Source organism: Hordeum vulgare, chromosome 6H (assembly GCF_904849725.1).
Source record: "Hordeum vulgare subsp. vulgare chromosome 6H, MorexV3_pseudomolecules_assembly, whole genome shotgun sequence".
NCBI lineage: Eukaryota > Viridiplantae > Streptophyta > Magnoliopsida > Poales > Poaceae > Hordeum > Hordeum vulgare.
Window position 1 is genome coordinate 490,507,021 of NC_058523.1, and position 72,089 is coordinate 490,579,109.

The 72,089-nt window shown below is 44.1% G+C and overlaps 1 protein-coding gene across 1 annotated transcript; it reads right to left on the minus strand.

The window, feature by feature from the left end:
* Positions 1–13,408: 13,408 nt before the first annotated feature.
* LOC123404620 (potassium transporter 25) lies at positions 13,409–19,110 on the minus strand. The gene is made up of 9 exons (XM_045098561.1): positions 18,405–19,110; positions 17,777–18,260; positions 17,623–17,676; positions 17,172–17,432; positions 17,012–17,064; positions 15,556–15,682; positions 15,195–15,449; positions 14,649–15,055; positions 13,409–14,488 (listed from the first exon to the last, which is right to left on the minus strand). Exons 1-9 carry the CDS (start codon positions 18,444–18,446, stop codon positions 13,862–13,864), a joined length of 2,310 nt encoding a protein of 769 aa, XP_044954496.1. The 5' UTR covers positions 18,447–19,110; the 3' UTR covers positions 13,409–13,861.
* Positions 19,111–72,089: the final 52,979 nt, after the last annotated feature.

A 72,089-nucleotide genomic window follows, 5' to 3' on the forward strand; every position in this document is an offset into this window, starting at 1 on the left:
GCGGAGCTACCCTAGATACTCGGTAGATAAGAAGGTTGGCAAAGTCGACAGAAGTATATTTGATATACATGATATTGATGTGTACTTTACTAGTACTCCTAGTAGCACGAGGGTATTGGATACCGGTTCGGTTGCTAAGTGATTAGTAACTTGAAATGAAAGCTACGGAATAAACGGAGACTAGCTAAAGGCGAGGTGACGATACGTGTTGGAAGGGTTTCCAAGGTTGATGTGTTCAAAACATCGCACGCTCCCTCTACCATCGGGATTGGTGTTAAACCTAACTAATTGTTATTTGGTGTTTGCGTTGAGCATGAACATGATTGGATCATGTTTATTGCAATACGATTATTCATTTAAAGAGAATAATAGTTATTGTATTTGCTTGAATAATTACCCTCAATGGTTTATTGAATCTCGATCATAGTGTTACACATGTTCATAATATTGGTGCCAAAAGATACAAAGTAATAATGATAGTACCACTTACTTGTGGCACTGCCACTTGAGTCATGTTGGTGTAAAATGCATGAAGAAGCTCCATGCTGGTGGATCTTTGTACTCACTCATTTTTGAAACGTTTGAGACATGCAAACCATACATGTTGGTATAAACGCATGAAGAAACTCCATGCAGATGGATCATTTGGACTCATTTGATTTTGAATCACTTGAGACATGCAAATCATACCACATGGAACAAGAAAGTAACTTGTTGGAAGTAATACATTTTTTATGTGTGCAGTCCAATGAGTGTTGAGGCATGCAGTGGATATCATTATGTTCTTACTTCACTGACGAATTGAGTAAGATACAGGAGTATTTACTTGATGAATCACAAGTCTGAAATATTGAAAAGTTCAAGGCTATTTCAGAGTGAAGATCGTCGTGACAAGAGGATAAACTGTCTACGATATGGTCATAGAGATGAATATCTGAGTTGAGAGTTTTGGTACACAGTTAAGACAATGTGGAAATTGTTTCGCAATTCATGCCACCTAGAACACCATAGTGTGATGGTGTGTCCGAACATCACAACCGCGCCCTATTTGATATGGTGCATGCTATGATATCTCTTATCGAATTACCACTATCGTTTATCGGTTATGCATTAGAGACAACCGCATTCACTTTAAATAGGGCACCTCGTATTTCCGTTGAGATAACACAGTGTGAACTATGGTTTGGAGAAACCTGAGCTGTCGTTTCTTGAAAGTTTGGGGCTGCGACGCTTATGTGAAAAAGTTTCAGTCTGATAAGCTCGAACCCAAAGCGGATAAATGCATCTTCATAGGATATCCACAACAGTTGGGTACATCTCCTATCTCAGATCTGGAAGCAAAGTGTTTTGTTTCTAGAAACGGGTCCTTTCTCGAGGAAAGGTTTCTCTCAAAAGAAATGAGTGGGAGGGTGGTGGAACTTGATGAGGTTATTGAACCGTCACTTCAACCAGTGTGTAGCAAGGCGCAGGAAGTTGTTCTTGTGGCGCCTACACCAATTGAAGTGGAAGCTGATGATGGTGATCATTAAGCTTCGGATCAAATTACTACACACCTCGTAGGTCGACAAGGTCGCGTACTACTTCTATAGAGTGGTACAGTAACCCTGTCTTGGAGATCATGTTATTAAACAACAATGAGCCTACGAGCTATGGAGAAGCGATGGTGGGCCCGGATTCCGGCAAATGGCTGGAGGCCATGAAATCCGAGAGAGAATCCATGTATGAAAACAAATTGTAGACTTTGGAAGAACTACTTGATGGTCGTAAGACTATTGAGTAAAGAAGGATTTTTAAAAGGAAGAAAGACGATGATGGTGAAAAGTCACCATTAAGAAAAGCTCGACTTATCGCAAAGATGTTTCCGACAAGTTCAAAGAGTTGACTATGATGAGACTTTCTCATTCGTAGCGATGCTAAAAATCTGTTGGAATTATGTTAGCAATTGCTGCATTGTTTGTGAAATATTGCACATAGGATGTCAAAACATTGTTTCCTCGACGGTTTCCTTGAGGAAAGGTTGTATGTGATACAACCAGAAGGTTTTGTCAATCCTAAGGATGCTAACAAGTATGCAAGCTCCAACGATCCTTCTATGGACTGGTGCAAGCATCTCGGAGTTGGAATATACGCTTTGATGAGATGATCAAAGCTTTTGGGTTTGTACAAGGTTTATGAGAAACTTGTATTTCCAAAGAAGTGAGTGGGAGCACTATAGAATTTCTGATAAGTATATGTAGTTGACATATTGTTAATCGGAAGTAATGTAGAATTTCTGTAAAGCATAAAGGGTTGTTGAAAGGAGTTTTTCAAAGGAAAACCTGGATAGAGCTACTTGAACATTGAGCATCAAGATCTATAGAGATAGATCAAAACGCTAAATAGAACTTTCAATGAAATGCATGCCTTGACAGGTTTTTGAAGGAGTTCAAAATAGATCAGCAAAGAAGGAGTTCTTGGTTGTGTTGTACGGTGTGAATTTGAGTAAGACTCAAAACCCGACCACGGCAGAAGAAAGAGAAAGGACGAAGGTCGTCCCCTATGCCTTAGCTATAGACTCTAAAGTATGCCATGTTGTGTATCGCACCTCATGTGTGCCTTGCCACAAGTATGTTAAGAGGTACAAAGAGTGATCCAGGATTGAATCACTGAACAGCGGTCAAAGTTATCCTTAGTAACAAGTGCACTAACGAATTTTTCTCGATTATGGAGTGACTAAAGAGTTCATCGTAAAGGGTTACGTCGATGCAAGCTTTGACACTAATCCGAATAACTCTAAGTAGTAAATCGGATTCGTATAGTAGAGTAGATATTTGGAATATTTCCGAATAGCACGTAGTAGCAGCATATATAAGATGACATAAATATTTGTCAAGCTCACACAGATCTAAAACGTTTAGAATCGTTGAGTAAAACCTCTCTCACAAGCAAGATGTGATCAAACCCCAGAACTGTATGGTGTTGGATTCGTTAAAATCACATAGTGATGTGAACTAGATTATTGACTCTAGTGCAAGTGGGAGACTGTTGGAAATATGCCCTAGAGGCAATAATAAATTAGTTATTATTATATTTATTTGTTCATAATAATTGTTTATTATCCATGCCATAATTGTATTGATTGGAAACTCAAATACATGTGTGGATACATAGACAAAACACTGTCCCTAGTGAGCCTCTAGTTGACTAGTTCGTTGATCAAAGATGGTCAAGATTTCCTCGCCATAGGCAAGTGTTGTCACTTGATAACGGGATCACATCATTAGGAGAATCATGTGATGGACAAGACCCAAAATTATGAACGTAGCATGTGATCGTGTCATTTTGTTGCTATTGTTTTCTTCGTGTCAAGTATTCATTCCTATGACCATGAGATCATGTAACTCACTGACACCGGAGGAATACCTTGTGTTCTACAGGTGAATATAAAGGTGCTCTACAGGTATCTCCGAAGGTGTCCGTTGAGTTAGCATGGTCAAGACTGGGATTTGTCACTCCGTGTGTCGGAGAGGTATCTCGGGCCCCACTCGGTAATACAACATCACATATAAGCCTTGAAAGCAATGTGACTCAAGTGTGAGTCACGGGATCTTGTATTACGGAACGAGTAAAGAGACTTGCCGGTAACGAGATTAAAATAGGTATAGGGATACCAACGATCAAATCTCGGGCAAGTAACATACCGAAGGACAAAGGGAATGATATACGAGATTATATGAATCCTTGGCACAGAGGTTCAACCAATAAGATCTTCGTAGAATATGTCGGATCCAATATGGGCATCCAGGTCCCGCTATTGTATATTGACCGAGGAGCGCCTTAGGTCATGTCTACATAGTTCTCGAACCCGTAGGGTCTACACACTTAAGGTTCGATGATGTTTTAGTATAGTTGAGTTATATGTGTTGGTGACCGAAGGTTGTTCGGAGTCCCGGATGAGATCACACACATCACGAGGGTTTTCGGAATGGTCTGGAAACGAAGATTGATATATAGGAAGTTGGTGTTTGGATTCCGGAAGGTTTTCGGGCATTGCCGGCAGTGTACCGGGAGTGACGAATGGGTTCCGGGGGCCCACTGGGTGGGCCCACCATGTCCCAAGGGGGTCCACATGGGTTTATTGGATGCGCAATAAGGTATAATGGGCTGACAAAGTCATCCAAGGAAATCCCATGAGGAAAAAACGGAAAATCCAAATGAGGTGGGAAAATAAGGAAGGAGTCCTAATCCAAGTGGAATTGGAGAAGGACTCTTCCCTTCCCACTTCGCCGACCCAAGGAAGGCATCTTTGGCCGGCGCCCTAAGGGCTTGCCCCACCCCTTGACTCCTCCTATATATAGTTGAGGTTTAGGGCTGTTTGAGACAACTTTGCCACGTGCAACTCAAACCTACACCTCGCAGTTCTTCCTCTAGATTAGATTTCTGCAGAGCTCGGGCGGAGCCCTGCAGAAATAGATCATCACCAACACCGGCGCGTCATCACGCTGCCGGAGAACTCATCTACTTCTCTGTCTCTCTTGCTGGATCAAGAAGGTCGAGATCGTCATCGAGTTGTACGTGTGTTGAACGCGGAGGTGTCGTCCGTTCGACGCTAGATCGGAACGGATCGTGGGACGACGGTGATTTGAATCACGAAGTTGTACCACTACATAAACCGCGTTTCTTAACGCTTCCCGCTTAGCAATCTACAAGGGTATGTGGATCTAATATCCTCTCGTAGATGAACATCACCATGATAGGTCTTCGTGTGCGTAGGAAAAAATTTGTTTCCCATGCAACGTTCCCCAACAGGTGGACCCATGGAACCCTTCTGGTGGTCCCGGTGTCGCCCAAAACAATTCCGTTGACCAAATCCTCACTTCTTATATATAATTCTTTACCTCTGGACCATTCCGGAACTCCCCGTGACGTCTGGGATCTCATCCAGCACTTCGAACAACATTCGGTAACCACGTACACTATTTCGCTATAACCCTGGCGTCATCGAACCTTAAGTGTGTAGATCCTACGGGTTCGGGAGACATGCAGACATGACCGAGACACCTCTTCGGTCAATAACCAACAGCGGGGTCTGGATATCCATGTTGGTTCCCGCATGTTCCTCGATGATCTTATCAGATGAGCCACGATGTCAGGGATTCAATCAATCTCATATGCAACTCCCTTTGTCTACCGATATGATACTTGCCCGAGATTCGATCTTCGGAATCCCTATACCTTGTTCAATCTCGTTACCGGCAAGTCTCTTTACTCGTTCCGTAACACATCATCTCGTGGCTAACTCCTTAGTCACACTGAGCTCAATATGATGATGATTACCGAGTGGGACGAGAGATACCTCTCCGTCACACGGAGTGACAGATCCCATTCTCGATTCGTACAACCCAACATACACTTTCGGAGATACCTGTAGTGCACTTTATAATCACCCAATTACGTTGTGACGTTTGATACACCCAAAGCACCCCTGCGGTATCCGGGAGTTGCACAATCTCATGGTCTAAGGAAATTATACTTGACATTAGAAAAGCTTTAGCAGACGAACAACACGATCTAGTGCTATGCTTAGGATTGGGTCTTGTCCATCACATCATTCCCAATGATGTGATCTCGTTATCAATGACATCCAGTGTCTATGATCATGAAACCATGATCATCTATTGATCAACGAGCTAGCCAACTAGAGGCTCACTAAAAACACATTGTGATCTATATATTCACACATGTATTACGGTTTCTGGTTAATACAATTATAGCATGAATAATAGGCAATTATCATGAACTAGAAATATAATAATAACAATTTTATTATTGCATCTAGGGCATATTTCCAACAGTGAAAATATGATTAAATGGTTCAACCCTCCAGAGAAGAGCCTGCAGGGTTTCTATTGATTGAACGAGAAAGAACTTCTCGTAGATATTACAAGATTGAATTTGTTGAAACAGAAGAAAGCATAGAATCTTAAATAGCTAACTCCTATCTCTAACAAACTCTATCTCCATAGATAACATGCAAGACAAGCCTCAGAGAGAGAGGGAGAGGGGAACGTGCACAAACATCACGATGCACTAAATTACAATATGTTTAACAATCTCATTGTTTGCCACTCAACACATACAAATTTTAGCTATACAATCATGTGCGTTACCAAGACTTATCTCACACTTATCTCACACGCGTGAGTCGACCGAACAATGTGCCCTTTATCGCACACAGTTCCCTTTTCAAGGATCAGCCGTCACACGCATGTTCAACGCTAGGGGTGTGTGATAGGTATCTTTGATACTATCATTCTACACTAGTGCCAAAAAGGTAAATAACTATAATAACATTTCCATTTGGCACCCAACTATATGCATGATTCTAGTCTCTTTTTTAAACAGGCAAAAGACTTGTCATTTCATTAATTAAGAAAGGATTTTAACAGGGTCCGAAGACAACGGCCATAAAATTGTTAGAAATCGAAGTGATTGAATGGAAACTTGTGATTGTATTGATCTGGATAAAGCCCTATATATACAAGGTTTGGGTCGCCTCGAAGAGATGCCTGTTTACAAGGAGACGCCTGTTGACGTACGAGAAGGTGTCGATACGGACGCTTGCGTCGGTACGTCGCTTTGGACATAATAAACACGTGCCTAATCTAATAGTCGGTTGCTAACGACGGTTGGCTTCGGACGGCGTCGTTTTGTTTCGTAACACTCCCCCTTGTACAAAGCAGCATCTTGTAGCCTTATATGACTTGTATAATCTTGGGAATATTTTGTCTTGATCACAAGTGTATATTATCTTGGATAACTCCTCCAAAACCCTGTGGGAAAAATGAGAAGTGTAGTGTGTAGGATATGTTGCTAAAACTCTTTTAAACCCAATGGGATAATAAGGAGAAAATGGTGCAGCATATATTGATTATTGTCTCTTTGATAACTCATATGAGAAAACCTTAATAGAGGAAAAACCCATATGCGAGTTTAGAGAACAATAAATATGTCTTGTATACTTCCTTTAAAAAACCCGGTGGGGAAAATAGAAAAGTATGACATATTGTATCTGAAGTTGTTAATTTCTTCCCCAAAAACCCTTTGGGAAAATATGAGGAGAAAAGAATTTGATATGTTGTTAAAACTCCATAAAAACCCAGTGGGAAAAATAAGAAGAAAATGATACAACATATAATGGTAATTGTCTCTTTTGATAACTTATATGAGAAAACCTCGAGAGGATAAAACTCACCGGTAAGTTTAGAGGACAATTTATATGCCTTGTATACATCCATTAAAAACCCCGGTGGGGAAAATAGGAAGTATGACATATATTCTTGTGTTGATATTACCTCATTAAAAACCTTAATGAGAACCTTGAGAGTAAACTCAGAAAGGGAAAAAGAGTGTAATATAATGTTTGAATAGGTTATAATTCAGGAAGAGACTCCCCCTGATCCTTGCTATTTAGGTGCAGTATGCGTAGTGATATTGCTTTTGTATAACCTGTTTGCATCCGAGCAACACAAGTATTATTATCTTTGTAGATAATAGTAGGTTATTTAATAGATTCAATGCCACATGAATGTTGTATGTGGTTTATCATTCCGTGAAGCCACACAAGCCTTGTATATCAGAATGATAGGTGGTTGTAGCCATTAGAGTCAGTTTGAAGAAAACAATGGAATGGCAAACCCACCATATAGGTACATGAAGCCTATTAGTGATCTGACATCATGGGGATCAGATAAGTAGTCAGCATCAACGCATCCGATGATATTGGAGTTTAGATTTCTCTGAAATTTTACAAATAGGTCAAGGTATTTGGTGCATTGGAGATATGGAAAGATACTCTTGTTCCTGTCCACTAGTGTTAGGTCCAATGACACTGAGATATGGAACATTATGTTCCAACATCTCTTCTCCATCTTCCATGGTTTTGAATGTATGTTTCTCTACGTCTAGAGATTGAACAACCATAGAGTTTGGATGGATATGACCTGTTTTTGAATTTCTCCAATAATTTCTGGATATAGGAAAATTGGTGTACCTAGTTCTTGAGTGAAGATGCTCGAGTTGTAGCTAAAGCAAAATTTGGTTTTACTTATATCCTTCATCTTAGATTCCGTCTTTAGATGATTACGTGCTTCATCAACATAAACTTATTTCATGAATGCCATGTTTAGGCTTAATGAACGCGTGTGAACAATCATCATTGTTAGAGTAATCCTTTTGTATAAGGAACTCACTAAGTCGGTTGTACCAAATTTGTTCTCACTATTGTAAGTCATGAGGTGACTTATTGAGTTTACACTATGTATGTTGCGATTTGTATTTGGATTCAGAATGACAATTCCCTCGAGGAACATATATGTCTGAATCAAGTGACACATGAATATATATGGTCACTACATCTATCGACTGCATAGATAGATGATTTGTGCTGCCATTTGAGACAAGTTATCGAAAAGTGATATCACCTGTGTCTGGAGAATGGATTTTTGGTATCTGCGTGAACCCTTATGCTACATTCCTTGCTATTGACTCACCACCTTGTTGTTCCCATTCCGTTTTTGGATGAAAACTGGTGTAGGTATTCCTTTTGTGTATACCTTCCTTTATTGAGCAAGGATGTTTCTCCCTGGATTGCATCCTTTGACTAAGCCCAGTCCAAACGAGTGTTTTAACTCTGCCATGGCCATGGTCTTTGGATCTGGATCTTGATAAGGTTGTTTGCAATATGGTGGAGAAGTGTATGTCAACAATTGTAGGCTTTAGTTATATGATTCTCCAGATTGTATATAGTTGGTGAAAATCTTGTTTACCCTTGGTGACTCTTCGTGGTTTCCCAATACGGTCGAGTCTAGGTATTCCGATATCCCAGTCATTCTATGCACTATTGAGCTGGGTTGTGGTGGTTTTTCATCCACTGGGTGTATACTACCCATTTTGTGTCTATCAACGTAAAGTTGACTTGCATTTACTGAGTATGAGGGTTTCTCCCTCACTTTCCTTTGTTGCTTGCGAGAAGCTGAATCCTTCTTTGTGGCCATAGTTCTCCCCATCTTGCTTTGAACAAGGAGTTGAGTGATTTTTGTTGGTACCTCCACTCTTTCGGGCACAATTGTTGCAGGATTATAGGATTTTAGATATATTTGTAGTCAGTAAAGGAATTTGGCAGGCTATTTGCAATCTGTTGCAAAATAGTTATTTTCTGAACGTGATGTTCAATGTATTGAGTACGTTAATTTGAGGTAGAAATGTGTTGAACATTCCTGTTGATTTCCTGGCATTCTTTTCTTTTGGTACTTAAAATCTCCCCCTAATGCCTGGAAATCTTCCTCACTAAGCATACTAGCCTTGAATAACTCCCCCTGATAGGGGCTTGAGGTATTTGACGGAATAGAGTTATTCCTCACATAGATCGCAATTTTTCATGAGGGGCCATTGATGTATGCCGCGGTGATGATATTGGTATGCAGCCAAATAATCGCAGATGGTGAAATACTTTTAATTTGCACGTACTATGTTTATAGGGAGGATACTACGAGATGTAGTATGCTGCAGTTGAATCATGTCAGCATGGTGTAACACTGCATGACTTGTTCGCAACATGTATTGCACGTTTAATGTATGTGCAATACAATTTTGATGATAGAGAGGGAATATTGCGTTTAAATGCTTATCACATCCGTTGCTTTGGTAAAAAGGAGATACTCCTCTTAGTTGTCATCATAGTTTCAATATGGAAACCGTTTTGACGGATATCTCTATATCTTGTAAGGTACAAATTAAATCAAGATAATATATAGTGTTCTCAATTAGTACTTGAGTACCCTCAGGGAGTAAAATTTTGGAACAACTAGGGCCAACAATTATTGTATCACGTCTAGCGATTGATATCCCCATCTATAGAGTTTGTGGTTACATTGTCCACAAAGATAATTTTCTCTTCCATCGGATTGACTGTCGTAAAATTCTATATATTGAGGTGTAGAATTTTCAGCGATGAAAACTTTCATTGGATATATAGAATACACAACTTTATTGATAGCAAAGTGCTGATACAATATATATTGTGCTTTACAATATATGGTGATGACAACAACAACAATAATATGTTTTTATTACAACAATATGATGGATGTAAATATATTATCTAATGGAGGTGATCGACTAGTGAAAGTCCTCGAATACGTCGTTCGATGCATATTCGATCATCATATTCTCCGTGTCCTTGGAGTCCTGTGGTAGATGTAATTTCTCGGTGTTGCTTGGTTCTTCTTGAACATCTTGCGAACATCCAGCTTCCATGTTATTACCAGGTTGAAGATTGAAGTGGGCTTCATATCTTGCTCCTTGGGCTGGTCTGTTACATCCCATGGATTGCAGGTAGAGGTTTACCAGATGTTTTGGGGTGCGGGATTTTTTAGTGATATGCTTGTAGCATCCATATTTCTGGCAAAGATTAGTTTTATCAAACTTGTTCTTTGCTACGCCTTTCCCCTTGTCTGAACTATGTGGCTTGTTCTTCTTATTGCGGTTTTGGTTACCATTGAAGTTCTTGGTTTGGTCATTGAATTGACCATTAGTTTTTCTGAAAATTTGCATGTACTTCAGGTAGAGGGGCTGCCCCAACCGGGCGTTGATGACTATTCTTTAGAAGAATTTCATCATGTTTCTCTGCCTGGAGAAGTACATGTATAAGTTCAGAATAAACCTGGTAATCCCTTGAACGATATTGTTGTTGTAGGATCCTATCAGCCGGGAGCATAGTTGATAGAGTCTTTTCTATCTTCTCCACTTCTGAAGGTTCCTTCTCGCAAAAGCGCAACTTTGAACAAATCTTGTGAACCGCATGATTATAATTTCCGATAGATTTAAAATCCTGGAGTCTTAAATGGGTCCACTCATGAGTAGCCTCAGGTAGTATAACTGCCTTTTGCCGTTCATATCGAGTTTTGAGTGCTTGCCACATATTGCTTGGAGATTCCTCCATTAAATATTCAGATTTCAGATCTGGGTGAATATGGTTCCTTATAATATATAAAGCACCATATTTTTGTTGATCGGTTAATTGTGCAACTCCCTGCGGAAGAGGATCCTCAGGTGGTATGAGTGCAGCTGCAATTCCGGGATGAAAGACTAATTTTAACATCCATAGCCCATGTAGGGTAGTTATGTCCGTCGAGCGCAAGCTCTTCAAATTCTTTGACAGTCATTTTGTCCTACATGAATGAGAACCAGAGATTTGTAAATTTACTTGTATGTAAATTAAAATCATCATGGTCATGTTGTAATAAAATTTGCAAAATTGTGAGTTCAAGTGAAGACTTGAAGTTTTAGTATAGATCTCAAACATTTATCACTACACTTTCGAGAGATCACCAAATAGGGTCCGTCTCGTTTCGAGATATCAATATTTGGAGTCTGTCTCGTTTTAAGATAGTCACTTCACAATGTTTGCATATCAGTTCAATTCGAACTAAGTCACTTTGTGCCTTTTCGGCATTTTTGGACTTAATTGATGGTGAGTTGATATTTAATTTTGCAAGAAAAATAAATCTCAATTGCAAAAATAATATTATTGTACCATTTATGTATATATGTTATAGGGATTGCAAAAATTGCAAACACATTAAACATATAATCATTTGTAGATACGGTATGGTCTACACATAAATATACACATGGTCTAAAATATGGCAAGTACTTCAGTACTAGTTGTTAGACTTGAATGTAAAATCTGGATAATATGAGGGTTGTACATCATACTGCAATGAGTATGAGGTCTTAACAGAGAATTGTACAGCCTTATCTGAAAGCAAGAGAAAATGGAAGGAGAAAAACGCAAACCACCCAAGGGATAAGGTCCTCCACGTTTCTTCTTCCTCTGGTTGATTCCATCGGGAGTTTTCCCCAAAATAGAACCAGCCGAAGCTGTGAGGCCATGCGAGAGTACGCACCATGCTCCGGTGGCTTGAGTCAGGGCCGAGCGCTGGTCGTTGGCTTGCGTCTCCACCACAGTCGGCCGCTCCTCCGCAAGGGGCCCGGCCAGGTGCGGACGCGCTCATGGCCGTGCAGGAGAGAGTCGCCGCGCGGAGCGGCCGCCATTGGCTACCACGGCGCCTTTAGGCGGCGAGCCGTCGCATCGCAAGGATGCGGACCAGGAGTACTTCGTACGCCGTCTCCTTGAGTGCCGCGTCGAGGGCCGCTCCATGAGGAGCCGCGTCGAGGACTCGACGGCCGCAGGCGCAGCGCGTCGGTGTAGGGCCTCCGCGTCTCGAGGTGCAGCGCCGGGAGCAGTCGGGCCATAGGATGAGGACACTGGTCCCGCCACTCCGTGAGGAGCCTGGCCGAGGGTCGCCGCTCCGGCGCGGCAATGATGCAGATCGAGGGCGTCGGCTTCCGCCGCCGCTGCTTCCGAAGAGGAAGCCTCGCCGTGAAGGTCCAGCGACTCGAGCGAGCCGACGGGCAGCGAGAGAAAAAGATTGATGTGGTAACGCATCGTTGCCTTACCTGTTATTTCTTCCGTTCTTCTCTTCTTCCGCGTAGAATCGCTCTGCGGGAGCGTGCTGATAACGTGTTAGAAATCAAAGTGATTGAATGGAAACTTGTGATTGTATTGATCTGGATAAAGCCCTACATATACAAGGTTTGGGTCGCCTCGAAGAGACGTCTGTTGACATACGAGAAGGTGTCGATACGGACGCTTGCGTCGGTACGTCGTTTTGGACATAATAAACACGTGCCTAATCTAATAGTCGGTTGCTAACGACGGTTGGCTTCGGACGGCATCGTTTTGTTTCGTAACAAAAATGACGAATGTAGGACAACTACTCGCTATGTAAAATTACACCTAGCCCTTTGGCACCTGCCACCTCGACCATGATTTTTTCCACAAAGATTATTGATGGCACGGAGACGTTTCGAAAGATCCTAGCGTTCCTCTCCTTCCAAAGTTCCCAGGAGATTAACATAAGGAGGAAGGCCAATCCTTCTTCATTCAACGAGCGCGCCAACGCAAGCTTGGTCTACGAAGCAAAGTGCTTGCACTTTGGTGTAGCCCAAACCTTCCAGACAGTCTTTATAAGTAACGTGTGCGCCCTTCAAACTGTAGCAAATAGGCCGAGGATGTGGAGTAGATCCCGCTCTCGGTAAACTTCCACGTGATCGTTTGAGGAAATGTGTCGTTTGGACATTGACACATTCTTCAAGGTAAAACTTAGAGCATCATTTCAAATAAAAAATCAAGATACGGTGCTTCAAAGAATACTACGTACAAAATAAAAAAAAATCTATGGATCTAGTAAACGACCCGACCGTGACCCTTGCAGACTTCCAGTTCCACCAGTAATAAAGGAACAGGAACAAGAACATCAACAGCCAACAGATCCAAGAAAACCAAAACAACGGCCAACTCAAGTTCCAAAAGCTCGACAGACACCCACCCGTTGCCGAGGCACAACTGCTAATTCTTGTGAGTATGCTGCCGGTGCATTGCGATATTAGTCACAAGTGATCTAAGAAAATAAAGTTTCTAAACATAAACATCTCTAACTTTCTGCTCACTTACAGGCTTACAGTTGCACCAGTAAAGCAACGAGAACACCAACATACCAAGGAAACCAAACACACAAGGGCCGGCCAACTCAACAAAAGGCTTTGACACTTGATAGACAAAAATGCACTTACTGTAGGGCTCTCCAGAGATCTGCAGCTTCCTGTCTGTCAGCCCATGGTGTGCTCCAGCATCTACTGCCGTTTCTCGCGTTAGCATTGCCGTCGACGACGGGAGGGGGATATATATATACAGACGGAGAAACGACGCTTCATCTGATCTCTCTAACTTTCATACACAGCTGGCTACGTGCTATTATCATACTTGGTAGACCATTCCGACCTCCAGGGTGGAAGCGTGGGGTATGTTGGCGGCGTAGGACGGGCCGCGGCTGTTCCTCCTCAGGAACTCGTAGAAGAAGTTGATCACGATCCGCTTCACGAAGCTCGACCCGCTCTTGGCCTTCATGTGGGAGTGCCCCAGGATGAAGGACATGCCGGCCTCCCTTGCGTCCATGAGGTCCTGCAGCTCGCTGCGAACCTCCGCGTCCACCTGGGCGCTCTTTGGCAGCACAAACCTCGCCTTCCTCCGCTGCGGTGCCACAGTCTGCTGGTTTATCTCCTTGTTGGGGGATGCCGATCCATCCGCTTCGCCGTCCCCGTCCTCCTCCCACAACGGAATGGCGCCGCTGCTGATGGAGGAGAGCTTCTCGCTGCCTTCCACAAAGCCATTTTGGTCAGCGCCCCCACTGCGAATGAACTCCGCGATGCTGTTGATTAGCTCCTTCTCAAATTCTAGATCATCCTGCTGCACATCACGGTACCCATATCTGACGATGACACGGTATAGCCTGTACTCTTTCGGACCAATGCGACCCACCAGAAATCTCTCTTCTGGTTCAACATGTGGCACTGGAACTGATTTAACACAGAGGAAGACCAGTACCTGATCAAAGATATAATCTATAAGCACTCTACAAACTAGTGGTGGAGTGGACTAATTTATCGGAACTTCTGAGGTACAATTTGTGAGAAGACAAACATGGTGAAATGCTGGCAAGATTTGGCATGCTGAATAGAAAAGATACGGCAAGGTGTGTCCATACCTGGTGAAATGCTGGCAGATTTGTTACGAAATGGGAGAAAATGGCTGGAATTCCAGACATAAGCTCTGTATGTATCAGCCCAATGCCTCGCACACGAACAATTCCCAGTGAAGGACCAAGGTTCAATAGCCAGTTTACTGAGACCTTGTTTTGAACATCAAACTCATACTTCTTTATCGTGCCATAGTGCCACACAGACATGACAACCATAAATATGAAGGAAAGCGTAATAGGGACCCAAGCACCTTCATGAAACTTGACAAGGGAAGCTGAGAAGTACAGTACTTCGATTGAGCCAAAGAAAATCAGGAAACCAAGGGCAATGAAGATACTCTTGTTCCAGACAAGCACGATAACCAATGACATTAAACAAGTGGTAACAAGCATAACCGTTATGACCGCAAGACCTGTATAAAGGAAGTTGGGGGGTTAGGACTGCCACAATTATAAATTCATTTCAGTACATGAAAATTCAAAAAGAAAAAATAGCATGCACATTTCTTGGTGTCCATAGGCAAGAACTGTCATCATATTAACTCGTCTCACCTTGTGCGTTCGCCAAGTGCTTTGTGTTGTTGAAGCTAATAGTAACAGCCAGGCAGAGTATCATCAGGATCCAATTGATTTCAGGTATGTAAATCTGACCGTGCACCGTAGAGGATGTGTGCACGATCTTTACACCAGGGAAGCAACTTAGTGCCGAGCACTGCTTGATAATTGAGAAGGTACCAGTAATAATCGCTTGGCTTCCGACTACAGATGCTAGGATAGCAATCACTAGAACAGGCCATCTGAGTTTTTCTAAAAGGACAGTTGTATACATCAATGCTCGAAATGCGCAATTCTTATACCTGTGAACTATACTACCAGCAATATTTAAGATAAAAAGGAAAACACAAAAGAATACCTGGTACTGAAACATAGAACCCAATATGATAGCTATTTTTCTCAAAGCTGTGGTGTTGAGAGATATAGGCAGCCTGTCCCATATAAGCCAGAACAAGAGCTGGATAAACCACTGACACAAACGCAATCTGATCAAAGCAGAAACATTGCGATAAGTAATTGATGATAATCCAGGTTTTAGTTTATGAATTGTGAGCACCACATGTCAAAGATATTAAAAGCTGGAATTAGGTAGAAGATAATGTGAAATATAGGAGTGACAAGGATATTGATCCCACATACAATAATCCTATATGCTGAGTCACAACTGATTTATTTCTCAAAATGAACAATAGACTAGAGTTGTATCTCCTAAATCAGAGGAAAAACCAGGTATCTTGCAAGTAAAGATATACATCTGTAGAAGATTAAACTACTGATTCACCTTTTAAGGAGATCATTTCATTAGTATTGCCATTCACATGGAATATACACATGTATGCAGAAAACAATATACTAGAGAGACGGTTGCTATCAAGTACGACATTTACTGAACAAGTACTTGACAGCTATCTATAACAATTACTCCCTAAGGACTAAAGGAAGTAAGGAAGGAACAAATGGTAGGTGGACCAAACAAGGGGATAGAATTATGAACAGTTAGAAGGAAAAAAAAGGATATCACTTTTAGATTTTAGCGCAACTTCTGTTATATATAGTATCAAATATACATATGTGATCCACGTATTGCCTATTACAACATTTTATTTTATTTTTGGAAAAGGAGGAATGACCCCCGGCCTCTGCATCATTGCCTATTACAACATCGCCCAGTATATAACACCGCTATACTTGAAACTCTCCTCCGAACTTTTTTAATAGAAATTATGTGAACTTATCACAACTTTAATAATATCAAAAAATGGACATGACTACAATAATATTGTTTTATAACTATACAACATACCAACACACAAATAAGGTCATCAACCATAGTGACACAAGTAAGGAATACGAAATATGTTGTGGAGTACTTTGAAAATGAGTGATTGTAAATAGTAATTAGTAGGGTGTTATCAAGGGATTAATTACCTCATACTTAAAAAAGAGGGGTTGTAAATAGTAATTAGTATGGTGCTATTAAGGGATTAATTGTGCATTTCAGACGTTCAACTTAATGGCTTGAGCCTATAGATCTGATTGGATGGATGCTTGTGTCACCTAGTCACCCTAACTTGTATTTTTTATATGGTATAGGACTTTACTTTTCTTCTTTGAATCGACTCATGCAAGTAATTATTGAATTGTGAACACAGAACTGAGATAAAATTAGGAAGTTCGTATCAGACACATCGACAGACAGGAAACTTGGCAAGGTTGAGTTAAGAAGGGGTGCAGAATAAACACCGTAAACCCTGTAGTATACCGTACAGTCGTTAATGATGTACTGTATATGTTGTGACAGACTCATCCCGTACCTGAATCGATCTCTGCGAGAAATGCCCAAGATCCGCATACATAGCTTCCGAGCCTGTGGGTAATACCATTTCAAATAAGTCTGTATTTTTCTGTGTGGTAATCTCTCGGCAGAGTCACATTTAAGCAGTAAAAGCAGGCAACAGCCTACCTTGTCCATACCTGTAACGCAGAGAAGGATTCCACCCAGTGACATCCAGCCGCCTTTCTGAGTCTTCTTGAGAAACTGATACATGTAGTAGGGCGAAAGGGCTCGATACACATGGTGGTTCCAGTAGATGATGTTGTAGAGCCCTATCGTGCTTATGCAGAGAAGCCAGATGCAGACGATGGGCGCAAACAGAAACCCAACTCTGTGTGTGCCATAGTGTTGCAGAGCAAACAGACATATAAGTATCGCGCACGTCACCGGAAGCCCTACATCTGCACATTGACATGCCACATTAAGCATTCATCGTATGCATGGTCTAATCAAACATATTGTCAAATGCTCAAATAGCAAAACAGCTCAGCTCAATGGGGATCAGCAAGTAAAATCAGAGACTGACATGGACGCATTTTGCTGCTTATCTAGCAGTGGAAACAGCTGAAAGAAGAAACGGATTCGACCTACATTTGTGTTGCGCCCTCTCCATTGATAGCTCGAGCCCAGAGACCGCGGAGAACACTGAAAAGGGTTGGACGGAGGAAGCACGTCAGAGGGCCCAAGAGGCAATGGCAAGGAGACTGATTGAACAAGACGGGAGAGGGGTGAAGCAAAAGGCTACCGGAGACCGCAGGGGTGAGCACGCCGTCGCCGATGACCATGCACGTCCCGAGCAGCGCGAAGAGCAGCAGGAGCCTCTGCAGCACCCTGTACCTCTCGAGCACCGTCCTGGCCCTGGAAACGGCGCCGCGGCGGGCGGCGGCGTCCTTGTCCTCCGCCATGAGGTCGTCGCTGGTGCCGCCGCCGGGCAGGAGGCCGGCGCGCACGTGGCGGCAGATGAGGGAGTATAGCGCGAAGGTGCCGCCCTCGCCGCCGTCGTTGGCGCGGAGCACGATGAGGACGTACTTGAGGAGGGAGATGAGGGTGAGCGTCCAGAAGACGAAGGAGAGGACGCCGTAGATCTCCTCGTTGCCCTCCGAGTGCGTGATGTCGTCCCCGGCGAAGGCGCTCTTGAAGACGTAGAGCGGCGACGTGGCCACGTCGCCGTACACCACCCCGAGGCTCTGGTACGCCAGCAGCAGCACCGCGCCCCACGACTCCCCCCGCTTCCGCCGCGCAACACCAACAAGAAGCAGCAGCAGCAAAACCCGTCAGCACACATAGCCCAACACACAAACGCACACAAAGAAGCTCCGGCGCCGAATCCAAGAAACCATAGCGCCGAGCGCTGAGCTCGCCGGCGCACTCACCTTCCGCGGCGCCCCCGCGCCGTGCGCGAGCTCCAGATCCATGCCGCGCAGACCGCCCGCGCCTCAATGCGCCGCGGCGCCCATGGCAGCGCCCGCGCTCCGAATCACCGCAAGAAGAAGACGGACGGACGGACGACTCCCGCCCGGCAAATCGCACCGCGGGGATTTATCTCCTCCTCCGACGCACACTCTCCCTCTCCAACCAGCTTTGCTCCTCCTGCTCCGTGCTACGAGAGGAGAACGGGGCAGACGCGGTGGCCGCTTTTCTTTTGCTCTCTCCGAGAGCGCCGCGACGAGTCAAACAAAAACAAGTGAAGGGAACAGGTTGGGGTTGGGGCGGAGAGACTGGAGAGCAGGCGTGCCCGAGTGACCAGCCAACCAACCAAGCGGAGGCAAGGCAAGAGGAAGAAGATAGGGACTGGGACTAGATGCGGGATGGCGCCGCGGTGGGCTCCTCTCCTCTCTCTCCTCCCCTCTCCTCCCGGGTTCGGGCTGCGCGAATTTTTTTATGTGGAGGTCGGGCGACGCGCAGCGGATCCTTGTAGCCGCGGAAGGTGGCAGGAAGGGAGGGAGCGAGCGAGCGAGCGAGGGCGGACGGATCGGAGAGCGCGCGCGCGCGTGCGGTGGCGTTGGGCGGGACGGGACGCGATACGTGGTCGCGGCTTTTGGAGGAGGAGTAGTAGTATCTCATTCTCGTCTGCTGCTGCGACTATTATCCGTTGTGGTTGTGCGTGGCTTTTAACGCCGGGGGCATGCGCTTTTCGCCGGGGGTTGATCGCCTTTTGTGCCCAGCTTTAGTTGGTGGTGGTGAACAGCGGATTACACATGTTGTTAGGGTGGAGCGGGAATCTGCTAAGGAGGAGTATATGTACTCTGCCGTCGTATCGTGATGTTCGACCACGGGAAGAAGGTGGCGAGCGAGCGATGCCGCATGGCACGGCGACGGAGTCTTTGGCTGGCGCGCGGGCAGGGACGGGAAATATATGGTTGCAAATGGCGTCCCTTCTTGGACCGCACCGTGGAGGACGGTATAGGAAAACTGTAGTAGATGGCACGCGCCCATTGACTCGTGAAAGAGGGGTTGCAGAGGGGGTGGAGGATGATGGTCGGCACAGAATGTGAAAGCTATGTGGGATTGAACTCTAGGTTTAATGAAAATCTAGGTTTTATGTTATGTGCTCCTTATGTAAAGAAATACAAAAAGAATTAGATAGTTTCGTTCGTCTATAAAAGATGTACACCGGTTACATGAATTCCAGGAAAGAAGGGCGTTATAAGCCCATTTTGAGGTGAACGGCCAAACATGACTCTTCCCTCCTAATTTTCCGGTCCTCTTATCTTATCCTAAAAAAAGGAAAAGATGCTTCACGCATTAATCTCGTAGCCACATCTCACCCCTTCATCCTTCCAATTGGCGATATTTACATACTTGATCAGCAAAAGTTATTGTAATGAAGGAGAGGTTAACCACAAATACTCATGTTGGCATGTGTAGAAATGAGAGATTTTCATTTGATAAAACGTTGTTTGGTCTGCGTGCAAAAAGTTTCAAGCCTTTTTTTCAAACGGATGAAGTATTTCTTACTCAAAGTGATTATCCTGCTATTTCAGCAATATTTTTGTCAATGATGAAGTGCTTGTGATGACCTCGCTCATCTTATAGTTCTACAACTCTAATGATTATCTGCCTTGTGAACGAGGTACTTTCCAGCAATGACATGCTTTCTTTTGCAGCTTGTCATTACTTCACCAATCTTTGGAGCGCTATGACTCTAGCCATCAACGCTTGTTTCAGTAAGAGTGTATGTGATTACTTGTATACAAAAACAATGTAGAAAAGCCAAGTGGGTTATAGTTAGAACTCTACTTATCAAACAACCAATGTAGGTAACTTTTAAGAAATACACTTCTCTAACATTCTCGCAGAGAGGTCGTTGGAAGCCTCTTTCCTATTGGAAATAATGGGCATTGGCATATGTATTTTCTCATTAAACAGAAGGCAACTTGTGTGGAGAGCATCTGGGAATTTAGTCTCACACTGCAATGAGTTTCTTCACGCAACGCGGATTCAAGTCGTTAAAGGTACGAATTGCTTTGATGTATTATGGGAAGCAACATATAAATTTAGAGAGGAAAATAGAGAGTGGTGAGAGAATTTGAAGCAGACTTCTCATAGGGATATATAATAAAATTTGAGCTCAAACTAGCTTCTATGAATTGAGGGGCATGTAGTTACGTTCCACAGGAAAACGATCCAAATAGCTTTGTAGGAAAAAACTGAATTTTAATTTTTCAAATTACTATAGAAAATAATGCAATCCAAAGAGACCGCCATCTGAGATTCCATATACACTCATAGCTACAAATCAATTTACAATTAGGGTAATACACCCATGGCTGAATCGTAGCTAAACGTAAGCATACTATTATGTGATACTTGTAAAACATATATCTTTATTTCTAAATTTTATTTAATTTCATTCTCTTAAAAAATTAGTTGATTTTAAGGACCAGCCTACTTTCAAAATAGAGTACTCTCTTCATCCCATAATATAAGAGCATTTGTGAAACTACACTGGTGTAAAAAATTCTTTCATATTATGAAACGGAGGGAGTAGTATATAAAGTTGTTATTTTCTAGTAATTCCCTAAAAGATTAGAAAAACTAGGAAAATAAAATGGGACCAGACACATGGATCGTAATACATGCAAAAGGGTATCAAAGGGGGCAGCCAAGGGTGGTGTGTCACCTTGGTTGTTGAATCCACAAAAAGACGCCTCCATCACCCTTTGCCCGAGAGTTTCTCAGTACCTCCCCAGTGTCTCCCTATTCTTGTTAAAAAGACCATGGGCACAAATAGTAACATACCCATGTGTGGAGGCTTCCACAAAGGAAATACTCATCAGTTTTCATCAAAATTGACATTGCACTGCTTCATTAAGTCAACGGACGTGTAGTAGTTATTCCTGTGTCCGAGCATATTGGGCCAACAAGCAGTTTTGGTTAGACAAAAGATAAAACATTTTTACGGCTTGAAAATTGACAAATAATCATGCTATAATTACTCACCCAAACAACTCTCAATTTTCATGTTGCCTCTCGCGTCGATATTGCATGCAAAGCCATGAACGGCACATGAACTGGTTGGGAGTTAATTTCATATTACACACATGTACCATTTGGAATTAAATTCCCTCAATTAGTGGAGACAATGATGCAAAACATATAAATCAGCCTACTAAGAACGGTCACCGCTCATTCGCCCCAATAAACCTGGACATATGAAGTACCTATATATACATCTCTCATTGTCATTTGGTTTGTAAGATCATACGAGGTGCCATGAATGGCTATGATCACCTATGTTTATGAATTTTGATTCTTAAATGTACTAGAGTTATCTTAGTTGGATTATGCATCTATAGATGCAAACTAGGTCTCTATTCTTGACTAGCTAATCCCCGCGCATTGCTGCGGATTTTGTAGAAGATAATGTATGCACTGATAAATATTAAAATAATGAAAGAAAATGTTGTTTTATTGAACCGATGTGATTTCATAAGGAATTTCACCCCAAATTTTTGCATGGCATTATCGTGCTTTAGTAGCATTCGCACACGTCACTCGAACTGGAACTAGAACATACTATAAATTGATAATTGAAGTAAAATCCACATAATTACCTCAAGAAAGTGCATATTAGTCCATAGACTTCACAAGTAAGACTTAGTTGCATAGGTGAGTCCATATCTCACGACATGCATAGGCTCTTCACGAAGTAGTAAGGATGCGATTTGTTGGGATTACTATTTAAGCCAGAAATTATGTTCATGTTGAAAGAAAGTGTGACTCGTTGGTGCTTGCAGGCATCTTGATTTTTCTGCAACTTTATTCTCATGCGCGCATGTGTCTTTACTGGTATTTTGTTTTCCTCGCTTTGCGTGATTGCACAATAATATATTTGTTTGTTGTTTTTCAGCAAATTCACTACTCCATTTAGCCCAAGAGTACGAGGGGAAATAAATGATCATTTTAATTTCATGTTGAATCTGAACTGATTGGGTTAACTACATGGAGGGATTACCTATTTTGTTATTTCTCTATAACAATAGTTGTGGGTTGGAGAGAGCGAGGTGTAGTTTTGTTTGAGTCCTTTTTTGTGTGTATCATTGCACTTCAAATATCCAAAGTCGGGTCAACGATGTTTAGACATAGCTTATAACTTCTGATTTATGATTGATGGCAAACCTCTCTATACTTTTTGAAGAAGGATGGATGGAAGTATTTCATGGTTTGAGTTTGTATTTTATTAGTAATATATGGTTGGGATTAGGAAGAAGAAGATACTCCCTGAATTAGTAGAAAGTGCCTAACCTTTGTAGACGGCAACATTTCCACATTGTCAGCTAAGAAGCTTTTCTTTATGACATAACTTTTGGAGAGCCTAGATACTGAATCAATCTCAATTCTCCTTGACAAGCGCCAAACAACCCCAACCGATGTAATACAGCAATATCTGGATGATTATCAATTTCATTGACTAGTTTAATTGATTTGCTGGATTATCCAACGTTACACTCCGTTTGACCTAGTACAATCAAATCATTTTGTCACATACTTGAAAAGATATTTGTACATCCAGTGGACATTATGATATTAAACAATGGATCCAACCCGAGTAGCAGAGACCTATGAAAGATAATGTTGACCACCTTTCAATCTGGTGTGCAATCTGTGAAATTTAAAAAGATGGGGTAAATAGTCTCTTCAAATCATGCAACGAACAAAATACGTTCCTATGACCATGAGATCATGTGACTCATTGACACCGGAGGAATACCTTGTGTCTATCAAACGTCGCAACGTAACTTGGTGACTATAAAGGTGCTCTATAGGTATCTTCGAAGGTGACCATTGAGTTAGCATGGATCGAGATTGGGATTTGTCACTCCGTATGACGGAGAGATATCTCGAGACCCACTCGGTAACATAACATCACAAATGTAACGCCCCGGACACCCATCCTAGAACTACTCCAAGCGAAGCACGCTTAACCTAGGAGTTCTGTTCGAATGGGCTCCCGGAAAAGAAGGTAACGCCGTGGACACACCCGCCGGCGGTCATTACTCCTGGCGGGATCTAGACTGGCCCCACATATCAATACTAGTCTTTTCTGCACACTTTGTCCTCACTCATGCGCACCCGGGATCAACTTCCCGGTCGGTCACCCATCCCGGAAAAGAAGGTAACGCCCCGGACACACCCGCCGGCGGTCATTACTCCTGGCGGGATCTAGACTGGCCCCACATATCAATACTAGTCTTTTCTACACACTTTGTCCTCACTCATGCGCACCCGGGATCAACTTCCCGGTCGGTCACCCATCCTAGAACTACTCCAAGCCAAGCACGCTTAACCTGGGAGTTCTGTTCGAATGGGCTCCCGAAAAAGAAGGAATTCCTTATTGACATAAGTAGTCTATCATCCCTAATAAGCCAGGCTATCACAACAAACAAGCCTTGCAAGCAATGTGACTAAGAGTTAGCCACGGGGACTTGTATTACGGAACGAGTAAAGAGATTTGCCGGCAGCGATATTGAAATAGGTATGGAGATACCGACGAACATATCTTGGGCAAGTAACATATCGAAGGACAAAGGGAATGATATACGGGATTAACTGAATCCTTGACATAGAGATTCAACCGATAAGATCTTCGTAGAATATGTAGGATCCAATATGGGCATCCAGGTCCCGCTATTGGATATTGACTGGAGAGTGTCTCGGTCATGTCTACATAGTTCTCGAACCCCCAGGGTCTGCACACTTAAGGTTCGGTGACGTTTCGGTATAGTTGAATTATTGATGTTGGTAACTGAATGTTGTTCGGAGTCCCGGGTGAGATCCCGGACGTCAAGAGGGTTTCTGGAATGGTCCGGAAACGAAGATTGATATATAGGAATGTTGCATTTGGCTTCCTAAAATATTCTGGGCATTACCGGTAAAGTACTGGGAGTGACGCATGGGTTCCGGGGTTTTACTAGGAGGGGCCACTGATACGTCCCAAACGTATCTATAATTTCTGTTTATTCCATGCTCTTTTGGGTGACCTTGTTATATGTTCTGCTAAACTTTTATATCTTTTTACACATATTTGGACTAAACTACTAACTCAGTGCACCAAGTGCCAGTTTCTGTTTGCTGATGTCTTTTAATTGCATGGACTTTACCCCAATTTTCAGAGCCCCAAAAATCCTGAGAAAAATGTATAAAAATCAGCGTGACGGAAGCTTCACGAAGCACCAAGGTGGGCCAAAGGGGAGACAGGCCTCACCTAGGTGGCCACCTGGCGCGGGCCCCCTCCTGGTCGCGCCACCAGGTCTCCTGGGCGGCTGGTCCACCCCCTAGCGCCCTCATTTGGCCTATATTTACCCCTCGAACGGAAAACTGTAAAGATATATCCAAAATCGCGAATTTCTCCACCGTTCCGCCGCCGTAGCGCTTCCGAGATCGGGAGCGCCAGAAGACCTCTTCCCGGCACCCTGCAGGAGGGAGGATTGACCTCCGGGAGCTTCTCCACCATCATGGACGCTTCCCGGACGTACCGTGAGTAATCCTCCTTGGACCATGAGTCCATGACCAGTAGCTATGTGATGTCTTCTCTCCAATCTTGTGCTTCAATGCTTAGCCATTGTGAGCTGCCCTACATGATCAAGGCATAGCTTCTCGATCTGTCATTATCCCTCGAGAAGTAGAAAGAATAGCAATTCCCATTCCACCCAAAACTTTAGGAATTCCTTGATAGTTGGTATAAATTCGTAAGCCGGGTCGGCTAAAAAAGTATGGTTTCCAGTTCTTTACCTGACTGCTCCGCGTTAAGGGGAAAATATAGGAAAAGTGCCTTTGGTTTTTGTCGGTTAAAATTTACCTGTTGTTGCTATGCTGAGTTTGCTGGGATCCGATGGATTATGAGATTATGTTCAGATTGTGATGAGTTATATATTTCGTTCTCCTTTTATATTATGTTCTTGAGTAATTCATGCATGTTCTCCGTTGCTTTTTATTGCTTTGGCCGAGCAGTAGATTGTAACTCCAAGAGGGAGCGTTATGCATGATTGTGGGTTCATGCCCCCTCATGTCTAGCTTGAGTGACAGAAACATGAGACTAGGGGATGTGATGTTGCCACCAGGGAGAAAACAACCGTGCTTGTAACCACGGTTGCAAGGATTGTTTACCTTACGCAAAGTTCGTTAATGCAGTTGTCCGTTGCTTTGAGTTTACACTTTGGGTGAGACTCGCAACTTAATACCATCGAGATGTTCTGGATAGATATATCAAGGTGGATGATTAGAGAGTAGATGTTGATGGATAAACGGTCTACTTGTCTTGGCGTACTGCCCATTAATTTTGAGCCTCTAACTTTCTTGTAGCATGATTAGCATTGCGGTGCGTTTATAATTCTGTCAATTGTCGAGTTGTAATATGTTTACCCAGCATAGTTGTTTATCATCTTTTGGGAGAGAGACATCACTACTGAACATCATGGGACTCTGGTCCATATTACCACCATTGCTTACACCTCCACCATTTACTGCTTTTATTTACTTTTCTATTGCAATCACTATCGCTATTCCCGGTTGTGTTTGATCCTTTGCAAACTACAAGGCCGGAGAGATTGAGAACCTCTCTGAACTCGTTGGGAGCAAAGTTATTTATTGTGTGTGCAGGTCCACGTCTTCTGCTAACGCCAGAGCAGCGGACACCTACTTGTTGATCCTCGGAGTCCTCCTGGTTCGATAAACCTTACAGTCCCCGTGTAAGGGAAATCTGCTGCTGACTACATCTCAACCTTCCACTTGGGGTAACCAACGAGAGGCGAGAACTATATCCATCAACTCGTCATCAGCCACTCACCTCGGAGAGGACCTAATAGACCTATGGGTGGCGCACCAGCCCTTAGTGGGCTGGTGAGGCCAGCCCAATAACCTATTTGAGCTAAAGGCAAAAATATAAGGAAAGGGAAAAAGGGAAGGAGGTGGACAAGTGGGAAGGGAGTCCTCCACCAAACCGAATTGGGGGAGGACTCCTCCCCTTTGCTCGGTCGAACCCTCCTACTTTGAGCAGGAGGCAAGGCAACCCTCCCTCTTGTTCCACCTATATATAGTGAAGGTTTGAGGGGCTTTTTGCACCCCAAGCCATAGTGCAGCCCTATCTCCTTCCACCACTTTGTGACACCTCGTAGCTAGTTCGGTACCGCACGACAAAGCCGTGCCAGAGTAGCTCCACCACCATCGCCGCCACGCCGTCGTGCTGCCGGAGAATTCACCTACCCCATCGTATCTCTTGCTGTATCAAGAAGACGGAGATCGTCATCGAGCTGTACGTGTGTTGAACACATAGATGCCGTCCGTTCCATACTAGATCGGGACGGAGTTCGTGGGACGCTTGCGATTCGGATCGCAAAGACGTTCGACTACATCAACCGCGTTTCTTAACGCTTCCCGCTTAGCGGTCTACAAGGGTATTGGACCCGATCTCCACTCTCATAAGATGATCATCACCATGATAGGTTTTCCGTGTTCGTAGGAAATTTTTTGTTTCCCATGCAACGTTCCCCAACAATGGCATCATGTGCTAGGTTCATGCATAGATGATATCTTCGGTAGAACACAAAAGAGTTTTGGGCGTTCATGTTCAATTTGATGCCCTCCTTAGTCTTTTCTTGATTCGGCGGTATTGTTGGATTGAAGCGGCTCGGACCAACATTGCTCGTACGCTTACAAGAGACCGGTTTCATCGACTAACATGCAACTTGTTGCATAAAAATGACTGGCGGGTGTTTGTTTCTTCAACTTTAGTTGAATCGGATTTGACCGAGGCGGTCGTTGGAGAAGGTTAAATAGCAATTTGCATATCATCGTTGTGGCTTTGCGTAAGTAAGATGCGATCATACTTGATACCCATAGCAGCCATGTAAAATTTGCAACAACAAATTAGAGGACGTCTAACTTGTTTTTGCACGGTATGCATGTGATGTGATATGTCCAATGACATGAAATGATATATTGGATGTATGAGATGATCATGTTGTAATAATTAAATATCGATTTGCACGTCGATGCTACGGCAACCGGCAGGAGCCATAGGGATATATTTAATTATTTTGCGCTTGGAGATGCTTTGCTTTATCACTAGTAGTAGTTTTAGTAGTAACAACATAGTTAGTGCGACAACCTCGATGGCAACACGATGATGGAGATCATGGTGTGGCGCCGATGATGATGGAGATCATGCCGGTGCTTTGGTGATGGAGATCAAGAAGCACAAGTTCATGGCCATATCATGTCACTTATGATTTGCATGTGATGTTAGTCCTTTTATGCACCTTATTTTGCTTAGGAAGATGGTAGCATTATAAGGTGATCTCTCACTAAAATTTCAAGATAAAATTGTGTTCTCCCCGACTGTGCACCGTTGCGACAGTTCGTCGTTTCGAGACACCACATAATGATCGGGTGTGGTAGACTCTACGTTCACATACAACGGGTGCAAAACAGTTGCACACACGGAACACTCGGATTAAACTTGATGAGCCTAGCATGTACAGACATCGCCTCGCACCACAAGAAATCGAAAGGTCGAGCATGAATCATATAGTTGATATGATCAACATGGAGATGTTCACCATAGAAACTATAGTCAACTAACGTGATGATCGGACTTGAGTTAGTGAATTTGGATCATACGACACTCTAATAACTAGAGGGATGACAATTTGAGTGGGAGTTTATTAGTAATATGATAAGCTAAACTCAGTTGTCTTGAACATAGTCTAAGTAATCTTTGTGCTGTAGATCACTGGCTCGCGCAGTAGCAACCCTGAATTTTAATGTGTTCCTAGAAAAAGCTGAGCTGGAAGATGATAGAAGCAACTTTGTTGACTGGGCTCTTAATCTGAGGCTTATCCTCACGGCTTCCCAAAAGCAATATGTCCTTGATGCGGCGCTAGATGATGCACCACCCGATACGGCGAACCAAGACGTTTTGAACGCTTGGCAGTCGCGTAAGGATGACTACTCATTAGTTCAATGTGCAGTTTTGTATGGCTTAGAACTGGGACTTCAAAGATGTTTTGAACATCATGTAGCATATGAGATGTGATACGTCTCCGTCGTATCTACTTTTCCGAACTCTTTTGCCCTTGTTTTGGACTCTAATTTGCATGATTTGAATGGAACTAACCCGGACTGATGTTGTTTTCAGCATAATTGCCATGGTGTTGTTTTTGTGCAAAAATAAAAGTTCTCGGAACATCCTGAAAATTTACGGAGATTTTTTCTGGAATAAAAGAAAAATACCTGCGCAAAGTTCCACGTGAGGGGGCGTGCCAGTGGGCCACAAGCCCCTGGGCCGCGGCCACCCCCTATGGTCGCGCCATGAGGGCTTGTGGGGCCCACGTGGCACCACCGCCCCCAATCCCAGTCCTATATCTTCCGTTTCGCGTGAAAAAAAAATCAGAGAGAAGGTTTCATCGCGTTTTGCGATACGGAGGCACCGCCACATCCTGTTCTTCATCTGGAGGGCAGATCAGGAGTCCGTTTCGGGCTCCGGAGAGGGGAAATCGTCGCCATCGTCATCATCAACCTTTCTCCATCGACAATTCCATGATGCTCTTCATCATTCGTGAGTAATCTCATCGTAGGCTTGCTGGACAGTGATGAGTTGGATGAGATCTATCATGTAATCGAGTTAGTTCTTGACGAGGATTGATCCCTAGTATCCACTATGTTCTAGATTGATGTTGCTACTACTTGGCTATGCTTAATGCTTGTCACTAGGGCCCGAGTGCCATGATTTCAGATCTGAACCTATTATGTTGTCACCAATATATGTGTGTTTTAGATCCTATCTTGCAAGTTGTAGTCACCTACTATGTGTTATGACCCGGCAACCCCGGAGTGACAATAGCCGGAACCACTCCCGGAGATGACCATAGTATGAGGAGTTCATGTATTCACCGCGTGTTAATGCGTTGGTTCGGTTCTTTATTAAAAGGAGAACCTTAATATCCCGTAGTTTCCATTAGGACCCCGCTGCCACGGGAGGGATGGACAATAGATGTCATGCAAGTTCTTTTCCCTAAGCACGTATGACTACATACGAAATACATGCCTACATTAGATTGATGAACGGGAGCTAGTTACATATCTCTCCGTGTTATAGCTGTTACATGATGGATCACATTCGTCATACTCATCCATCACCGATCCACTGCCTACGAGTCTTTTACTACTGGTTCTCGCTGCGTCACTTTGCCTAGGCTTGTCCCTTGTTACCAAAGGGATTGGGCCACTTTGTTGCTGCTGTCACTACTGCTGTTACTTGTTACTTTGTTGCTGCTACTACTACTGTTCCTTGCTACTCCGCTGCTACTTGTTGCAAGACTATGTTGGCGCTAACATCCCGTCAACAGGGCCTTTTCTGGCACCACTGCTGGGAATTGCCAAAGCTTTTTCTGGTGTCGTTGCTATCATACTACATTGCTACTGATACTTTGCTTGCACACACTATTCTTTCAGGTGTGGTTGAATTGACAACTCAGCTGCTAATACTTGAGAATATCCTTTAGCTTCCCCTTGTGAGCGAATCAATAAATTTGGGTTGAATACTCTACCCTCGAAAACTTCTGCGATCCCATACGCTTGTGGGACATCAAGATGTTCCAGGAGTTCAAGTTTATCTTTGAGAAGAATGCCCGGATCGAGAGGTATGAAACCTTCGATAAGTTCTACGCTTGCAAAATGGAGGAGAACGGGTGTGTTAGTGAACACATACTCAGAATGTCTGGGTACTCTAACCGTGTAGCTGAGCTGGGGATTGCTCTCCCGCAAGAGGCTATCACCGACAGAGTTCTTCAGTCACTGCCACCTAGCTATAAAAGCTTAGTGTTGGACTATAACCTACAAGGGATGAATAAGTCACTCGTCGAGCTGTTTGCGATGCTGAAAGTTACAGAGTCAGAAATCCAGAAAGAGCATCAAGTGTTGATAGTCAATAAGACCACCAGTTTCAAGAAAAACGGTAAGGGGAAGAAGGGTAACTTCAAGAAGAGTGGCAAAGTTGTTGCCCCTCCGATGATTATTGCAAGGGAACTGGTCACTTGAAGCGCAATTGCCCCAAGTATATGGTCGATAAGAAGGCGGACAACGCCAAACAAGGTATATTTGATATACATGTTATTGATGTGTACCTCACCAACTCTCATAGTAGTGCCTAGGTATTTGATACTGTTTCTGTTGCTCACATTTGCAACTCGAAACAGTAACTATGGAATAAATGAAGGCTGGCGAAGGATGAAGTGATGATGCGTGTGGGAAATGGTTCCAAGGTTGATGCGATCGCCGTCGGCACGATTTCACTTCATTTACCATCGGGATTAGTGATGAACTTAAATAATTGTTATTTAGTGCCTGCGTTGAGCATGAACAGTATATCTGGATCTTGTTTATCGCGAGACGGTTACTCATTTAAGTCAGAGGATAATGGTTGTTGTATTTATATGAGTAATATCTTCTATGGTCATGCACCCAATGTGAGGGGTTTGTTCATGTTGAATCTCGGTAGTGATGACACTCATATCCATAACATTGAGACCAAAAGACGTAGAGTTAGTAATGATAGCGTCACTTTCTTTTGGCACCGCCGCTTAGGTCATATTGGTGTAAAACGCATGAAGAAACTCCATGCTGATGGACTTTTGGTGTCACTTTATTTTGAATCAATTGACACAAGCGAACTTTGTCTCATGGGCAAGATGACCAAGACTCCGTTCTTCGGAACAATGGAGCGTGCAAATGACTTGTTGGAAATCATACATACTGATGTGTGCGGACCGATGAGCATAGAGGCGCGCGGTGGATATCGTTATTTTCTCACCTTCACTGATGATTTGAGTAGATATGGTTATATTTACTTGATGAAGCACAAGTCTGAAACGTTTGAAAAGTTCAAGCAATTTCAGAGTGAAGTTGAAAATCATCATAACAAGAAGATCAAATTCCTACGATCTGATCGAGGAGGTGAGTATCTGAGTTACGAGTTTTGTGCTCACTTAAGACAATGTGGAATTGTTTCACAGTTGACACCGCCTGGAACACCACAGCGTAATGGTGTGTCCGAACGTCGTAATCGTACTTTATTAGATATGGTGCATTCTATGATGTCTCTTACCGATTTGCCGTTATCGTTTTGGGGCTATGCATTGGAGATAGTTGCGTTCACTTTAAATAAGGCACCATCAAAATCTGTTGAGACGACACCATATGAACTGTGGTATGGCAAGAAGCCAAAGTTGTCGTTTCTTAAAGTTTGGGGATGTGATGCTTTTATCAAAAAGCTTCAGCCAGAAAAGCTGGAACCCAAAGCGAAAAAGTGTGTCTTCATAGGTTACCCAAAAGAGACAGTTGGGTATACATTCTATCCGAGGGCAAAGTGTTTGTCGCTAAGAATGGAGCTTTTCTTGAGAAGGAGTTTCTCTTGAAAGAATTGAGTGGGAGGAAGATAGAACTTGATGAGGTTGTGGAACCTTTGCTTCAACCAGATGGTGGCGCGGGACAGAAAGAAGTTTATGTCGAAGCTACACCAGTTGAAGAGAAAGCTAATGATGATGATCATGAAACTTCAGATCAAGTTGCCATCGGACCTCGTAGGTCGACAAGGGCACGTACTGCTCCAGAGTGGTATGGGAATCATGTCTTATCGATCTTGTTGTTAGACAACAATGAGGTGACGAAGAGCTTGTTGTAAAGGGTTACGTCGATGCAAACTTCGACACTGATCCGGATGACTCTAAGTCTCAAACTGGATATGTATTTATTCTAAATGGGGGTATTGTAAGCTGGTGCAGTTCCAAGCAAAGCGTCGTAGCTGATTCTACATGTGAAGCGAGGTACATAGCTGCCTCGGAGGTGGCTAAGGAGGGTGTCTGGATGAAGCAGTTGATGTCAGATCTTGGAGTTGTGCCGAGTGCACTAGGTCCAATAAATTTGTTCTGTGACAACACTGGTGCCATTGCTCTAGCCAAGGAACCAAGGTTTCACAAGATGACCAGACACATAAAGCGATGCTTCAATGCCATCTGCAATTACATCAAGGAGGAGGACATAAATATTTGCAAAGTGCACACGGATCTGAATGTTGCAGATCCGCTGACTAAGCCTCTTCCACAACCGAAACATGATCAACACGAGAACTATATGGGTGTTAGACTCATTACATTGTAAATCACATAGAGATGTGAAGCTAGATTATTGACTCTAGTGCAAGTGGGAGACTGTTGGAAATATGCCCTAGAGGCAATAATAAAATAGTTATTATTATATTTCCTGTTTCAAGATAATCGTTTATTATCCATGTTGTATTTGTATTGAATGGAAACACAAATGCATGTGTGGATATATAGACAAAACAATGTCCCTAGTGAGCCTCTAGTTGACTAGCTCGTTGATCAAAGATGGTTAAGGTTTCCTCGCCATGGACAAGTGTTGTGAGTTGATAATGGGATCACATCATTAGGAGAATGATGTGATGGACAAGACCCAAACTATAAATATAGCATGTGATCATGTTATTTTGTTGCTATTGTTTTCTACATGTCAAGTATATGTTCCTATGACCATGAGATCATGTGACTCACTGACACCGGAGGAATACCTTGTGTGTCTCAAATGTCGCAATGTAACTGGGTGACTACAAAGGTTCTCTACATGTATCTCCGAAGGTGTCTGTTGAGTTAGCATGGATCGAGAGTGGGATTTGTCACTTCGAATGACGCAGAGGTATCTCGGGGCCCACTTGGTAATACAACATCACAAACAAGCCTTGCAAGCAATGTCACTAAGAGTTAGCCACGGGATCTTGTATTACAGAATGAGTAAAGAGACTTGCCGGTAACGAGATTGAAATGGGTATGGAGATACCGAAGATCAAATCTCGCGCTAGTAACATACCGAAGGACAAAGGGAATGATATATGGGATTAACTGAATCCTTGACATAGAGGTTCAACCGATAAGATCTTCGTAGAATATGTAGGATCCAATATGGGCATCCAGGTCCCGCTATTGCATATTGACTGGAGAGTGTCTCGTTCATGTATACATAGTTCTCGAACCCGTAGGGTGTGCACACTTAAGGTTCGGTGACATTTCAGTATAGTTGAATTATTGATGTCGGTAACCGAATGTTGTTCGGAGTCCCGGATGAGATCCAGGACATCACGAGGGTTTCCGAAATAGTCCTGAAACAAAGTTGATATATAGGAATGTTGCATTTGGCTTCCGAAAATATTTCGGGCATTACCGATAAAGTACCGGGAGTGACAAATGGGTTTTGGGGTTTTGCCGGGAGGGGCCACTCACCCGGGAGAGGACCTAATAGGCCTATGGGTGGCACAACAGCCCTTAAAGGGCTGGTGAGGCCATCTGATACGTCCAAAATGCATCACTATTTTGTATCATAATTTGTCTCTATTCATTGATATATTTCACAATATGATGATGTTCTTATAGTGTTTTGGCTTATTTTACACGCTTTAGAACTTTCCGGTGCCGAAACAGCAGATGCAGGATTCAGCGGAGAAAAGAGCACGAAAAGTTGCCATATCAGAACATCTCCAACTGAGTTGAAATTCACGGGGAACGAGTTTCCGAACAAATCAAGAAGACAAGCTGAAGAAGGGTTGGAGGGGGCCACCAGGCGCCCAGGCGACCTGGGGGCGCGACCTACCTCCTCGCTGTGCAAGGAAGCCGCCTGGGTGGTGGGTCCCACCTCCGGTGCCCCTCTTTGGCCTATATCACCCTCGTGACCTAAAAATCCCGGGGACAAAAGTTTTTCCGGAGTTCCGCCGCCGCTCGGGGGCGGAAACCTACAGAGAAGAAAAGACCTTTCCGGCGGGCAGATTCCGCCGGGGAGAACTCCTCCCGGAAGGGGATATCGTCCTCATTGTCATCACCATCGTCACGGGCATCATCGAGATCATCATCACCATCATCTTCATCACCAACACCATCTCCATCTTCACCCCATCTCACTTTACCATTGCAATCGAGTTGTACCTTGCACTATTCATCCCCTCTACTCTACCGGTGTTGATTACTCTTTTGTGGTGAATGCTATTGAGTTTTGTTGGAGAATTATTGTTATGACCAGATTGTTCATCATATTTTCATCACCTCTGATCATGATCTCTTTTATGTCTTGTGAGTAGTTCCTTTAGTTCTTGAGGACATGGGAGAAGTTTAGTTGCTAGTAGTCATATGATGTTGAAGTAATATGTGTTGATTGATATTTAAGTTATGATGTTATTCTTCTAGTGGTGTTATGTGAACGTCGACTACATAACACTTCGCCTTTGTAAGGACCTATGGGAATGCATCGTGTATAAAGAATGCTTATGTGGGTTGCCGGAGTGACAAAACTTGAACCCCTGTTCGCATGCTTTTGCACGAGGGGGTGTTGGATCCTAAAGCTTATTGCTATGGTTAGGCTTTGCCTTAATTTCTCTCTTGTATTTGCGAATGCTTGCAAGAGGTTTAACCATAAGAGTGTACTTTTCTTAGCCTAGACGATGCACTAGTTAAGATCCACCCACATAGCACTTATCAATACAAAACATAGTACTAGAGGGAATATGGCGAAAGCACTTGACTATCTCTCCCGTGTGTCCTCAGGAACGCCTTAGTATTTATAAGTTTAATCCCTCGGCTTATCCTTTGTGTTCAAAAGTATTGGGGCACTTGCTGCACCTTGGCACCATTTGCTTTCCTTGCATTTATTTCCTTGTTGCTTATACTAGAAAACCCATAAAAAGTTACCTTTGAGTACTTGCAGTTATTCCTTGCTCAAGATCGCTTGTTAGTACCTTCTCCTCCTCGTTGGGTTCGACACTCTTACTTATCGAAAATGGTACGATAGATCCCCTACACTTGTGAGTCATCAAGACCATTTTCTGGCACCGTTGCCGTGGAGTGTAGCGCTATTGGTAAGTGAAATTGGTAAGGAAACCTTTACGTTGTACGTGCTGTTTTTATTTTGATGTTTCCGCTTTTTGTCCCTATGGACAACTCTGCTCTTGGTTTGTTGCTTGTGGGGAACTGCCCCAACGCTATTGTGATGGAGCGTCCTCCCCCAACTACTGAAATTGTGCCCTTTAAAATACCAATTGGTATTATTGATTGTGTCTTGGCTAATCGATATGCAGGAGATAGACATCCAGGTGAACACTTGCTATATCTTTCACAACTATGCTCCTTATTTAAGCTTGCAGGTATATCGATGGATATTTTTATGAGAAAGCTATTCTCTCTATCATTAAAAGATAAGGCTTTGGATTGGTATAGGCTTCTTGATAACTCTCATTTACTAAATTGGCAAGATCTTATGCCTCTCTTTTATGCAAAGTTTTATCCTCTTCATGAAATACATCGAGATAGGAACTATATTTATAACTTTTGGTCTCGTGACGGAGAAAGGATCGCTCAAGCTTGGGGGATATTGAAGTCCCTAATGCTCAAATGTCCCAATCATGAGCTCCCCAAGGAAATCATTCTTACAAATTTTTATGCAAGGCTTTCTCGTCAAGATAAAGAGATGCTTGATGCCTCCTCTAGTGGGGCATTCTCCAACAAAAGAACTGAAGCTAGGTGGGATCTTATTTGAAGGATCCATAAGAACACTGAAGATTGGGAGATTGATAAAGGTATTGAACCCGTTATAAATTATGAGCATGATTACATTGAGAGCTATGTGAAAAATGATTACTTCAATACCTTTTGTGCTAAGATTGGTCTTGATTCCCAGCTTCTAATTGATTTTTGCAAAGACTTTGCCTCTCATATTGATTCTTATAACAAGAGAGAGGATCAACACCATAAACCTTTTAAGGAATTACCTGTTGACATCAATATCATTGACCCTATCTTGCCTACAGTTTTATATGAAAAGCCCCCTTTTCCTACAAGGATGAGGGAGCATTCTTTTGTCACAGGCATACTGAATAAAAGTGAAAGAACGACTGATGAGCATGAGGACCTGATTAAGGTTGATCCTCAAGTTGCATTAGTCAACGATCTTGTTACTACTAATATTGAGGATTCCAATATAAATTTTTGTGCTGTTTCTACTAACCTTGTTACAGCCAAGAATAAAGGCCCAATTTCAGGTACTCGAGTTGTATCTGTTGAAATAGGAGATCATAATTATTACGGGCTATGTGATTTGGGATCCAGTGCTAGTGCTATTGTTTTTTCACTTTATCAAGAGATCGTGAATGAGATTCTACCATGTGAAATTGAAGACGTTGATGTTACTATTCATCTTGCAAACAAAGAAACTATCTCTCCTATTGGAATTGTTCGAGATGTTGAAGTCCTATGTGGAAAGGTAAAATATCCTACCGACTCTCTAGTACTCGGTTCTGTGTAAGATAGTTTTTGCCCTATTATCTTTGGTAGGCCTTTTCTCAAAACTTGTGGAGCTATTATAGATTGCAGGAAAGGAAAAGTATCTGTTGAATTTAATGGTGAGACATATGAATTTAACTTTTCTAAATTCTTGAAGCAAACTCGTGGTACTGATTTGCCTAGTAGTGATAAAATTATTGAAGAGATTGCTTCTATTGCTATTCCTCCTAACGATCCTTTGCAGCAATTTATGGAGGACCACGAGAATGATATGCATATACAGGAAAGGAATGAGCTAGAAGACATATTCTTGAGACAACCTGCTATCCTGAAGCACAACCTTCCAGTTGAGCCTTTGGGAATTCTGTCGAAACCAAAAGAAGACCCGGTGTTTGATCTTAAACCTCTTCCCAATACGCTCAAGTATGCTTATTTAGATGAAAAGAAAGTGTATCATGTTATTATCAATGCTAACCTTTCATGATATGAAGAAGAGTGATTATTAGAAGTCCTTCGTAAACACCGAGGCGCTATTGGCTATACCCTTGATGATCTTAAGGGGATTTGTCCATCTATTTGTCAGCATACTATCAATCTTGAGCCTGATGCTAAACCGGTTGTTGATCATCAACAACGGTTGAACCCGAAGATGAAGGATGTTGTGAGGACCGAAATCCTCAAGCTTCTAGCCGTAGGTATTATCTACCCTATAGCTAATAGTAAGTGGGTAAGTCCGGTACATTGTGTTCCCAAGAAAGGAGGTACGAGTGTGGTTCCTAATGATAAGAATGAACTAATACCTCAAAGAATTATTATTGGATATAGAACGTGTATTGATTACAGGAAGCTGAACAAGGCAACCAGGAAGGACCACTACCCGCTGCCGTTCATCGACCAGATGCTTGAAAGGTTATCCAAAAACACTCACTTTTGCTATCTTGATGGGTATTCTGGCTTCTCTAAAATTCATGTTAACACTAGCGATCAAGAGAAGACCACTTTTACTTGTCCCTTTGGTACTTATGCTTATAGACGTATGCCTTTTGGTTTATGCAATGCTCCTGCTACTTTTCAAAGGTGTATGTCTGCTATCTTTCATGGTTTTTGTGAGGAAATTGTGGAGGTTTTCATGGACAATTTCTCCGTCTATGGAACCTCTTTTGACCATTGTCTCCACAACCTTAATGAAGTTTTGCAGAGATGTGAGGAGACGAACTTGGTACTCAACTGGGAGAAGTGCCACTTCATGGTCAATGAGGAAATTGTTCTTGGCCACAAGATTTCTGAAAAGGGAATAGAGGTGGACAGGGCAAAGGTCGAAGCAATCGAGAGGATTCCTTATCCAAAGGACATCAGAGGTATTCGTAGTTTTATCGGTCATGCTGGTTTCTATAGAAGATTTATTAAAGATTTTTCTAAGACTTAGAAACCCCTCACTAATCTTCTCCAGAAGGATATTCCTTTTGTGTTTGATGAAGATTGTAAGGAAGCCTTCGAAGTTCTTAAAAAAGCCTTGATAACCGCCCCTATAGTCCAACCACCTAATTGGAATTTGCCTTTTGAAATCATGTGTGATGCTAGTGATTTTGCTGTTGGAGTTGTGTTAGGACAAATGGTTGATAAGAAATTGAATGTTATACATTATGCTAGCAAAAATCTTGATAGTGCTTAAAAGAATTATGCTGCTACTGAAAAAGAGTTTTTAGCGGTAGTGTTTGCTTGTAATAAGTTTAGGCCTTACATTGTTGATTCCAAAGTCATCATTCATATTGATCATGCTGCTATTAAGTATCTTATGGAAAAGAAGGATGCCGAACCAAGGCTTATCAGATGGGTCCTTCTTCTTCAAGAATTTGATTTGCAGATTGTTGATAGGAAGGGAGCAGACAACCCTGTAGCAGACAACCTTTCCAGGATGGAGGACATACCACATGATCCTATTCCGGTCAACGATAGTTTTCCTGATGAACAGTTATCTGTTTTGAAGGTACAATCTAATTCCGATCCATGGTATGCAGATTATGCTAACTTTATTGTTGCAAAGTTTTTGCCTCCAGGTTTAACATTCCAGCAAAGGAAGAAATTCTTCCACGACTTGAGGTATTACTTTTGGGATGACCCACATCTTTTTAGAGACGGTGCGGATGGGATCGCGAGGAGATGCATACTGGAGCATGAGCAGAAGGATATCTTGAGACAATGTGATAACAGTCCTTATGGGGGACATCATGCCGGTGAGAGGACCGCACACAAGGTTCTCCAGTCAGGTTTTTATTGGCCTACTCTCTTTAAAGATGCTAGAAATTATGTTTTATCTTGTGATAAGTGTCAAAGAGTTGGTAATATTAGTAGGAGAAAAGAGATGCCTATGAATTATTCTCTAGTCATTGAGCCTTTTGATTGCTCGGGTTTTGATTTTACGGGTCCTTTTCCTCCTTCACACAAGTACACTCACATTTTAGTGGCTCTTGATTATGTGACCAAGTGGGTTGAAGAAATCCCCACTGAAAGTGTTGATCACAAGATATCTTTGAAAATGCTCAAGGATGTAATCTTCCCTAGGTTTGGTGTACCTAGGTACCTCATGACCGACGGAAGATCACATTTTACACATGGTGCTTTTAGAAAAGCTCTAGCCAAATATGATGTCAATCATAGAATTGCTTCACCTTACCACCCTCAAACAGGTGGGCAAGTTGAGCTCACGAATAGAGAGATCAAGTTGATCTTGCAAAAGACAGTGAACAGTTCTAGAAAGGACTGGTCCAAAAAGTTAGGAGATGCCTTGTGGGCGTATAGAACTGCTTACAAAAATCCCATGGGAATGTCTCCGTATAAGATGGTCTATGGCAAGGCATGCCATCTACCTTTAGAGTTAGAGCACAAAGCTTTCTGGGTTGTTAGAGAGCTTAATCCTGACCCAAAGTTTGCTGGTGAAAAGCGTCTCATGAACTTGACTTCTGTGATGAGTGGAGAAGTGAAGCTTACGAGAGTGCAAAAATGTTCAAAGAAAAGGTAAAAAACTGGCATGACAAGAGAATTTTGAAACGTGAATTTGATGTTGGTGATAAAGTTTTGTTGTATAGATCTCATTTCAGGTTTTCTCCAGGTAAGTTACTTTCCAAGTGGGAAGGACCGTACCATATCGAAGAAGTCTACCGCTCCGGTGCAATCAAGATTAACAATTTAGAAGGCACTAAACCACATGTTGTGAATGGGAAAAGACTCAAGCATTACATGTCAGGAGACCCCATCAATGTAGAGGTGGATGTGATACAGGTAGCTACTCATGAAAAACATATTGCAATACTGTTGAGACACCAGCAGAAGCAGAATAAGAATAGGTATGAAATACGGTAAGGAAACTTCGCGAACATCAATAAAAGTTATGTATTATGTGTTTTTGCATAATTAGGAAAATTCCGAGCCGAAGTGGAGCCGGAGAGGAGCTCCAGGGGCTCCAGGCGACCTGGTGGCGCGGACTACGTCCTGGCCACGCCAGGAGGCCGCTTGGACCACCCGGAGTCCGTCTCCGACCCCACTTTGGCTTATTATCGTCCTTTCGGTGCAGAAATTTTTGCTATATATTTTCCCGGATCGTCCCGATTTGTATCTTGCGATTCCATGTGTTTTCTCTTTTGCTATTTTTCTGCCAGGTTAAGAAGCTATTGTTCGAGATGTCTTGTTGCGATTTAAGCGGGGAAAACTACACGGGTCGTCGTCTCCGCCGTGTCCAGCAAGACATCAACCAAGGGAAGGTTACCGGGTGGGCTACTAATGAAGAAATTGCCGCAAGACAAGCAGAGATGGAGGGCTCCGTGAGAGAGGAAGTCAAGATGGTCACCATCCAACAAGAAGGAGATCCTTCATCACGGGGATCCAGCTCCAACAACCCCATCCTCGTGGGGTTTATTAACCCTCAACATGATCTTTCTCTGAACCTTTCAGGAACTGTCCCTCTAATGGAAGCTCCACATGTGTCATCTGCTATATCCGAAGCTCATAGAGTCGCTGACCAATTGTGTGAAGACTTCCGTGTGCTTAAAGTACAGGTGGCTATACTGGAAGCTGAAAACCAAACCCTCCGGCGCATAATAGCGGACTTGAAGAACAACAAGTAGGATGAAGAGTGAAATCTTCATGGGTAATGGCATTCCCTTAGCTTGTTCCAAGCTTGGGGGAGTGCCCGGTATATTTATCTTTATCCTTTATCTTTTATGGTCAAGTTTAGTGTCGTATCATGTCTAGGGAAGTTATCTTATGAAATAGGTGTTTGCATTGAGGTCTATCACTCCTTTGTGGAGAGTCTTGTATGCGTGGGTGTGCAATTGTCTATGATGGAATATTAATGAGAAGTATATTGGTTTCTTCGCTGCACCTAGTATTCTCTTCATGAAATCGACCTTATATGTTGATTCTTATGGGAGTATTGATCTTATATATCAGGTATGGCTTTGAAAACTTTATTTAATCTTGGCAAACATAGCATTGGTCATAACAACAAACATGAGTTTTTCTAGTAGCGACATAGCCAAAACCTTTATGTTCTTATGCTTGAAATGTTATGCTGACGAGGAAGACAACTTGATGTTTCATGTCAATTCTTTATGTTAAACTTTATATTGTTTTGCATCCAAGTCAACATCATTTGTATGCTCTCAAAATCCTTTGCTAGCCAATCCTTGTACTAAGAGGTTATACTCCTTGTGCATCCATACCTTGAAACCTCAACCTTCCCAAGAGTCCACCATACCTTCCCTATATGTAGTATTTCACCGCCACTCCTAAAGTATATTACTCATGTGCTATATTTAAACCTTCAAAATAGTATTCCCTATTTTGTGCCTCTGTTTAGCTCATGAGGAAGTAGTAGATAATTCATGATCTTCTCATACTGGACAAGCTTTATCCTTGGTTTGCATGTCTAATTTGCGAACCCCTAATACAAGGAGGGACTCGCATGAGTGCGCCCAGGTCATAAAAGATAATATCAACAAACAAAACCTCCTTCACGCTTTGTTTATGAGAAATCAGAAAACTTTGGTAGTGATAAACAAAGGAGACTAAGGGAATGTGATCGTCCCCACTTAGGGAGTCGTTCCTCAAAACTTGTCGAGCATGAGAACTATTGGGCTATCTGCTAGCATTCGTTGACAAATTATGCACCTCTCAAAAGCTTGTTTTACAATCTTATTGATTTCATAATCTCTAAAATCTCTAGCACATGAGTTTTCCCTACTTCCCTCTGTGAAGGGCGAATCTTTTACCTTTATGTTGAGTCAATAAACCTACTTCTTTCTATCCTATAAAAGAGCAGACACCTTATGTTGACAAAGATGCATGCATTTATATTGTTTCATTGAGAATTTCCATATCACAACCTTGTTGACATTATCATTAAGATAAGTAAGTTGTTTGTTAAGCCTAGCTAAAGCAAACATCTTCCTTTGTGTTAGCATTTTCACTTCTTGACTAATAACATGTTCTTTCAAAAAGCTTCAGTTGACCTCATCAAAATATATGAGGAAGAGCAAAAGTTAAAAGTTATTAGTTGTTCGTTGACCAAGGACATGTTTGCCATGGTTTGATGAGTTTACTTAGCCCTACTTTTGATTGTAATTGATATTACTCTTTCATATGGGCCTTATGAGTTGAGATTGCTGTTGAGGATGGTTGAGTTTAGTAGAGAAATTATGATGCTTCTTGTCTGTATTCTTATTTATCGACACTTCACTCTCTAAAATTGTGGACAGGTTTATCGAGCTCAGTATTCGCTTGGGGACAAGCGAGGTCTAATATTGGGGGAGTTGATACATCCAAAATGCATCACTATTTTGTATCATAATTTGTCTCTATTCATTGATATATTTCACAATATGATGATGTTCTTATAGTGTTTTGGGTTATTTTACACAGTTTACAACTTTCTGGTGTCGAAACAACAGACGCAAGATTCAGTGGAGAAAAGAGCACGAAGAGTTGACATATCAGAACATCTCCAACTGAGCTGAAATTCATGGGGAATGAGTTTCCGAACAAATCACGAAGACATGCCGACGAAGGGCCGGAGGGGGGCCACCAGGCGTCCACGCGACCTGGGGGCGCGGCCTACCTCCTCGCCGCGCACGGAGGCCGCCTGGGTGGTGGGTCCCACCTCCAGTGCCCCTCTTTGGTCTATATCACCCTTGTGACCTAAAAATCCCGGGGACAAAAGTTTTTCCAGAGTTCCACCGCCGCTCCGGGGCGGAAACCTACAGAGAAGAAAAGACCTTTCCGACGGGCACATTCCGTCGGGGAGAACTCCTCCCGGAAGGGGAGATCGTCCTCATCCTCATTACCATCGTCACGGGCATCATCGAGATCATCATCATCATCATATTCATCACGAGCACCATCTCCATCTTCACTCCATCTCACTTTACCATTGCAATCGGAGTTGTACCTTGCACTATTCATCCCCTCTACTCTACCGGTGTTCATTACTCTTTTGTGGTGAATACTATTGAGTTTTGTTGGAGAATTATTGTTATGACCAGATTGTTCATCAATTTCATCACATCTGATCATGATCTCTTTTATGTCTTGTGAGTAGTTCCTTTAGTTCTTGAGGACATGGGAGAAGTCTAGTTGCTAGTAGTCATATGATCTTAAAGTAATATGTGTTGATTGATATTTAAGTTATAGTGTTATTCTTCTAGTGGTGTTATATGAACGTCGACTACATAACACTTCGCCTTTTCAACGACCTAGGGGAAATACATCGTGTATAAAGAATTCTTATGGTGGGTTGCCGAAGTGAAAGAAACATGAATCCCAGTTCGCATGCTTTTGCATGATGGAGTGTTGGATCCTAAAGCTTATTGCTATGGTTAGGCTTTGCCTTAATTTCTCTCTTGTATTTGCAGATGCTTGCAAGAGGTTTAACCATAAGAGTGTACTTTTCTTAGCCTATACAATTCACTAGTTAAGATCCATCCACATAACACTTATCAATACAAAACATAGTACTAGACGGAATATGGCGAAAGCACTTGACTATCTCTCCCGTGTGTCCTCGGGAACGCCTTAGTCTTTATAAGTTTAGTCCCTCGGCTTATCCTTTGTGTTCAAAAGGATTAGGCCACTTGCTTCACCTCGGCACCATTTACTTTCCTTGCATTTATTCCCTTGTTGCTTATACTAGAAAACCCATATAAAAGTTACCTTTTAGTACTTGCAGTTATTCCTTGCTTAAGATCGCTTGTCAGTACCTTCTGCTCCTCGTTGGGTTCGACACTCTTACTTATAGAAAAGGCTACGATAGATCCCCTACACTTGTGGGTCATCACCATCCCAATAACCTATTTCGGCTAAAGGCAAAAATAAAAGGAAAATGGGAAAAAGGAAGGAGGTGGACAAGTGGGAAGGGAGTGCTCCACCAAACCGAATTGGAGGAGGACTCCTCCCCTTGGCTAGGCCGAACCCTCCTACTTTGAGTAGGAGGCAAGGCAACCATCCCTCTTGTTCCACCTATATGGTGGAGGTTTGAGAGCCTTTTTGCACCCCAAGCCATAGTGCAACCCTCTCTCCCTCCACCACTTTGTGACACCCCGTAGCTAGTTCGGTACGACACAACAAAGCCCTGCCCGAGTAGCTCCACCACCATCACCACCACGCCGTCGTGCTGTCGGAGACAACTACCTATTTGTCTCTCTTGCTGGATCAAGAAGGCAAAGATCGTCATCGAGTTGTACGTGTGTTGAACGCGCAGGTGTCGTACATTCGGTACTAGATCGAGACGGAGTTCGTGGGACGCTTGCGATTCAGATCACAAAGACGTTCGACTACATCAATCGCGTTTCTTAATGATTCCTGTTTAGCGATCTATAAGGGTATGTGGATCCGATCTCCCCTCTCGTAAGATGATCATCACCATGATAGGTTTTGCGTGTGCGTAGGAATTTTTTTGTTTCTCATGCAGCGTTCGCCAACAGTCACTTGTTGTGTTTACAATTTTAATCACCTTACTAAAGGTAAAGTGGAAGAAATTTATTATCTCAATATTGTTATGGAAGGTAGATCGTATTTCATTTGGTATGCCACAACTTAATGCAGCGTGTTGTAGTTTGTACTTAATATCTAGCTGCAGTCATAGGTATCAGGAACCATATAGGAAGTATAAGCCAAGTGATTTATGGGATGTAGGTAATTTTTCATGTGATTACGTTGTAAAAATATATATGATTCATGATCTTATATTTGTATCCATGATTAATATTATGAAGCAAGTGTTTGAGAGATGGTACTAGTGAAACTATGAAATTGAGTCATATCTCCTACTTAAGATACAACTTTGAAAGGATCGGTATGGTCGACTACAAGGGAGTGATTGGGTGACTAACAAAATTTCATCCTCTTTTCAATTTTAGTCTCAACAATAAAGTAGGTTGGCTAGATATGCAACTAGATGGACAACCTATATGACAAGCAACACAAGTAACAAGTGCAAGTGAGGGGTAAACACATGATATAAACTTGCAGAAAGTAAAGGACCTAAATAACCGCAAGTGGAGTCAATGTAGACGACGATGTGTTTCCTAAGTTCCTTCCTTTGGGGAGGTACATCTCTGTTGGAGGGGTGTGAAGGCACAGTGCTCCTCAAGTGTCCCAAGGACTCACCCCTTTATCCTCACGCCCTCCCACGATGCAAGATGTCGTGAATACACTAGCAATGCTCTTGAAGGTGGCAACCGAAACCTCTACAAACAAGGTTAGGGATCTCTCCATTGGAGGCTCCCAATACAACCATGAAGCTTCATCATGATGGAATATGGCTCCCAGGTGACTCATTCCATCTAGGGTGCCCAAACATCCAAAAGTAATAAGATCCACAAGAGAAAGTATGTGTGAATCAAATTTCCTTTAGTGAAAGTGCAGATCTAGGTCGCCTCCCTCAATCCCTAGCAAATCAAAAAGTTTGGCTAGAGAAGGAGATCGGGCGAGTATGAGATTCGGACAACAATGGAGCAGAGAGAGATATATAAGAGGTAAATGGGAGCTCGAAGAACCACCTCCTTGTATAGTGGTTCCCTAAATCCAACCGTTATGTGCAAAAACACACATGTGAGTTACAACCGCTAGGAGCTGTGGTACAAGCACCCTAGACATAAATGCACTCCTACAAGATCAAGCGGTAAAACTGTCGGGCATCCCGGTTGTACCAGTAATTAGATTAAGTATCGGAACAACCGTTCACCCACCACCTGGTACTGCACCTAAAACCCGAGCGGAATCACCAGACTCACAGTTGTTGGGGCAGTACAAGCGTCGGTTCAACCACCCAGAAGCGACATCCGGTTGTCACTAATTCCCTGGCAGTACAACTATCGTGGACCCCCGGTTGTACTGGTATATAATCCATACACCAGAACAACCGAACAACAACCGTCGGCTACCACATGTCATACCCAAGGAAAGTCACCACTCGGGAGGTGGTTGGGCTGGTGCAACAACTGGAGGTACAACCGCCCTTTCCCGTGGTACAACCAGCAGTGACAACATGACCACTCCACACGAGAGGGGTACAACCGCTGGTGCGTGTGGTACAACCACTCTGGGCAAGTTTTCCTGCACATGTTAGACTATGGGCTCTCTCCCCGAAGTGGAAAGTAATACGGTTGGTGCAATATGAGTTTCGTGTTTGATTCCACCGTACATTTCGATGCGGGCCCCATTTTAATACTACATATTTCCTACGAGCAAAGAAATAAACGCGTCGAGAATGTCATCTTCGTTCTTTTCCATGTGAAGGGGTGCCCAACCTTTCTGTGCCATGTAAAGTATACGTGAGTAGCTTAGGCATAGACTCTACAAATTGCATTGTCATCAACACCAAACACTTAAGGTGAGAAATGGCCTTTCAAACTTTAATATTAATATGCATTTCTACTTCCAAACTTTTACTATTTTGGAATTAGAAAGATTTTATTACCATTATCTTGTAGTTACTTTTGAAACTTTATAGCTAGTGTAATTAACAATTGCACAAAGGGTATTATGGAGATAAGAAGTATCCAATATTTATTCCAGGGATGTTTGATGGAGGAAAACCACTTGCCCTTTATCTCTCGCAGATTGAGAACCTTATCTCGCCCACGTGGGACGGAAAATTGTTGTTGTCTACAAATCTTGAGCTTGGGGGTCAACAACACCAATAAGATAAACACCAAAATGTAGTAGGTAACAAGTATTACACCATATTAACTTTACGTTGTTACATTTAATTGTAGATTTAACAAAGATAAAAAGATAGAAAATATGCATCTTCCTGTGATAACATTTACATAAAATGCATCAATCGTCCAGAAAAGTTGCAAATATAAACATAATCTACACATAAATAATTATTTTAGATAAAGTATACCATTAATATTATGTGTGCCATGAATAGTGCATAAAGATGCCATCCACTACATAATGTGTCCTTTTTGCCTCGATTTCTAGTTTGAATGCATATTTCAAATTTCTTGTCATGGTACACCATAAGATGTCTATATTGACTTAAGAAATGTTGACCTTTAAATCCCAAGATTATCATATTGGAGTTCTCCATCTAAGAAGTGCATACCGGTTCCAAGTTAACTAAAGTTTAAGGTTTGTTCTTCAAACTTGTTTAAGATGACCAAGTTTATAGAATAATAAATAGAGATCCACATTGGAATTATATTATATGAACAATCTAATAAAACTATTTTGGTGTTGTAAATGTTGGTATATTTTTCTTTAGACTTGGTCAAACATAAACAAGTTTGGCTTAGGATAAAGGTAGAACTTCGATTAATTTGGAACGGAGATTGCCCAAACTTCCTTCTAATATACTTTTGTTAGATATATTAGATCCACATTGTTGTACCAATTACCAACAACTTTGCATTGTCATAAGTTTAAAGGGAGATATTTTCTCCTCTTAGCAAGAGCAAGACTTCTGTAAGCATGGTAGGTGCTCAAAGTTCTCCCACTCTTTATTTCACTCTCTCTAAAAGCATGGTAGAAAATTTTCACATAATTTTCCTTGAACAGCTATCCTTTTCATGTGGGAACATATTTTCAGTTTCCTTTTCCATGAGAGGGGAAGCATTAGGTATGCTCACTTTATGTTGCTTTGTGAATTACTAATTTTCTACCGGCATATTTTTCGAGAGAGGTATTTTCCCTTATGAGAAAAATAGGTAGGTGCTCCCGAATCTTCTCCTCTTGAACGATCTTTTTTCAGTCTCAGAAAGCATGGCAGACAATTTGACGTAGTTTCCCTTGATCAAATATCGTTTTCACGAGGGAACATGATTTTACTTTCCTTTTATTTGAGAGGGAAGCATTAGGTATGTTCACTTTATACTGCGCGTGACTTATAATAAGAACTTGCCTGCCGGTTGCATGGACACACTTGTAAAATAAACGAACAAAATGGATAAGCACGGATGTGTACTTCACGGTGGAAAGCTAGGCGCCGTCAACAAAAAGAAAAAACGAACGGTGGAAAGCTATGCAAGTATGATAGCCCAAGCATATGTGGAAAGATTCGCTCTCTAGAAAGAGGCATCTGCATACTGAAAATGATGTTTTCTTGGATTCTTAGCAGCAGCGGTTGATTTCCTAGAGGCACTTTGCATGCACTGAAAAATTAAATTTAAGTCATGTCATGAACGAATAATCACACTTAGCTTTCCCCCGAAAAATATCAAAAAAAATTACTTTTAGTAGTACACTTAATGAAGCAAAGTTTCATATTTTGACTAATATGTGTACTCCGATTCACACAAGTTGACAAATTGGAATTCTTGAGGTCACGGTTGCGTTAGTATTCAACCAGTAGGTAAACTGCTGAGGAAGAAGTTCTCGGCCATCAAAGCCTTTCAGGAAACACACGAAATGAGGTGAAAAACAAGTGCGACCTACTCCGACAGAGAGTACACTGGGAGTCCAATAAAACGATAATTGTCCAAAGATATCTAAAGTAGATACGATGACACACGATAAAAATCCCCAAATGCATATAGATTAACTAAATCCGCATGTATAGAACCGTCAGATTTACATGTGGGGGAGAGACATGTATCGATCCGAGAAGAGAATCTGAAACTTTTTTGCCTCTGCAAGCCATGGGGTTGGTGAGATTTACAGGTCAGGTGCAGGGATGCAACAGTCCCTAGGATCTCGATGCGATGACGCATGCCCAAAACCAAAATGCATCGATCAATTCTATGCAAGACCGACCTGTATACACGTAACTGTCAGATTTACACGTGGACGGGATATGTTTCCTGGGAGAGAATCTCAAGTCAGTACTACACGAAGCATTTTTCTCTCTGCAAGTCATGAGGTTGATGAGAGTCGCAACTAGACGCTGCCAGCGGAAAAGATTGGCACCGAGAGCTTCCGTAGGCAGAACAATTCTCCCCGGAAAAGAGAGCTTGTAGGGAGAATTCATAGATGCCACGTTAAGATCAAATCAAAAACCTCTTTTTTGGCTACCTATGTTCGCCAGGAATCAATAATCCAAGCTACTCACGAATTTACAGGATTCTAGAATTGGCCAGCAGCTAGCTAGGATCCGAATTTGTTCTCTCTCCCGGCCGACTAATTTGGAGGCCTACATTTTGTAGTGGACTTTATGGACCCGGTGCTGTTTTGTTGAGAAACTTCAAGTGCCCGACCTGCATCCAAACTATGGTTGAGTATCTTGGTCTGGGGTTATTGTCCTTAACCTCCTTATGTTGGCCAACCAACCATTCTGCAGTTTCCAGGAGCATGGCCATCAATTCGCATGGTTGAGACGGGTGAATCACTTCTACCGGAAGTTAACTTTGACAGTGACGGGTTCGAACCTCTGCCCTCAATGGTACAGGCAAAGCTTTTCCAACTTTTCAAGTGGCCATGGTTAATATGGGCTATTTTGGCTGGTAGCTACATGAACTTAGGACGTGTTTGGTTGGGTGGGTTGCACCTGCATGGCATCCCGGATGCAACTTTTAGCTTGTTTGGTAAACTGTGTGGCTATCTCGGCCTGGCCCTGCTGATGCAGAAAGTAGCCTCTCAGCCAGGCTGAGAGATACGCACGTTTCGAGCGTAGCTCGCATGCAGGCTCACTCGTTCCCACGCGCCGCCGCTGCCTTCCTCTCCCACGCCCCGCTGCCGTTGCCCTCCGTTCCCACGCGCCGCCGCCCTCTCCCACGCGTCGCCGCTGCCTTCCTCTCCCAGGCGCCGTCGCCGCCCTCTCCCAGGGCGCCAGCGCCGGCGCCCTCTCCCACGCGTCGTCGTTGCCCTCCTCTCCCAGGCGGCGCCGCCGCCCTCTCCCACGCGTCGCCGCTGCCTTCCTCTCCCAGGCGCCGTCGCCGCCCTCTCCCAGGGCGCCGGCGCCGGCGCCCTCTCCCACGCGTCGTCGTTGCCCTCCTCTCCCAGGCGGCGGCGCCGCCCTCTCCCACGCGTCGCCGCTGCCTTCCTCTCCCAGGCGCCGTCGCCGCCCTCTCCCAGGGCGCCGGCGCCGACGCCCTCTCCCACGCGTCGTCGTTGCCCTCCTCTCCCAGGCGGCGCCGCCGCCCTCTCCCACGCGTCGCCGCTGCCCTCCTCTCCCAGGCACCGCCGCCGCCATCCTCTCCCAGGCGCCGCTGCCCTCCTCTCCCAGGCGCCGCCGCTGCCCTCCTCTTCTAGGCGCCGCTGCCGTCCTGCCGTGGTCAAGTCGCTGCGCGCCGGATCCTACCGCCCCGCCCTGCCGATCTCCATTCCCCATCTCGTGCAGCCATCTCATGCATGTTCACGAAACACTCATCTCTTCTCATCTTTGCATCAAGTCAACCTGGCCATGCTCATCCTGGATCCCTCATGCGATGCAGCCAGAAGCTACCTAGGGAACCAAACACGCCCTTAGCGTATGTCCACAGCCGTCCATTGATGCTTAATGCTGCAATTCACATGTACTACCTTCGTCCCTAAATTCTTGTTTTAGATTTGTGTAGATATGAATGTACCTAGTCATGTTTTAGTATTTAAATACATCCACTTGTAGACAAACTTAAGACAAGAATTTTGGGACGGAGGGAGTATTTAACATTACTTCCTCCGTTTCAGTTTATAAATCCGACATGTGTATCTAGATCATCAATTTGACCAACTTAATGAGAGGCATATATTACAAAAAATATGTCAATAAAAACTTTAAATGTTCTATTTTCTAATGATATAATTTTTATGTTAAACAATATATTTTATATAAGTTAAATTGACGACCTAGGTACACGTGCATGCCTTATAAACTGTGACGGAGGGAGTAATGCTTTCGGTCCAGCTACGGTTTTCTTTTACTACTTCAACCTTTCTTTCAGAAACGCCTGTAACTTTATTCACACTAGTACCAGTACACATACACTCCTTTTCTAAAAAGGGTTTTTTCCCGCTTTGTATTACAAAGTAACCAACTGATACAGCCAACAACACGTGCTGGGGCGTAAGCAGCACAATCACACCCAAAAGAAACGAAAGAGAAACAACAAGAGAAAAATGCCGACAACGGTGAATCGACAGAAACGGAGACGCTTCACGATCACTGCACCCACCGAAGATCTCTCACCAAGGTCCAAGGCTTCGAAGCACTGGTACCAATCAACACCTCCAAGAAGGACCGCGACGATGACGACGCTGCTGCCAAGGGTTTCCCCCGGTACGTGACGAGGCAAGAGGAAGGGTCCGCCCCGACGCCCTCCAGGAAGGTCCGGCGGCACCCACAGGCGTCGTCGCGTCGGTGTCGGCCAGGCTGACAGGGGTTTCCCCCGATCCCAACCTTCACCTCGGATGCTCCAGAGCCTGCCACCAAACCGACCACCATCTTGCGCCACCGCGGTCATGAAGCCTCCACGCCGTCTCACCACGGCACCATGAAGTAAGGCATGCACAGCGGGGAATAGGAGCCGGGACTAGGGGCCACAACACCGTCGGCACGCGGGAGGGTACAACCTCCACCGTCGACGACGGTAGCCGACCAGGCACAATAGCAGGAGCATACCAGGCCCGGCCGGGCTCTCCACGCCGGTAAAGCTCCCGCCGTCGCGCTGCAACAGGCGCGCCTTCGGCGTCGCCGCTGTTGGAAATATGCCCTAGAGGCAATAATAAATTGGTTATTATCATATTTCTTTGTTCGTGATAATCGTTTATTATCCATGCTATAATTGTATTGATTGGAAACACAATGCTCGTGTGGATACATAGACAAAACACTGTCCCTAGTAAGCCTCTAGTTGACTAGCTCGTTGATCAAAGATGGTCAAGGTTTCCTGACCATAGGCAAGTGTTGTCACTTGATAACGGGATCACATCATTAGGAGAATCATGTGATGGACTAGACCCAAACTAATGAACGTCGCATGTTGATCGTGTCATTTTGTTGCTACTGTTTTTCTGCGTGTCAAGTATTTATTCCTATGACCATGAGATCATATAACTCACTGGCACCGGAGGAATACCTTGTGTGTACCAAACGTCACAACATAACTGGGTGACTATAAAGATGCTCTACAGGTATCTCCGAAGGTGTCCGTTGAGTTAGTATGGATCAAGACTGGGATTTGTCACTCCGTGTGATGGAGAGGTATCTCGGGGCCCACTCGGTAATACAACATCACACACAAGCCTTGCAAGCAATGTGACTTAGGGTATGTCACGGGATCTTGTATTACGGAACGAGTAAAGAGACTTGCCGGTAAACGAGATTGAAATAGGTATGCGGATACCGACGATCGAATCTCGGGCAAGTAACATACCGAAGGAAAAAGGGAATGACATACAGGATTATATGAATCCTTGACACTGAGGTTCAACCGATAAAGATCTTCGGAATATGTAGGATCCAATATGGGCATCCAGGTCCCGCTATTGGATATTGACCGAGGAGTGTCTCGAGTCATGTCTACATAGTTCTCGAACCCGTAGGGTCTGCACACTTAAGGTTCGACGATGTTTCGGTACAGTTGAGTTATATATACTAGAGGTATTGGGGGTTTTTGAGACACAACTTTGCCATGGCAGTCCGACCACATACCTCCACGGTTTTTCCTCTAGATCGTGTTTCTGCGGAGCTCGGGCGGAGCCCTGCTGGAATAGATCACCACCAACCTTTGGAGTGTCGTCACGCTGCCGGAGAACTCATCTACCTCTCCGTCTCTCTTGCTGGATCAAGAAGGCCGAGATCATCGTCGGGCTGTACGTGTGCTGAACGCGGAGGTGTCGTCCGTTCGGCACTAGATCGGGAAGGATCATGATGAGATCGCGGGACGGATCGCGATGAAGTTCGCAGGACTGATCGTGATGAGATCGTGGGATGGAGTGTACGACTACGGTGATTTGAATCACGCAAGCTGTTCCACTACATCGTATGCGTTTCTTAACGCTTACCGCTGTGCGATCTACAAGGGTACGTAGATCGGAAATCTCCTCTCGTAGATGAACATCACCATGATAGGTATTGCGTGTGCGTAGGAAATTTTTTGTTTCCCATGCGACGTTCCCCAACAGTGGCATCATGAGCTAGGTTCATGCGTAGATGTTATCTCGAGTAGAACACAAAAGTTTTTGTGGGCGGTGATGTGTGATTTTATGCCCTCCTTAGTCTTTTCTTGATTCCGCGGTATTGTTGGATCGAAGCGGCTCGGACCGACATTACTCGTACGCTTACGATAGACTGGTTTCATCGCTATGACAACCCCGTTGCTCAAAGATGACTGGTGAGTGTCGGTTTCTCCAACTTTAGTTGAATCGGATTTGACCGAGGAGGTCCTTGGAGAGAGGTTAAATAGCAATTCATACATCTACGTTGTGGTGTTTGCGTAAGTAAGATGCGATCCTACTAGATACCCATGGCAACCACGTAAAACATGCAACAACTATTAGAGGACGTCTAACTTGTTTTTGCAGGGTATGCTTATGATGTGATATGGCCAACGACGTGATGTGATATATTGGATGTATGAGATGATCATGTTGTAATAGTTAATATCGACTTGCACGTCGATGCTACGGCAACCGGCAGGAGCCATAGGGTTTTCTTTAAACTAACGTTTGTGTTTGCAGATGCGTTTACTATATTGCTAGGACGTAGCTTTAGTAGTAATAGCATAGCATACACGACAACCTCGATGGCGGAACGATGATGGGGATCATGGTGTGGCGCCGGTGACAAGAAGATCATACCGGTGCTTTGGTGATGGAGATCAAGGAGCACTTGATGATGGCCATAACATGTCACTTATGAATTGCCTGTGATGTTAATCCTTTATGCACCTTATCTTGCTTAGAAGGACGGTATCATTATGAGGTGATCTCTCACTAAAATTTCAAGCTCAAATTCTGTTCTCCCCGACTGTGCACCGTTGCGACAGTTCGTCGTTTCGAGACACCACGTGATGATCGGGTGTGATAGACTCAACGTTCACATACAACGGGTGCAAAACAGTTGCACGCGCGAAACACTCGGGTTAAACTTGACGAGCCTAGCATGTACAGACATGGCCTCGGAACACATGAGACCGAAAGGTCAAGCATGAATCATATAGTTGATATGATTAGCATAGAGATGCTTACCACTGAAGCTACTCACAACTCACGTGATGATCGGACTTGAGATAGTGGATTTGGATCATGTACCACTCAAATAACTAGAGAGATGTACTTTTTGAGTGGGAGTTTAAAGTTAATTTGATTAGTTAAACTTTAATTATCTTGAACATAGTCAAAAGGTCTTTAAGAATTATGATGTGGCTTGCGCTATAGCTCTACAGTTTTTATATATTCCTAGAGAAAATTTAGTTGAAAGTTGATAGTAGCAACTTTGCGGACTGAGTCCGTAAAACTAAGGATTGTCCTCGTTGCTGCGTAGAAGGCTTATGTCCTTAATGCACCACTCGGTGTGCTGCACCTCGAGCGTCGTTTGTGGATGTTGTGAACATCCGACATACGCGTTTGTGATGACTACGCGATAGTTCAGTGCAAAATACTTAATGGCTTAGAAGCAAGGCGCCGAAGACGTTTTGATACGTCACGGAACATAAGAGATGTTCTAAAGAGATGAAATTGAGATTTCATGCTCATGCCCTTGTTAAGAGGTATGAGACCTCCGGCAAGATTCTTTGTCCACGAAGTAAAGGAGAAAAGCTTAATCGTTGAGCGTGTGCTCAGATTGTCTGAGTACGACAATCGCTTGAATCAAGTGGGAGTTAATCTTCGAGGTGAGATAGTGATGGTTCTCCAAATACACTGCCAACCAAGCTGTGAGAGCTTCGTGATGAACTATGACATATCAAGGATAGATACAATGATCCTTGAGCGATTCGCGATGTTTGACACTGCGAAAATATAAATCAAGAAGGAGCATCAATAGTTGATGGTTTGTAAAACCACTAAGTTTCTAGAAGGGCAAGGGCTAAAAGGGATACTTCATGAAACAACAAACTAGTTGCTGCTCTAATGAAACCCAAGATTGAACCCAAACCCGAGACTAAGTGCTTCTGTTATAAGGGGAACGGTCACTGAGGCGGAGCTACCCTAGATGCTTGGTAGATAAGAAGGCTGGCTAAGTCGGCAGAAGTATATTTGATATACATGATATTGATGTGTACTTTACTAGTACTCCTAGTAGCACGAGGGTATTGGATATTGGTTCGGTTGCTGAGTGATTAGTAACTCGAAATGAAAGCTACGGAATAAACGAAGACTAGCTAAAGGCGAGGTGATGATACGTTTTGGAAGTGTTTCCAAGGTTGATATGATCAAACGTCGCACGCTCCCTCTACCATCGGGTTTGGTGTTAAACCTAAATAATTGTTATTTTGTGCTGCATGAACATGATTGGATCGTGTTTATTGCAAAACGATTATTCGTTTAAAGAGAATAATGGTTACTCTATTTTGCTTTAATAATCACCTTCAATGGTTTATTGAATCTCGATCTTAGTGTTACACATGTTCATGATATTGGTGCCAAAAGATATAATGTAATGATGATAGTACCACTTACTTGTGGCACTGCCGCTTGAGTCATGTTGGTATAAATTGCATGAAGAGGCTCCATGCTGATGGATCTTTATACTCACTTGATTTTGAATCACTTGAGACACGCAAATCATACCACATGAGCAAGGCCTTGTTTTCATTGAGATGAAACAAGAAAGTAACTTGTTGGAAGTAATACGTTTTGATGTATGCAGTCCAGTAAATGCTGAGGCACGCAGTGGATATCATTATGTTCTTACTTCAATGACGATTTGAGTAGATACAGGAGTATTTACTTAATGAATCACAAAGTCTGAAATATTGAAAAGTTCAATTCTGTTTCAGAGTGAAGTTCGTCGTAACAAGAGGATAAACTGTCTACGATATGATCATAGAAATGAATATCCGAGTTGCGTGTTTTGGTACACAGTTAAGACAATGTGGAAGTTGTTTCACAATTCATGCCACCAAGAACACCATGGTGTGATGGTGTGTCTGAACATCATAGCCGCGACCTATTTGATATGGTGCATACTATGACGTCTCTTATCGAATTACCACAATCATTTATGGGCTATGCATTAGAGACAACCGTATTCACTTTAAATAGGGCACTGCGTATTTCCGTTGAGATGACACAATATAGACTATGGTTTAGAGAAACCTAAGCTGTCGTTTCTTGAAAGTTTGGGGCTGCGATGCTTATGTGAAGAAGTTTCAGTCTGATAAGCTCGAACCCAAAGCGGATAAATGCATGTTCATAGGATATCCAAAATAGTTGGAGACATCTCCTATCTTAGATCCAAAAGCAAAGTGTTTGTTTCTAGAAACGGGTCCTTTCTCTAGGAAAGGTTTCTCTTGAAAGAATTGAGTGGGAGGGTGGTAAAACTTGATGAGGTTACTGAACCATCACTTCAACCAGTGTGTAGCAGGGCGCAGGAAGTTGTTCCTATGGCGCCTACACCAATTGAAGTGGAAGCTGATGATAGTGATCATTAAGCATCAGATCAAGTTACTACAGACCTCGTAGGTTGACAAGGTCGCATACTACTACAGAGTCGTATGGTAACCCTATCTTAGAGGTCATGTTGTTGAACAACAATGAACCTACAAGTTATGGAGAAGCAATGGTGGGCCCGGATTCCGACAAATGGCTGGAGGCCATGAAATCCGAGAGAGAATCCATGTGTGAAAACAAAGTGTAGACTTTGGAAGAACTACTTGATGGTTGTAGGACTATTAAGTAAAGATGGATCTTTATAAGGAAGACATGCGATGATGGTGAAACGTCGCCATTAAGAAAAGCTCGACTTGTCGCAAGGATGTTTTCCGACAAGTTCAAAGAGTTGAGTATGATGAGACTTTCTCACTCATAGCGATGCTAAAGGTCTATTGGAATTATGTTAGCAGTTGCTGCATTATTTATGAAATATTGCACATAGGATGTCAAAACATTGTTTTCCTTGACGGAAAGGTTGTATGTGATACAACCGGAAAGTTTTGTCGATCCTAAAGATGCTAACAAGTATGCAAACTCCAGCGATCCTTCTATGGACTGGTGCAAGCATCTAGGTGTTGGAATATATGATTGGATGAGTTGATCAAAGCTTTTGGGTTTATACAAGGTTTGTGAGAAACTTGTATTTCCAAAGAAGTGAGTGGGAGCACTATAGAATTTCTGATAAGTATATGTGGTTGACATATTGTGGATCAGAAGTAATGTAGAATTTCTGTAAGGCATAAAAAGGTTGTTTGAAAGGAGTTTTTCAAAGGAATACCTGGATTGCGCTACTTGAACGTTGAGCATAAAGATCTATGGAGATAGATCGAAACGCTTAATAGAAGTTTCAACAAGATGCATGCCTTGACAAGTTTTTGAAGGAGTTCAAAATAGATCAGCAAAGAAGGAGTTCTTGGTTTGTTGTAAGGTGTGAATTTGAGTAAGACTCAAAACCCAACCGTGGCAGAATAAAGAGAATAGGCGAAGGTCGTCTTCTATACCTTAGCCATAGACTCTAAAGTATGCCATGCTGAGTACCGCACCTGATGTGTGCCTTGCTTCAAGTCTGTTAAGAGGTACACAGAGTGATCCAGGATTGAATCACTGATCAGCGGTCAAAGTTATCCTTGGTAACTAATGGACTAAGGAATTTTTCTCGATTTGGAGGTGGTTAAAGATTTCGTCATAAAGGGTTACGTCGATGCAAGCTTTGACACTAATCCGAATAACTACGAGTAGTGAAAAGGATTCGTATGGTAGAGTAGATATTTGGAATATTTCCGAATAGCACATAGTAGCAGCATCTGTAAGATGACATAAAGATTTGTAAAGCTCACTCGGATCTGAAAGGGTTCAGAACCTTCGACTAAAACCTCTCTCACAAGCAAGATGTGATCAAACCCCAGAACTGTAAGGGTGTTGGATTCGTTAGAATCACATAGTGATGTGGACTAGATTATTGACTCTAGTGCAAGTGGGAGACTGTTGGAAATATTCCCTAGTGGCAATAATAAATTAGTTATTATTATATTTCTTTGTTCGTGATAATCGTTTATTATCCATGCTATAATTGTATTGATTGGAAACACAATGCTTGTGTGGATACATAGACAAAACACTGTCCCTAGTAAGCCTCTAGTTGACTAGCTCGTTGATCAAAGATGGTCAAGGTTTCCTGACCATAGGCAAGTGTTGTCACTTGATAACGGGATCACATCATTAGGAGAATCATGTGATGGACTAGACCCAAACTAATGAACGTAGCATGTTGATCGTGTCATTTTGTTGCTACTGTTTTTCTGCGTGTTAAGTATTTATTCCTATGACCATGAGATCATATAAGTCACTGGCACCGGAGGAATACCTTGTGTGTATCAAACGTCACAACGTAACTGGGTGACTATAAAGATGCTCTACGGGTATCTCCGAAGGTATCCGTTGAGTTAGTATGGATCAAGACTGGGATTTGTCACTCCGTGTGACGGAGAGGTATCTCGGGGCCCTCTCGGTAATACAACATCACACACAAGCCTTGCAAGCAATGTGACCTAGTGTATGTCATGGGATCTTGTATTACGGAACGAGTAAAGAGACTTGCCGGTAAACGAGATTGAAATAGGTATGCGGATACCGACGATCGAATCTCGGGCAAGTAACATACCGAAGGACAAAGGGAATGCCATACGGGATTATATGAATCCTTGACACTGAGGTTCAACCGATAAAGATCTTCGGAATATGTAGGATCCAATATGGGCATCCAGGTCCCGCTATTGGATATTGACCGAGGAGTGTCTCGGGTCATGTCTACATAGTTCTCGAACCCGCAGGGTCTGCACACTTAAGGTTCGATGATGTTTTGGTATAGTTGAGTTATAGGTGTTGGTAACCGAAAGTTGTTCGGAGTCCCGGATGAGATCTAGGACGTCGCGAGGAGCTCCGGAATGGTCCGTAGGTAAATATTGATATATAGGAAGTCCTGTTTTGGTCACCGGAAAAGTTTCGGGCTTATCGGTAATGTACCGGGAGTGCCGGGAGGGGTGCCGGGGACCATCGGGAGGGGTGTCACGCCCCAAGGAGTCTCATGGGCTATGGTAAGAGATAAACCAGCCCCTAGTGGGCTGGAATAAGTTCCCACTAAGGCCCATAAGGTTTGAGAAGGAAAAAACACAAGGTGAAAAGAGTTTCCAAGTGGGAAGGTGGAATCCTACTCCAAGTAGGATTGGAGTAGGACTCCTCCACCTCCAATTTCGGCCAAACCTTGAGGGTTTGAGGTTGCCTCCTCCCCTCCCTCCCTCCTATATATACTAGAGGTATTGGGGGGTTTTGAGACACAACTTTGCCACGGCAGTCCGACCACATACCTCCACGGTTTTTCCTCTAGATCGTGTTTCTACGGAGCTCGGGCGAAGCCCTGCTGGAATAGATCACCACCAACCTCCGGAGCGCCGTCACGCTGCCGGAGAACTCATCTACCTCTCCATATCTCTTGCTGGATCAAGAAGGCTGAGATCATCGTCGGGCTGTACGTGTGCTAAACGCGGAGGTGTCGTCCGTTCGGCACTAGATCGGGAAGGATCATGATGAGATCGCGGGACGGATCGTGATGAAGTTTGCGGGACGGATAGTGATGAGATCGTGGGATGGAGTGTACGACTACGGTGATTTGAATCACGCAAGCTGTTCCACTACATCGTCTGCGTTTCTTAACGCTTACCGCTGTGCGATCTACAAGGGTACGTAGATCGCAAATCTCCTCTCGTAGATGAACATCACCATGATAGGTACTGCGTGCGCGTAGGAAATTTTTTGTTTCCCATGCGACGTTCCCCAACAGCTGCCCCCCGTCCGACCTGCTCCTCCTCCTCACCACACAGACGACGATGAAGCCACGCCGGGAGCCGGCCCGCTAGGACCCAGATGGGGCCCACATGGCCCAGATCTGGGCCGGGGGCGCGCCACCGACCAACCTGCGTCACCACGCCATCTCATCGACAAGGGGCAACACCACCACCTTGCGCGTCGCCAGCCACTGCTGCCGGGTCGCCGGACCGTCGTCGAGCCGAGGAGCACCGCCGCCGCCCCCATGCCTCGGGCAGGGAGCCGCGCACGTGGGGACAGGCAGTCCCGTCGCCGCCAACACCACCTGGCCAAGCATCGGGGGCGGCCGTCGGCGGCGGCAGGGAGGGAAGGAGGAGGAGGGAGGCCGAAGAGGGGCGGGGCTCACGCCGCCCCGGCCACCTCCCGGGGAGGCGGCCCGGGGCGGATCCGGGAGGGGGAGGGGGCGGGGACGGACGCCGGCGGCGGGGGCCTAGGGAGGCAGCCAGCAGCGGCGGCGGCGGGGGGAGGGAGGGGACCCTAGGGAGTCGCGGGGTTTCCCAGCCGGTTGCGGAACCACTATCGATGTTGTTCATCTGTCACTCCTTTGGATTATACACTCATTTGGATTATGGAATCAAGAAATTATGGAGCAACTCTCAGAACTTAGAATTATTAAGAAATCTTTTGGAGACATTATCTTCATGAAATCTATTCATGCAAATGACACAATTAATAAAGTACATCGTCTCACAAAAAATATATTATTTTCTGAAACGAAGGCATAAGATTTGCGTCATTCATTGGTTGAGAAAGGAGTTAGGGCATCTCCAACACCGACCCTCAAACCACCTGCATACATTCACATAACGTTGTCTGGAGCCCAGAAATCATCCAACGCCAGACTATATTGGTCCGCCAAACGGTCCGGACCATGTTTTCCCGCAGACCGAAAAAAAATGTGTGTGTGGGGGGGTGCTTTGCGGAAGTCCAGACACAAGCCACGTAAGTCTCTTACACCCGTGACCCACCCAAAAATAAGGCGGATCCCGCGCTTTTGTAGCACTCCGCACTATTTTCGTTAAAATTCCCCACTCTTTTCTTCCAGCCCGCAACTCCTCAACCAACCCCCACACTTTTCTCCCACGTTCTTCTTCGCTCCCACCATCGATGCATGGATCTGGACAAGGAACTGTGAAAGATGAAGGTGGTGGTTGAGGTGCAGGAATATCCCGGCATCACCCTTGCCCGGAAGATCAATTTGGCAACGCGGCAAAGTCGTCGCATCAAAGCATAGGTCGCAAAGTTAGAGAAGCTCGAGAAGTGGAAGGCCGGCGACGGACGTGTTGATTGCGTCTGTGGCAGTGGGCATTCTCATCACGGACATGGTGGAGTTCGCGACCCGGGTTGCAAAACCCCGATGGTGACACCACCATCCAGACGCCGCCATGAGGGGAGCATTATAAGGCTCCGTACTACTACGCTGCCAAGCAGCTTGGTATGTAGTCCACGACAACCGCCACCGGTTAAGTGGCGTACATCATCGTTGTAAACACGATGCCACTGCTCCTCTATCCATATTATTCACCATAACTCGTCCAGATGCGGAGCACATGGGTGCCCGCACGCTGTTTGCTGCTTTGCCTAAAGCAGCATCCATGATGGAGGCGGAGGAGGAGATGGTTATGAGGACGGGTAGGTAGAAGACTCGGATCCCACCCTGTGTGGCAACTAAACCCACACGCAACATGGCTACACCTAGACCGACACGCAATCCTACACCTAGACCAACATGTGCACGCACCAATATGATTGGGTCGTTGGACAAGTGGAGGCGGAGGAGGTGGAGGAGGAGGACTTTAAGAACGATGATCCTGATAATTTTCCCGGCGATCCGAAGAAGGGTAAAAGAGAAAGCTTCAACATGTGGGATGATGGGTTGTTTTTAGACGAATGGTTGGCCACTAGCCTCAATCGGATCCATAGTACGAAGTAAAAAAAGGCATAACTATTTGGGCCCACATTCACACATGGTTCCGTGAACACAAGCATTCCACGGCCTACTTCGACGTGCTCGTCCGCAGCCGTGAACCAGAGTCCCTCAACCATCGATGATACACCATCCAAGAGGCCATCTCGAAGTATTGCATCCACTTAGCGCATCTCATCGCACAATGGCCTAGTGGTGCACAAAATCATCGAACAAGTAAGTTCATTGGCCGGATGCGCATAGGTTTGTTGATTACTAGATGGATATGCATAGTTTTGTTGATCACTACCTGGATGTGCATAGTTTTGTTGATCACTAGCTCGATGTGCATAATTTCGTTGATCACTAGCTAGATGTGCACAATTTTGTTGACCACTAGCTGAATATGCATAGTTTTGTGGCCGGACAAGCCAGATATGCATAGTTTTGTTGTCAATGTTCTATTTTCTAATCTTCCCGTGCATTTGCAGTGTTCAAGAAGTTGAAGAAGAAAAAGTTCAACGTTATGCATTGTTTGTTAAAGTTAAATGGGAAACCTAAGTGGGACGTATATATAGCAAAGACCGTCGCCCAACCCACCGAGGAAGAACCCGCTAGCCCAACCGATCCAATAAAAGAACCACCCAAGAAGGTTAGAAGAGGGTTCCAGGGAAAAAAGTGTGAGGAGGAGAGGGCGAAGCGAGAAGGTGCGACGATGAAGATGACACAAAGGTTCGAGGACATCTTGTCCAAAAAGGAGGAGGCATACGTCAAACACTCGGACATCAAGGAGGAAAAAAGGCGAAGAGGTTCAAACCGTTGATGGAGGAGGTCAAGAAGAATCTAGCGGTCGAAAAGAAGAGGGCCATGATCGAAGAGAAGAAGGCCATGCTCGAAGAAAAGAGGTGAAGACCATAGCCGTCGCGAAGGACGCCAAGATGTTACCCTTGAATTTGGAGTCTTTGAACGCCGATGCAAGGATGGTCGTGCAAGTCGTGTGCTACAAGATGTTGGAGCGGCAAAAGATTAGTTGGAGGCGGCAGACAAGGAGAAGGAGGAGGAGGCGACGAACAATGCGGCGGAGGCTGCAGACGCGACGTCGACGACACCTTGAGCGTAAAGACTCGGATTGCCGGTCCGACAGGATAGAAAAACTTTTTTTTTGGCACGGACTGCCGGGCTAATATTCTTTTGTGGTCGCGCATCTAAAAACTTAAACATACTGACCTCTTTTTTGTTCTGATCTGGCATTGTGATCTCACGCTGGAACGATCCTACGGGCTATGGAACAAATTTTATTTGAATTTAAAGTTGCTCCTTACTGTAGGAGATACACAAAATAGCATTGGATGATCGATTTTCGTATCATATCGTACTAATCCTCCGTGTTTGCGGACGAATGCGAAAGAATATCTACAACCGACACTGAAGATGCCTTTAGAGTGTTTGGCCTAAAGGCCAAATCCAGTATTACAAAGTAATTACTCTCGCAACATGATTTCACTCATGTAAGTGTATGTACCTACCAGTCAGAGCTCCATCAACTAGGTGTTGATGAATGAATTCAAGGATTAAAGGCCGAAATATTAACTTAAAGATGAAGCGCCACCCCGATGGCGCCACATGCGTAGACGTTTCACGTGAGGGAAAGGAAAAGATCATCGGCCAACTAACCATTCTACAGTTCAAAGAGCATGACCATTCAATTTGGCTGGTTGAGACGGATGAATCACCTGTACCTCAAGTTTTAGTGACAGATTCCAACCTTTGCTCTCAATGGTAAAGATCCCACCGCCCCAACTATTGAATGGGCATGGTTGGTTAAAATGAGCTAGTTTGGTTGTTCGGTACATGTATGGTCACGACCATTCCTTGATGCTTAATGCCGCAAGTTAGACGTATTTAACTCAATGCTCCCAATATAGATGTTATTCAAAAAATTAACCTGTACAAATGTTGCAAATGAGACAACTAACAGAGTCCATCATCTCACTAAAAATATTAAAATTATTAAAAAAACATAATGGGAACAATAGTACTCCCTCTGTCCCACTCTTATATTATGAAACGGAGGAAGTATCATTTAGCCATCACATATGATTCTGTGAGTTCCCTCTGGCAGCCTTGAGAAAACAATCCTAGTCGTTACACAACCCAAATCCTCGTCGAGGCGGCCAGTTTCGACGCTAGGATGAGGGGTAAGATCCTGGGTCCTCGCGCTCATCAGGAGCCAAGGTCTAGTGCTTTTAGCTTCATTGTCCTTCTGTTGTTCATACGTACTATGATGGCGGCTATGTAGTAAAATACGTACACGTAGCTTCGTCCACATCGTAGCTGTCGACGATCTCGGCGTCTTCCCGTGACACTCGAGGGCCAGTCTCCCAAATCCGATCAATTGCACTGGTGGAAAAACAGGCTTCCGTCCAGCCCCATAAGTCGCGAAGCTGTAGGAACCGCGACTAATGGGACCTTTAGTCGCGGTTCTGGAGGTGAACCGCGACCAAAGGCCTGGGCCCAGGGCGCTCGGTGGCCAGCTGGTGCACGTGAGGGGCTTTAGTCGCGGTTGGCCAGGACAACCGCGACTAAAGGCCTTCGGGCACCTTTAGTCACGGTTTGCCAGGCCAACCGCAACTAAAGCCCCTCCCCTATATATACCCATCCAGCAGCCAACACTTAGCCATTTAGAGCCATTCTCTTCACACTTAGGGTTTAGGTTTGCTTTTGGTTCCTCTTATGCACATAAGGTGTTTGATGAAATGCCCCAAGAGCATGAAACAAACATGACATGAAGTGTTGGAGCCACACTCCTCGATCGCGGTTAGCAACTTGATGAACCTTTGATGTGTCATTGATAAAATATGCATGTGTGTAGTTCATTGTTTAATTTATATTGTTTGTAGCTAGTTAGTTTAACAAATGCATGATGGTTAATTATATATTTTATATTATAATAATGCAGATGAATCGGCAATGGATGTACGTTAACCGACTCTCCGGCGAGTTCACTACGGGTTTGAAAGATTTCCTCGTAGTGGCTAATGCGAACAAGCGGGGGGGTTTTGTTATCTGTCCATGTGTTAACTGTAAGAATCAGAAGGGTTACTCTTCCTCAAGAGATGTTCACATGCATCTGCTTCGGCACGGTTTCATGCCAAGCTATAATTGTTGGACCAAGCATGGAGAAAGAGGGGTTATAATGGAAGAAGATGAAGAAGGGGATGATTTCATCGATGAAAGCTATCTTGCTCATTTCGGTGATACTTTCATGGAGGATGCTGAAGGTGAAGGGGAAGGTGAAGAAGAGGCACGTGATGATCCCGTTGATGATCTTGGTCGGACCATTGCTGATGCACGGAGACGCTGCGAAACTGAAAAGGAGAGGGAGAATTTGGATCGCATGTTAGAGGATCACAGAAAGGCGCTGTACCCCGGATGCGATGATGGTCTGAAAAAGCTGGGCTGCACACTGGATTTGCTGAAATGGAAGACAGAGGCAGGTGTAGCTGACTCGGCATTTGAAAACTTGCTGAAAATGTTGAAGAATATGTTTCCAAAGGATAACGAGTTGCCCACCAGTACGTACGAAGCAAAGAAGGTTGTCTGCCCTCTAGGTTTAGAGGTTCTGAAGATACATGCATGCATCAACGACTGCATCCTCTACCGCGGTGAATACGAGAATTTGAATGAATGCCCGGTATGCACTGCATTGCGTTATAAGATCAGAGGCGATGACCCTGGTGACGATGTTGAGGGCCAGAAACCCAGGAAGAGGGTTCCCGCCAAGGTGATGTGGTATGCTCCTATAATACCACGGTTGAAACGTCTGTTCAGGAACAAAGAGCATGCCAAGTTGTTGCGATGGCACAAAGAGGACCGTAAGTCGGACGGGGAGTTGAGACACACCGCAGATGGAACGCAATGGAGAAAGATCGACAGATGGTTCAAAGATTTTGCAGCTGACGCAAGGAACATAAGATTTGCTCTAAGTACGGATGGCATGAATCCTTTTGGCGAGCAGAGCTCCAGCCATAGCACCTGGCCCGTGACTCTATGCATCTACAACCTTCCTCCTTGGTTGTGCATGAAGCGGAAGTTCATTATGATGCCAGTGCTCATCCAAGGTCCGAAGCAACCCGGCAACGACATCGATGTGTACCTAAGGCCATTAGTTGATGAACTTTTACAGCTGTGGGGTGGTGTCCGTGTGTGGGATGAGCACAAACAAGAGGAATTTGACCTACGAGCGTTGCTTTTCGTAACCATCAACGATTGGCCTGCTCTTAGTAACCTTTCGGGACTGTCAAATAAGGGATACAATGCATGCACGCACTGCTTACATGAGACTGAAAGTGTACATTTGCCAAATTGTAAGAAGAACGTGTACCTTGGGCATCGTCGATTTCTTTCGAAAATTCATCCAGTAAGAAAGAAAGGCAAGCATTACAACGGCAAGGCAGATCACCGGCCGAAGCCTGCGGAACGCACTAGTGCTGAGGTATTTGATATGGTCAAGGATTTGAAAGTCATCTTTGGAAAGGGTCCTGGCGGACAATCAGTTCCGAAGGGAGCTGACGGGCATGCAGCCATGTGGAAGAAGAAATCTATATTCTGGGAGCTAGAATATTGGAAAGTCCTAGATGTCCGCTCTGCAATCGACGTGATGCACGTTACGAAGAATATTTGCGTGAACCTCCTAAGCTTCTTGGGCGTGTATGGGAAGACAAATGATACAAAGGAAGCACGGCAGGACCAGCAACGTTTGAAAGACCCTGATGACCGGCATCCGGAATGGTTTCAAGGTCGTGCCAGCTACGCTCTGACCAAAGAAGAGAAGGTCATCTTTTTTGAATGCCTGAGCAGTATGAAGGTCCCGTCTGGATTCTCGTCCAATATAAAGGGAATAATAAACATGGCGGAGAAAAAGTTCCAAAACCTGAAGTCTCACGACTGCCACGTGATTATGACGCAATTGCTTCCGATTGCTTTGAGGGGCTCCTGCCGGAAAATGTTCGAGTAGCCATTGTGAAGCTATGTGCATTCCTCAATGCAATCTCTCAGAAGGTAATCAATCCAGAAGTTCTACCACGGTTACAGAACGATGTGATCCAATGTCTTGTCAGTTTCGAGTTGGTGTTCCCGCCATCCTTCTTCAATATTATGACGCACCTCCTGGTTCACCTAGTCGAAGAGATTTTCGTTCTCGGTCCTGTATTTCTACACAATATGTTCCCCTTCGAGAGGTTCATGGGAGTATTAAAGAAATATGTTCGTAACCGTGCTAGGCCAGAAGGAAGCATCGCCAAGGGCTATGGAAATGAGGAGGTAATTGAGTTTTGTGTTGACTTTGTTCCTGACCTTAAGCCGATTGGTCTTCCTCGATCGCGGCACGAGGGGAGACTAAGTGGAAAAGGCACGATCGGAAGGAAATCAACGATATGTATGGACGGCCATTCTCTGACTGAAGCACACCACACTGTACTGACCAATTCCAGCTTGGTGGCTCCGTACTTTGAGAAACACAAGAATATTTTACGCTCTGACAACCCGGGGAAGCCTGAATCCTGGATTAGGAAGGCCCACATGGAGACTTTCGGCAGTTGGTTGAGAAAACATTTAATGAATGACAATGATGTTGTAGATCAGCTGTACATGTTGGCCAAGACACCATCTTCGACTATAACGACTTTCCAAGGGTACGAGATAAATGGGAATACATTTTACACGATCGCCCAAGATAAAAAGAGCACCAACCAAAACAGTGGTGTCCGCTTTGATGCAGCAACCGAGAATGGGCAAGAGGTCACATATTATGGTTACATAGAGGAGATATGGGAACTTGACTATGGACCCTCCTTTAAGGTCCCTTTGTTCCGATGCAAATGGTTCAAGCTAACAGGAGGTGGGGTAAAGGTGGACCAGCAATACGGAATGACAATGGTGGATTTCAACAATCTTGGTTACCTTGACGAACCATTCGTCCTAGCGAAAGATGTCGCTCAGGTTTTCTATGTGAAGGACATGAGTAGCAAACCGAGGAAACGGAAAGATAAGAAAACGATCAGTACATCATGCGATGATCCAAAGCGCCACATTGTTCTTTCAGGGAAAAGAAACATCGTGGGAGTGGAGGACAAGACAGACATGTCAGAAGATTATAATATGTTTGCTGAAATTCCGCCCTTCAAAGTGAACACCGACCCAAGCATTAAGTTAAATGATGAGGATGCTCCATGGATACGGCACAATCGTAAGCAAGCAGGGACACAAGGGAAGAAATGATGTGTAATAATTTATTGTACCAAACTTTGTTGAATGGATCATGTGAATTATATTACCCGTGATGTGTTTGGTGTCCATTTTCGAATGATTCGAGATACCACTGATGATACATGAAATTTGGAGTGATTTAGTCATACTCCTGCCTAGGCGTATAATATGCATACTCGTAGTCTTCATAGCCGCCGTCGTCGTTGTACTGGTAGTCGTCGCCTTCTAAGTTGCCGCCGTCGTCGTCGCTGCTGTCGTCGCTGTCGTCGGGCGGCGCTCGTGGCTCGAACTGAGGGTAGCGCAGGCGGGGGATATCGCCGGCCGTGATGTAGTCCATGACGCTCTGCAGAGTCCGGCCGTACCACCATAGCCGACGGCCGGCCTCGTGGAAGTTCCCAGGAGGCAGACCGTCCTCCTCATACCTGGCGAGCGCCCTCTCACGCCGATTGATGAAGAAGGCGTCCCAAGTATGCTGGTTATCGGGATGCCAGCGGGGATTCATCCGCTGCTCCGGCGTGAGGTCGAGGTAGTAGTGGTTCGTGATGGCCGCCCGGCGCGCAGTACCCTGAGGGACGGGAGGGACCGGCACGCCGCCGGCGCTTAGGCTCCAGCCGGTGGGGACGCGGTAGCCCGGTGGACAAGGGTAGTTCGAGGCGCAAAGCTCCTCCACCTGCTGGTAGGTTAGAGTGGGTGCGGTGGAAGCCATGAGAGAGTGATGAGAGATTGTAGAGATGTGATAATGCTGGCCAAGCCGGGCTACATATATGTAGTGAGAAATGGCGGGAAAAATGGGAGCGGGAAGACAGGAGGCGGGAAGACAGGAGGCGGGAAGAAAGTGGCGGGAAGAAAGAGGCGGGAAGACAGGGAAGAAATGGCGGGAAGAAGAGGAATCCAGAGCAGATGTTCCCTTTAAATGGATTCTCTTTTTTCTGTCCCGTTTTAGGCAGATTCAATGTATTGTCTCTATGCATATTTTTCCTACGAAAATATGCTTAGAAAACAGAAAATAAAATGTTTGAAGTTTCTATAAAAGCAATGATGATTTTTCTGAAAAGAAAAAGATAAAAGGTTCTGAAAATAAAAGAAGATTTGGGGGGGGGGCCTTTAGTCGCGGTTGGTCTGGCAAACCGCGACTAAAGGTTACCCTTTAGTCGCGGGTCGCCTCCCCAACCGCAACTAAAGGGGGGGCGCGGGAACGCAAAAAACCCGCCAAAAACCCTTTAGTCGCGGTTGGGGAGGCGACCCGCGACTAAAGGGGGGGGCTATAAATACAAGTGCGGGTCGCCTCCCCTGCCGCCGTCTTCTCCATCTCTCTCGTCTTCTCCGATTCCAACCGTCGCGCGCGCCGAAGGCCTGCCGCCGCCGTCGCCCTCGCCCTCGTCGACGCCGCCCGCCGTCGCCCTCGCCGTCGTCGCCGCCCGCCGTCGCCCTCGCCCGCGACTAAAGGGTTCACCCCTATCCTTTCATCTTTCCCGCGCCGCGCCCGCCTTCCTCGCTTCCTGTCGCCGCCTTCCTCGCTTCCTCCGCTCGAAGCATTGCGCTCGTCGCTGCGCTCATAGCCGCCCTCGTCCCCGCGCCCATCGATGCCGACAGGGCTCGCAGAAAAAGAACGTCTTGGAAGAACGTCTTGGAAGAAAAAGAACGTCTTGGAAGAACGTCTTGGAAGAAAAAGAACGTCTTGGAAGAACGTCTTGGAAGAAAAAGAACGTCTTGGAAGAACGTCTTGGAAGAAAAAGAACGTCTTGGAAGAACGTCTTGGAAGAAAAAGAACAGAGACTATCTATTTAAAAGTTTCATCGAATATAAAAAGTTTCATCGAATATGAAAAAGAACAGAGACTATCAAATATGAAAAAGTTTCATCGAATATAAAAAAGATCATCGAGTTAAAAAATCATCAATTTAAATAATTAATCAATCTAAATTGAAAAAAATTAGCGAATTTGGAAAAGTTCACCATTTTTGGTTGAGTTTAAGACTATCTATTTTGGTTGAGTTATTGCAGGACATGATTTTGGGAATGTATCAATTATCTTTTAGATTATTTCAAGTTACTTTATTTGTGTAGTTTAAATTATGTGTGGGATCAATTGTGAGTATCAAAAAATCAACAGAAAACCAAGAAGAGAGGGAGTCATGGGACGAAAAAACAAAGGGAGTAGGAGAGGCAACGGAACCAACTCCTCTTTTAATAATGAGATACTTACGAAAAAGATAGTCTAGTTTTTTTAACTACAATTATTTAGGAACAAAGAAAGTATTTTCTTTTATGATTAAAAACTAGCAAATGAACCAGCGAATCGGCGGTCGGCCAATGCAAAGCTGAAGCAGCAGGTTCACGGTCAAAAACTCTAGTTAAAACTTTTTCATGTGTCGGATATTCAGCCACAGCCGTCGGGAAGACTATGCAAGAACAAAGAAAAAGAAATAAAGAAAGGGAGGTCATCACTTCATCTTGAGAATAGAAGACGTCGGGAAGAAAACGCTCAGTTGATGCGACCGCTAGCATCCCACGAAGAGAAAACATATTGTCGAGCCCTATGATTTCTCGATGCACCTGCACAGTCCCGGGTCTCATACTCGTGTGGTTAGTACACACGGCAGTGATGAGAAAAAAAGTATGGTCCCGGGTCTCCCTCTCCGTGACGCCGTCGTCTGCCGCCCCGTCTCGCGCTCTACCGCGACACCCTCTCCCACCCCTTCCTCGCCCCCTCCTTTTGCCACCGCCCTTTCGCCACCGCCACCGCCACCGCCCCCCTTCTTCACTTAATTAATTTGTTTTTACTACATGTTTTCAGGACTGACATAATGGCGGACGATAGAGCTGACCCGATTATGGACAACTATGATCCGGACGGTGAAGCACATATGTTCGGCATCATAAACGGCGATATTCTATATGTGCCGACCGGAGAAGAAGAAGATGATATCTCTTCTTATCTGAACCTTGACGGTGAAGATGAAGGGCGCCGTCAGCAAGATGATGCCGAACAAACGTCGATAAACGACGATCTTCAAATGGAAGTAGCAACCACCTCCGGCGCCGAGGTATATATATACATTGAGCCTCTGGTGATACAAACTAACTGATTTGAATAAATATGTGTGTACTAACGCGCGCGACTCTCTTTCTTATTTTAGCCCTCGGCCGGATCGTCGAAACAATCGAGTACGTCGTCAAAGCGTGGCGCAACCAAGACGATGAAACAAGGAGAAACATGCACCATCGAGGTTGTCGACAGTGCAACCGGCAGGCCGCTGGAGCCCCGCAAGAACGCCACCAAGTTTGTCAGCCAATGCGGAGCCGTTGTTAGAGACAACGTCTCGATCACCGTCCAGGAGTGGAATGAGCCAAAGAAGGCACGAATTGCTGCAGGTTTCACTTTTGTCGATAAGAGAACAAAAAAAGATTGCTTCAAGAAGCTTATGGAACATTTCGTTCTACCTCCGGAATACAACAAATTCGATGAGGAGGGTAACAAGATTGAGGAAAACAAGGAGAGGAGGAGGCTAGTCAAACAGTTCGCTCTTCATAAGATGGCCGACGCATTCCGGAAATTCAAGCAAAATCTAGCCCATGACTTTGTCAAGCAGAACAAGACTCCGGATTTCAAAGGACAATATGAGAAACTGAAACATGATTGGCCAGAATTTGTGAAG

Excerpts from the sequence above, each read along its gene's own strand:
- LOC123404620 (XM_045098561.1), bottom strand. The coding sequence starts at position 18,446 with ATGGATCTGGAGCTCGCGCACGGCGCGGGGGCGCCGCGGAAG. Across the intron at positions 17,677-17,776 it reads GCTCACCCCTGCGGTCTCCG|TGTTCTCCGCGGTCTCTGGG; the intron begins GTAGCCTTTTGC and ends AACCCTTTTCAG. Across the intron at positions 15,056-15,194 it reads GCACTTGGCGAACGCACAAG|GTCTTGCGGTCATAACGGTT; the intron begins GTGAGACGAGTT and ends TCCTTTATACAG.